This window comes from Cyanistes caeruleus, unplaced genomic scaffold (genome assembly GCF_971803275.1).
Source record: "Cyanistes caeruleus unplaced genomic scaffold, bCyaCae1.hap1.1 HAP1_SCAFFOLD_89, whole genome shotgun sequence".
Classification (NCBI taxonomy): domain Eukaryota; kingdom Metazoa; phylum Chordata; class Aves; order Passeriformes; family Paridae; genus Cyanistes; species Cyanistes caeruleus.
Window position 1 is genome coordinate 1416426 of NW_028255894.1, and position 68592 is coordinate 1485017.

Sequence of the window (68592 nt, forward strand, 5' to 3'; positions counted from 1 at the left end):
GGGATTGACTGGGAGTGGCTGGGAACAACTGGAATCATGCTGAGAGCAACTGGGAGGAGCTGGGAATGACTGGGAGCGTGCTGGGGCTGACTGGGATATACTGGGAGAGACAGGGAGTCCCAGGGATCACACTGCAGGCTACTGGGGTCACACTGGCACTGCCAGGGAGCAACTGGGGCCACTGGCCTCATACTGGGAGTGACTGGGATTAGACTGGGAGTGACTGGGATCAGACTGGGAATGTGAAGGAAACTCAAAAATTGGGGAAAAAAAGCAGGATAAATTCAAGGAAAATGAAAGGGAAAATTCAGGGGAAAACCAGAAAAATATCAGGGTAAAATCCCAAAAAAAGCAGGGAAAAATCAGAAAAAAATTGGGAAAAATTTGGGAAATACAGGGGTAAATTTGACAAAAAATTGGGGAAAACTAGGAAAAATTGGGGGGAAAAAAAGAGAAAACTCAAGGAAAAAAGGGAAAAATGGGGGAAAAATCAGGAAAAGAAAGTGGAAAAAATCTGGGAAAAATCAGGAAAAATCAGAAAAAATCAGAAAAAATGGGGAAAAAATCAGAAAAATAGGAAAAGAAGGAAAAATCATGAAAAACCAGGGAAAATTGGAAAGAATATTGGGGAAATCAGAAAAAAAAAAACTGGGAAAGAACTTGGAAAAATTGGGGAAAATCCAGAAAAGAAAGAGGAATAAAATCTAGAAAGTAATAGGAAAAAAAACAGGAAAAATCAGGTAAAAACTAGGGAAATTTGAGAAGAAATTGGGAAAAAGCTAGAAACGATTTGGGAAAGGAAGAGAGAAGGATCAGGAAAAAATGGTAAATACATGAAAAAAATTGTGAAAAATTGTGAGAAATCAGGGAAAATATCAGGAAAAGAAAGCTGAAAAGACCCTGGGAAAAATCAGGAAAAATCAGGAAAAAATTAGGAAAAATGTTGGAAAAATGAAGGAAAACCCAGAAATATTTGAGAAAAAATTGCAAAAAAATAAGGAAAATAATTGGGAAAAAATCAGAGAAAAAATGTGGAGAAAAAAAAAATCAGTGTAAAATCAGGGAAACAAACAGGAAAAGGATAAAAAAATCTGGAAAAATCAGAAAAAAATAATGCAAAAAAACAGGAAAGAATTGGGGAAAACCAGAAAGATTAGGGAAAGGAAAAGGGAAAAATCAGGGGAAAAAAATGGGATTAAAACAGGAAAAAGCACAAAAATCAAGGAAAAGCTTAAGAAAAAAAATGGGAAAAGATTGAAAAAAAATCAGAAAAATAAAAAAATAATGAAAAAGAAATCATAAAAAAAAATCAGGAAAATAGTCAGGAAAAATCAGGGAATAATGGGGAAAATCTAGAAAAATATTGAGCAAATATTGGGTAAAATCGAGAAAAGAGAGGGAAGAAACCTGGAAAAAATCAGGAAAAACCAGTAAAACAATTAAGAAATACAGAGAAAAATCAGGGACAAATTATGAAAAAAATTGGGGAATAACCAGCAAGATGCTGCAAAAAGAAGAGGGAAAAATCAGGAAAAAGAGGGGGAAAATCAAGAAAAAAATTTAGGAAAAAATTTGGGAAAAAACGGAAAAATCAGGAAAAGAAAGAGGAAGAAGACTGAGAAAAAAAAAGTGAAAAATCAAGGAAAAAAATAAATAAAAACTGAGGACAAGAAAGTGGGGAAAAAACTGGAAAAATGGGGGAAAAATTGGGGAAAAAACTAGGAAATATCAAGGAAACAAACAGGAAAAATTCAGGAAAAATTAGGAAAAAAGGGGAAATATTTCGACAAATCAGAGGGAAAAATCAGGAAAAATAGTTTGAAAAATATGTGAAAAAAATTGTGAAAAATGAGAAAAAAATAAGAAAAAGGGAATAAAACCTGGAAAAAATCAGGGAAAGGAATCAGAAAAAACAATGAAAAAAATTGGGGGAAAATCAGGAGAAAAAAAGGGAAAATCAGGGGAAAAAATCGGGAAAAAATGGGAAAAGCCAGAAAAATTTAAGAAAAATTTAAGAAAAAGTTGTGGAAAAGAAAAAATTTTGGGAATAGGGAAAAATCAGGGAAAAAAAGTCAGGAAAAAAATGGGGAAAAAACTGGGAAAAATTCAGGGAAAAATGACGGAAAAATCAGGAAAATTAAGAAAAAAAAAGAAAAAGAGAGAAAAAAATTGGGGAAAATAATGGGGAAAATCAGGAAAAAAACCTGGATGAAATCCCCCTATCCCATTTTTCCATGGAATTTTGGGAATTGCCTACCTGGGAGGTCGTAGAAGAATTTCCAGACCTGGGAATCCGGGGAGTGGGGAAAGGTGGAATTGCGGATGAGCTGGTCAAGATTTTTGGGAAGGTTGATGGCCTGCTCCTCTTCCAGCTTCCAGAATGTTCAGATGAATCACATGCCTCTTTCTGGCTGGAAATCATGGGGAAATCATGGAAAAATCACAGGAAAGCTGTGATTCAAATTCATGGAGTTTTGCCCCAAAGCACCCTTTTTTCCCAACCAAAATTTATATTTTTCCCCCCAAATTTCAATTTTTGAGATAATTAAATGGCGAAGATAATGGGAAATGGGGAAAAATAAGATAGAAATTGAAGAAGAATGGGGAAAAGTTCGGGAAAACTAGAAAAAAAGGGGGGAAAGAGAAAAACGGGAGGAAAAATGGGGGAAAATGGAGCGAAAACCGAAAAAAAAATAGGGAAAAAATGGGATGGAAATGGAGGAAAAATTGGGAAACATGGGAGAAAGAAATGGAAGAAAATAGGGATAAAATTGTGGAAAATGAGATAAAACCAGGATAAAAATGGGGGAAAAAATGGGGAAAACAGGAGAGAACATGGGGAAAAAACTGGGGAAAAATGGAGCAAAAATAGCGTAAAATGGGGAAATGGGGAAAAAAATAGATTAAAAATGGAAAAAAATTGGGGGAAAACATGGGGAAAAAATTGAATAAGAATGGAGGAAAAATAGGAAAACAATCCGGAAAAAATGGAGAAAACTGAGGAAAAATGAGATAAAAAAGGCAGAAATGGAGGAAAAAGGAAAAATATGAGGGAAAAGTTGGTGAAAAATAAAAATTAGGATAAAAATGACGAAAACTATATGAAAATAGGATAAAAATTAGGAAAATAGAGCAAAAATGGGGGAAAATGGGATAAAAAAGGGGAAAATTGGATAAAAATGTGGAAAAATGGGATAAAATGGAGACAAATTGTACTCTAATAGGGAATGACTGGGAGTGATTTGGCTTATCGTGGGGCGCAGAGGAAACTGGAGCCACACGGGGTGAGCAACTGGGCAATGCTGGGAGCAGCCACTGCCGGCACCGGGAGCCCCGAACCCCTTTCCCGGCCATGCCGGACCCGCATCCCCCCGGCCCCTTTGCCGGGGCTCTGCCGCCACCGCCACCGGGACCCCCCAAAAACACCTCCCGGGGACCCCCGGGGTGCCCCCGAGGGGCATCTGCGGCTCGGCTCTGGAGCCCTGCCATCCCCAAACATCCCCCCCAAAAACCCCAAAGCCAGGGAGCCCCGGGGTATTTGGGGCGAGCTCCCCCTCCCCGGGCACCTGCGGGATGGGGGGCGATGGTCCCGAAGGAGCTGCAGATGCAGAGAGCGGGGAGCGCAGGTGGAGCCTCCTCTGCCTGCTCCAGCTCTTCCTCCTCCTGCTCCTCCTCTTCCTCCTCCTCTGTCCCTCCTCTTCCTCCTCCTCTGTCCCTCCTCTGTCCCTGTGCGTGGTTCGGAGCCCTCGGGTGAGCGGGGCCGGGCCGGGACACGATGGGAAAGGGCTGGGTCCCCCCCAAACCGAGCTGGGGGCAGCGGAGCTTTGGGGGAACAATGGGAACGGGGCGGGACAGGGGAACAGGGGGAGGTGGGAGCACTGAGGGTCCCCCAGTTCACCCCAGGAGCCCCAAGCCCCGTCCCAGCCCCCCCAGTTCCCCCCGCAGCCCCGGCTGAGGGGGGCTCAGCCCAGGAGCCGCCGTCGTTCGGGGCTCCCCCGAGTGCAGGAACGGGAGAGTTCCCGGCTCGGGGAGGCCCCAGCACAGGAGGGGATCTTGTCCCTCTTCCAGGGCCCTTCAGGGTCTTCAGGCCCCTCTCAAGAGGAGTTTTTCTCTTTTTCAGGTTTTTTCGGGGGGGATCCCACCACTACAGGGGTGTTTTTTCCTCCCCATTTTAGGGTGTTTGTGCGGCCGCAGCCCCACAAACCCCTTTTGAGGGGGATCATGACGGCTTTAAGTGACATTTTTAGGGGTATCCCCACCCCAAGCCCCTGTAGGGGATGTTTTGTCCCCCAGGGTGGATTTTGGGGGTTCTCCCTACCATGGCCGCTTTAAGGGCCCCCGGTGTTGTCGGGTCCCACTGTAACTCCTCTTAAAAGGGCAACACCACTCCCGTTGGTTCCGGCAGTGGAGCCCGGGAGGGGTTGGGGGTCCCGGGAGGGGTTTGGGGGTACCTGGGTGATGCCGATGAAGGCGATGGGGTCCCCGTGCTGGGTATAAACCTTCGTGAGCGTTTCCTGGGGGTTTTTGGAAGTTCTGGGTGTTTTTGGGGCCACAATGGTTTTTTGGAAGTTCTCAAGGGGGTTTACAGGGGTCCCGATGGGGGAATTTGGGCGATCCCGGGAGTGGAATTTGGGATCTCAAGGCTGTTTTGGGGAACCTGCTGGTGATGGAGACGGGACCCTATGCCAGGTATGAACCTTCTCAATGGCTGTATGGGGTTTTGCGGTCCTGGGGAGTTTTTGGAGCATCCATGGCTGTGTTTGGGATCAGGGGAGGTTGGGGTGTCCCGGGGGGTTTGGGGGTTCTCGGCAGGTTTGGGGGTACCTGGGCAATGCGGGTGCCAGTGCTGGGGACCCCGTGCCGGGTTTGAACCTTCTCACTGCGCACGGGCAGCGTCAGCGTGTTCAGGGAGATCCTGGGGGGCCCGGGGGGTCACCCCAAATCCCAGGGACCCCAAATGCTGAGGGACCCCCCGAACTGCCCTCACCGCTGGATCTGCTGCAGGCAGGGGGGCACCAGCACTCGGCCCCCACCCTCCACCATCACAGGGGGGCTGTGGAAGAAATCTGGGGGTGCACGGACAGGTCAGGTGGGACCCCCAAAGTCCTGGGGGAGGGGACACGGGGGGACTTCCAGGAATTCCCATTATGGGGGAAAGAAGAGGGACCAGGAAGAGTTTGGGGGGCCTGGGTGGGTAATGGGAGGGACCCCCAGAAGTCTTGTGGATGGTGGGGATGGCAAAGAACTGGGTGACCCCCAGGATGGGTTTGGGTCAGAACCGGATTGGAGCTCCCATGGCAGTGGGATGGGAAGATCTGCCCATGGAATTCCATGGGAATGGCATGGCATGGCAGTGAGATCCATCTACAGTATTCCCATGGGAATGGGACAGCAGCAGGATCCATCCATGGAGATCTCACGAGAATGGGATGTCTGAGTTCCATCCATGGAATTTCCGTGGGAATTCCCTGGTTCCCAAATTTTGCCCTCCCAAATCCCACATTCCCATTCCCATATTCCCATGGGAATTCTGCCCTCCCCACCTTTACACTTCAGCACCTCCCGCCCATATCTGACAGATTTCCGGAGACATTCCCTGCAGCTGTGAGCCAGGGAATTTGTTAATCCCTCAGCCTGGATCTCAGGGATCCCCATGGCGATGCCACAGTTGCCATCGCAGCCCCACAGATCCCCCAGCCCCGGCTCCCCCCGCTCAGCCCCGCTCTGGCTGTGCCGCTGCTGCAGCATCTGCAGCTCCGCGCTGGCCCCGTGCCGGTGCCGCTCCTTGTGCCGGCCCTGGCTATCCCAATATCCCAGCCCTGGCTATCCCAATATCCCAGCCCTGGCTATCCCAGTATCCCAGCCCTGGCTATCCCAGTATCCCAGCCCTGGCTATCCCAGTATCCCAGCCCTGGCTATCCCAGTATCCCAGCCCTGGCTATCCCAATATCCCAGCTCTGGCTATCCCAATATCCCAGCCCTGGCTATCCCAATATCCCAGCTCTGGCTATCCCAATATCCCAGCTCTGGCTATCCCAATATCCCAGCCCTGGCTATCCCAATATCCCAGCCCTGGCTATCCCAAGATCCCAGCCCTGGCTATCCCAAGATCCCAGCCCTGGCTATCCCAAGATCCCAGCCCTGGCTATCCCAATATCCCAGCCCTGGCTATCCCAATATCCCAGCTCTGGCTATCCCAAGATCCCAGCCCTGGCTATCCCAAGATCCCGGCTCGGCTCCGCCCGGCCCCGCTCGCTGCGGTGGCGCTGGAAGGGGATCCCAGCCAGGGACCCCATGGACATGGACTGCGGGAAGCCCGGGCCGGGCTCCGACAGCGCCGCGTGCAGGGAACGCAGGGAGAGGAGAACTGGGGGGACATTTGGAGATTTGGGATCGGGGAATCACGGCTGAAGGAAAGGGGGAACGGGGAGAGCCGGGAAGGGCATTTGGGGATGCCAGGAGTGACAAGAGGGGAGGCTAGGGCTGGCTAGATGTGGCATGGCTGGAGTTCAGGGCGTTCCTGTACCCAGGAAAGGGAGCTCCAAGGGTCCCCGCTGTCCCCATTGCCAGGACAGGGCAGGGAAAGCCGGGATGGCTGGGAATAGGGGTCCCGGGTGTCCTGAGTGCTGAGGAAAGGAGGGGCTGGCTGCTGGGAGAGGCAGGAATAGGGGTCCGGGGGGTAAATGGGTGAAGGAGAAGGGGGCTCTGGGGGCTGCGGGAGGCGGGATGGCCGGGAAAGGGGTGCAGGCGTTCCTGGTGCCAGATAAGGGGGTGCAGGGTGGGACCCACGGCCGGGAATGGGGGTTCGGTGGGATGGCGGCGCCCAGGAATGGGGGTTTAGGGGCCCCTCGGCGCTCCGGAATGGGCGATCAAAGAGTCCCGGTGCCGGGGTCCCCCTCACCTCTCGCCGCCCCCCGGGAGCGCCCCCGGCCCCAGCGCTGGAGCCATCGCGCTGCTCCACTGCGGCCCCGCCCACAGCCCTGGCCCCGCCCCCAGAGCCGCCTCCGGCCCCGCCATTGGCGCCGCTCTTTGCTGCCCGCCAGTGGCAGCCCGGGGCTGCAGTGACGTCACCGGTCGCCGGGCAGATCCCGGCGGCGCAGGGCGGCCAAGGCGGAAGCGAAAGTGCCCGAGCGAGCGCGGGGGGAGGGGACGGGGCAATTCCAGGGAATTTTTCTCTTTTTCAGGTATTTTTGGGGGGGATCCCACCACTACAGGGGTGTTTTTTCCTCCCCATTTTAGGGTGTTTGTGCAGCCGCAGCCCCACAAGCCCCTTTTGAGGGGGGGTCATGACGGCTTTAAGTGACATTTTTAGGGGTGTCCCCACCCCAAGCCCCTGTAGGGGATGTTTTGTCCCCCAGGGTGGATTTTGGGGGTTCTCTCTACCATGGCCGCTTTAAGGGCCCCCGGTGTTGTCGGGTCCCACTGTAACTCCTCTTAAAAGGGCAACACCGCTCCCGTTGGTTCCGGCAGTGGAGCCCGGGAGGGGTTGGGGGTCCCGGGAGGGGTTTGGGGGTACCTGGGTGATGCCGATGAAGGCGATGGGGTCCTCATGCTGGGTATAAATCTTTGTGAGGGGTTCCTGGGGATTTTCAGAAGTTCTGGGTGTTTTTGGGGCCACGGTGGTTTTTGGGGGATTCCTGAGGGGGGTTTACAGGGGTCCCGATGGGGGAATTTGGGCGATCCCAGGGATGAAATTGGGGATCTCAAGGCTGTTTTGGGGAACCTGCTGGTGATGGAGATGGGGAGCACATGCCAGGTATGAACCTTCTCAATGTCTGTATGGGGTTTTGTTGTCTTGGGGGGTTTTTGGAGCATCCAGGGCTGTGTTTGGGATCAGGGGAGGTTGGGGTGTCCCGGGGGCTTTGGGGGTTCTCGGCAGGTTTGAGGGTACCTGGGCAATGCGGGTGGCAGTGCTGGGGACCCTGTGCCGGGTTTGAACCTTCTCACTGCGCACGGGCAGTGTCAGCGTGTTCAGGGAGATCCTGGGGGGCCCGGGGGGTCACCCCAAATCCCAGGGACCCCAAATGCAGAGGGACCCCCCAAACTGCCCTCACCGCTGGATCTGCTGCAGGCAGGGGGGCACCAGCACTCGGCCCCCACCCTCCACCATCACAGGGGGGCTGTGGAAGAAATCTGGGGGTGCAGGGACAGGTCGGGTGGGACCCCCAAAGTCCTGGGGGAGGGGACACGGGGGGACTTCCAGGAATTCCCATTGTGAGGGGATGAGGTGGAACCCAGAAAGAGTTTGGGGGGCCTGGGTGGGTCATGGGGGACCCCCAGAAGTCTTGTGGGGGCTGGGGATAGCAAAAAACAGGGTGACCCGCAGGATGGGTTTGGGGGGGAACTGGATTGGAGCTCCCATGGCAGTGCGATGGGGAGATCTGCCCGTGGAATTCCATGGGAATGGCATGGCCGTGAGATACATCTACAGAATTCCCATGGGAATGGGACAGCAGTGGGATCCATCCTTGGACATCCCCTGGAAATGGGATGTCTGAGATCCATCCATGGAATTTCCATGGATTTCCCAGCCATGGATTTGCCCTCCCAAATCCCACATTCCCATTCCCATATTCCCATGGGAATTCTGCCCTCCCCACCTTTACACTCCAGCGCCTCCCGCCCATATCTGACAGATTTCCGGAGACATTCCCTGCAGCTGTGAGCCAGGGAATTTGTTAATCCCTCAGCCTGGATCTCAGGGATCCCCATGGCGGTGCCACAGTTGCCATCGCAGCCCCACAGATCCCCCAGCCCCGGCTCCCCCCGCTCAGCCCCGCTCTGGCTGTGCCGCTGCTGCAGCATCTGCAGCTCCCCGCTGGTCCCGTGCCGGTGCCGCTCCTTGTGCCGGCCCTGGCTATCCCAATATCCCAGCCCTGGCTATCCCAATATCCCAGCTCTGGCTATCCCAATATCCCAGCTCTGGCTATCCCAATATCCCAGCCCTGGCTATCCCAATATCCCAGCTCTGGCTATCCCAATATCCCAGCCCTGGCTATCCCAATATCCCAGCCCTGGCTGTCCCAAGATCCCGGCTCGGCTCCGCCCGGCCCCGCTCGCTGCGGCGGCGCTGGAAGGGGATCCCAGCCAGGGACCCCATGGACATGGACTGCGGGAAGCCCGGGCCGGGCTCCGACAGCGCCGCGTGCAGGGAACGCAGGGAGAGGAGAACTGGGGGGACATTTGGAGATTTGGGATCGGGGGGGTCACTACTGAAGGAAGGGGGGAACGGGGAGAGCCGGGAAGGGCATTTGGGGATGCCAGGAGTGACAAGAGGGGAGGCTAGGGATGGCTAGATGTGGCATGGCTGGAGTTCAGGGCGTTCCTGTACCCAGGAAAGGGAGCTCCAAGGGTCCCCGCTGTCCCCATTGCCAGGACAGGGCAGGGAAAGCCGGGATGGCTGGGAATAGGGGTCCCGGGTGTCCTGAGTGCTGAAGAAAGGAGGGGCTGGCTGCTGGGAGAGGCAGGAATAGGGGTCCGGGGGGTAAATGGGTGAAGGAGAAGGGGGCTCTGGGGGCTGCGTGAGGCGGGATGGCCGGGAAAGGGGTGCAGGCGTTCCTGGTGCCGGATAAGGGGGTGCAGGGTGGGACCCACGGCCGGGAATGGGGGTTCGGTGGAATGGCGGCGCCCAGGAATGGGGGTTTAGGGGCCCCTCGGCGCTCCGGAATGGGCGATCAAAGAGTCCCGGTGCCGGGGTCCCCCTCACCTCTCGCCGCCCCCCGGGAGCGCCCCCGGCCCCAGCGCTGGAGCCATCGCGCTGCTCCGCTGCGGCCCCGCCCACAGCCCCGGCCCCGCCCCCAGAGCCGCCTCCGGCCCCGCCATTGGCGCCGCTCTTTGCTGCCCGCCAGTGGCAGCCCGAGGCTGCAGTGACGTCACCGGTCGCCGGGCAGATCCCGGCGGCGCAGGGCGGCCAAGGCGGAAGCGAAAGTGCCCGAGGGAGCGCGGGGGGAGGGGACGGGGCAATTCCAGGGAATTCCCCTGGATCCCCTCCCGGGATCCCCCGGGACCCTCCTCGGCCGCGCACTGCGGGACCCCCGGGACAAACTGAGCTGAACTCCCGGGCCCTGCGCCCAAACTCTGCCTGGAACCCGCCGGCTTCGGCCCAAAGCGGGGGAAGCCCCGGGATCCGCGGATCCCATTTTTCCTGCGGCTGCGGCTCCCCAGCCCCGGCGGAGCAGGAGCGGGCGCTGGGAGCCCGAGCCCCGATTCCCAATCTCCTTCTCTCTCTCTGCTGCTCTCTCCCTCTCCTTTGGGTGATCAGAAATGCCAGAGCGGCTGGAGAGCCCCGTGCCCAGCTCGGCTTTCCCTGGAAAGGGAGGCCTGGGGGTGCGGTGCCCCGGGATGGCCGGGAATGGGGCTCCGGGGGTCCCCGGGCTGACGGAACCGGGGGATCCAGGGGCTGCCAGGGGAGGATCCCCGGGAAAGGGGGTGCAGGGCGCTGTTGGTGCAGGAGAAGGGGGTGCAGGGGGTCCCGGAGCTGGGGAAGGAGATGCGGGGGGGTCCCAGGGCCCAGGAATGGGGATCCAAGGGGGTCCCAGGGGGGCTCCCCAAAGCCCCTCCCAGGGCACAGCAGGAGCTGGGTCAGGAGCTCTGGCAGAGACAAAAGGGGGTGAGCCCGGCATGGGGGGGACATGGGGGAGTCACAGCCGCTCCCGGGGGGGGGACACGACCCCCGGGGACCCCTCCTCTCCTTCTCCCACGTACCCCAACAGAGCCCCTAAATGGATGAGCAGAGCTCGGTGACTGCAGTATGAAACTTGTTCAGTGGCACAGGAGGATTTAGAATTGAGGACAGGGGAAGGGTTTAACCCAGCCTCCTGTTTGAACAGCCTGGAGAGGGGGCTGGGGAGAAACCCATGCCTGCATTGAATTGAGAGAGATCCAGACCCGGGCTGGGAGAGATTTGAGGCACACCCACCTTTGGACTTTGCTGTCCACAACACCCTGTCACATAAAGGTAAAACCTTACAAAAGAAAGGACTTGTAAAGTCATGGTTTAGGATTTGTTACTTGGGTTAAGTATAGCTAGCAGCTAGCGAGATAATTTCCCATGCAAAAACATCTTGAGAGTGATGTGTACACTCACCATTACCAACCAGTGAACTGAGTTCCCAACCAACTGGAATTAAGCACGGAGCCTTCTGATAACCATGTAAATATAAGCTGTGTGCAATAAAGCTTTGGCTATGGTGGAGGAAGAAACAGGTGTCATTGTCCATCTCTACTGCGACACACCCAACCAGGACATCGGGTCCTGCCGAAGCAGTGGAAAGAAGCAGCTCTGGTGGCCAAGTGGCACGGCCCATTCCAAGTGTCCCTGAGCACAGAAACAGCCCCAGCACAGCTGAACACGGGGGGACCCCTCAGCCTCGGCTCAAGGGCTCTGCAGCCCCGCAGATTTGGATTTCCCGGCTGCAGCAGGAGGATGGGAGCCGCCCCTGAGCCTGCACTGAAGGCAAGGCAGCAGCAGCCAGGGCTCCCCAGCGGGGGAAGCCCCTGGGCCTGCCCACAGATCCTCTGCTGAAATCCTCGGCCTGGGCACCCTCCTTTGGCATCTCCAGCCCCTGCGGGACAATCCTGGCTGGCACTGCTGGAGCTTCAGGGCTTTCTGTGCCTGCCCTCGCCACAGCTGCTGGGGAAGGCACCGGGAGAATTCCACTCTGGCTCTCAATTACACTCACACTCTGGGCTGCCTGGGATTAGAGTATTGGAAAATAGACCAAGTGTAAAATTATTTTTAATTTGATTTCTCCAGTCAGACTTGGTTTGCATTTGCCTTGGGGAAAGGAATTTTCAAGGATTTTTTAAAGGGATGTTCCACCACTCAGCAGAGATGAGCTTAACATCTCAATTGACTGGGAAGAGCCCAAAGATTCCCACAAAGACAACGACAATCAACAAAACATCAAGGCCCAGCAGCAAACATCAACCAACATCTACCCCAGACACTGCCCTGGCACAGCTGGAGACACCTGGTCTGGAAAAGGCTGAGCAGGAAATCCAGGAGTGCAGACCTAATTCACATCAGAGGCACAGAAATCCGGGTGCAACAGGAAACCAAACACTAAGGGCTCCACAACTTGGAAACAATGAACACTAAACCAATGGATTTCTATGGGTTCAGACTGTATAAAGTTTAGGAAACATCTAGTAAAACTCACATGTCATGGAATGATTTTCTCTGCACATGCAGAATATGTGTGGTTGAAATGATTCTGTTCAGAATCAAGGAATGCCTTATTTCCCTAATGACATTTTGGAGAGTTTTTACTTTTCACAGTTTCAGTGAAAGGATTACACCATTAGAAGAATTTTTCGTAATAATTATACTTTTCTGTTGTCAGTTCTGTTTGTGCCAGGGGTGTGAGAATCAGTTTTTAGTCAGAAGAGAAGAAAAAGAAAATACTTGATTTCTTTCTAATTTTTGTTTTTATGTTTGTGCGTGGCTCTTAGTGATGGCAGCATTATGGTATGGGTTTTTCCATGTTCACCTTTAAGCTGCGTTTTGAAAAGTAGAAGAGTTTGAAAGGATACCCTTTAAAAGGTAAACAGTTAATAGAAAATTGTTTAAAAAAAACAACAAAGAAACAGCAGATGGGGGAGGGAGCCCTCCATGTGAGTCATCCCATGGCTGCCCTGGAAGAGAAGCTTCATTCCAGGCAGCCAGGAGAGGAGCTTTAGAAATGCAAATTAACACCTCTGGGGCAAAGCCTGGACAATGTACCAGGGTGTTCCTGCCTGGGGGAGGAATTGGGCTGAATTCCTCTGCCCCTCACCCCAAGCTCTGCCTGGGGGCACAGATGGAATTTGCACAGCTAAAGGCAGAGCCCATGGTGAGGATATCTGACTCTGCAGCAGAAATTGGTTAAGCTGCAAAGGAAAACTGCAAATGGACAATGTTGTGAAAACTTCACTATAAAAAATGGGCGGAAATCATCCCAGTCCCCACCTGAACTTGTGCTCTCACTTTCTGTGTTATCTAGGGTGAATTAGAGCACTGGGGGTTTTTTGCTACCCCAAGTTCAAGGAAATCAGTTAGGAATCCAAGTATGTGCTGATTAAATTAGAGAAAAGCCAAAAATTGATGCAGCCCTGGCTGGAGGGAGCACCCAAAAATGGGGAAAAGATGAAAGGCCACCAGAACAAATCCTGCAACACCATGGGCCAGGCCATGGGAACCCTAACAAATTCATATCAGGAGCCAGAGAACTAATTTATCATTTCCATGGTATAATTAGATTACAGGATGTCCTCAAAATAATACCCAACCAGACAGCTCCAGTTCCTGACTTTCTTCCCAACCAATCCACCCAGATGAGGAACACAACATTTCACCATGGGATGGGGTCAGATTATCTTTCAGCAGGAAAAGGAGGCAGAGTTTGTGCAAAGTTAAATGACTCAAACTGCTGTTGGCAAATACATCACAGAGGAAAAGTGGAGAAACAGATAACAAGGATGTAAGAAAAGAGCTCATGTACTGGTCCAAACGTGGAAAGGATGGGAATGGGCAACTTTTTTGTGGTTCCCTGGCAGACCATGGGTTAAACAAATGCAGTTTCTCCTCTTACGTTCTACAGCAACTCTCATCTTTTCACCATACACTGCACCTTGCTGAGTGCAGCTCATTCAGCAGCTGAGCAAGGGGATGCAGGGGGCAGCCAGGCCTCCTGAGCCACAAACGGCTACAAAAGGACTGAGAATGAGGGCACTGAGAGCAATCCCAAAATCAAAGAACACCCAGGAAGAAAAAACAGAGTCAATGAGTGAATCTGCTTGCAGATAGGGCCAGGGACTTGCACATACGGAAGCAATGGGAGAAAGCATCAGTTTCAGAAAATGTTACTAATTGACAAGGACCGCTGCTCTGACAAAGTCCCCGCTAAATTCCTGAACTTCCAGAAGAACAAAGACTTAACAGAGCCATCAATATCGGATATTATACAACAGTGGTGGGTACATATTAACCGGGACATGCAGGAGGCAGATGGGGAAGTCTGAAGGAAGCTTCCAAGCACCTCCGCCAGTGGGGAAAGGGACAGGGACACGCGGCCGGGAAAATCAGGACAAAAACGAGGCCGCGTCCTCCAGCAGCTGGAGAGAGCGCACGGCAAATGCCCCACGGCCTCTCCCTTTGGGCAGCAATAAAGTCACTCTCACACCGCTCCTCGGGCTCCTTTGGCCACACAAACCTCTGGCGCCGGGAATTTTCCCGCCCAGCCCCGGGCACAGCGCAGCCACCTCCGGGCTACCGACACGAAGCGGGACGAGCCAGCGCTGCTCCGGCACCGGCTCCTGCCGAGGCCCCAGCGGGAAGGAGACCGCGGGCAGCCGCTCCCGCAGCGCCCTCAGCCCAGGGCCAACACGGGCCGGCCACGGCACAAGCCACCCGCCACAGCCCCCCGCCGCCCCCTCCCGGGCCCGCAGCGAGCCCCGAGCCCCCGCAGAACCGAGCGCGGCTCCCACCTGCGATGGCTGGGGCCGCCTCCGAGCTCCGCCGCCGCCTCACCGGGCTCCGGCCGCTGCCGCCGCTGCCGGGCCCGCACAGACGCTCCAGCAATGGCGGCTCTCCTGCCCCACGGCCGCCCTGGGGGCGCCAGCGGGGCCGGGCTTGTCCCCGCTCTGCCCAATCAGCGCGCGCCAGAGCCACGAGTGACGGCAGCAGCAGCCAATTGCAGCCAGCGGCGGGCTCTGCACACGGCACAGCCCCGCCCCGCGCTCTCAGGGCCCCCCGGGCTGTGTGAGGGGAAGGGCGGAGATGAGGAACAGGCTTGGAACGGGCCCGGCCCGAGCCGCCATTGAGCTCCCAACACAAACAAAGTTCTCCGCAGCTCCCGGCTCGCCTTTCCCTGCCCTGGGTGTTCGGTGGCTCCGGCTCAGCGGGAAACCCTGGAGCCTCACTTCTCTCACCTCTACTTAGGAGCATCAGTGCATCACTGGGATTTCCCCCAAAAAGGGAAAACCGCCCCAAATCCCTGTGGATGAGTGGGGGAGGAGAGAGATTTCTGGCAGAAAACTCCACAAACTCCGAGCAGGATCATGAGAAGTAAAGGAAGACCCTTAAAACCAGCTTCCCCACCCCTCCCTCCTCCCAGCTGTGCCTCCTCCCCCGGCAGTGCAGGGACACAGGGAATGGGGCCATGGTCACTCCATCCCCCGGGGCTTTTCCCGCTGCTCAGGGACAGGAGTCGTTCCCCTGCTGCACCCTGGGCTCTCTCCCACCGGAGACTTCTCCAGGAACTTCTCCAAGCTGAGTCCATCCCATGGGGAACAGCCCCTCACAGTGCTGCAGCGTGGGTCACTCTGCCACGGGGTCAGTCCTTCTGAAAAGAACAGGCAAGGAGAGCAGCTCCTTTTTAATGCATTTATTGAGGGCAGCTCTAGGTGGGGGAAGCTCAACCACTGCTGCTCCCAATGGATGACCCAGAGGAGGAGATGTTCAGCTTTGCCACATGGCAGAGATGGGGATTCTGCCTTCAGGAGAGTCTCTAGGAAGACCCTGCCTCATTGCAAATCTTGGGTAGTCATGCATAGTACATGTTGTTGTAGTTATGGCGATGAGGTCCGGCACATCAGTCAGCTGCTCAATGTTCTCCCTTGCTCCTCAGTGTAGTTTGGAGTCCGGTTTGTGCCCTGGCTTGCTGATTCTAGGGGTCTTTGGATGTTAATCCCACTGGGTGCTACCCCCCATGGGAGTTGGGCTCATCTACACACTGGGTGCTGTCATCGGTGCCATGGGGGGTGCCGGGAGCAGCAGAGGCAATAGACAAGGCCAGGTGGCATTAACAAGGCTGGTACAACAACATTGGTATTTACCAAACATGACACAACATGAGCTATATTAACAAAGAAGGCCCCTTATGGTGACAACATTCTACTGTTCAAACTGTAAAACATCTTTCTGTACTGATCAGGGGGTCACGATTTGCTCTTTACAATCCTGATGCTGAATGTCTCCTGAGGAGGTCTGGTCACAGAGAAGAATGAGCCCCTTGTGGGCTGCCCCTGTTTGGACAACCTGCTCCTCACCCCGAGCCTCAGCATGTCTGACATCGCCCACCTGGGACTGACATCCCAAAGCATTGAGAACATTTATCATTTTTTGTTTATCATTAAAATCTAATAAATTTATAAAAATAAAAATTTAATTTTTATAATGATATTATTCTCTATTCTTATAGCCATGTTTTTGCATTTATATAAAAGAATTGATACATTTTCAGGAACAAAAAACATTATTGTTCTCTGGCTCTAAGTACCACAATTGCCTTCATTAATTAACTGACAACTATTTCTCACTCTTTATGCTAATTTGTCCTGTTTTTAGTCCATTAATCATAATTTTGAAATTATTCTTAGACAGGGTAAAAGGGGCCACGTTGGGGTCCATGGAAACTTTTCTGGGGAACATTTGGGGCAGTTTCAGGTCTGGGAAGGGAATTTAGAGAGAATTTGGGGATCTGGAGGACACTTGGGGGAGTCGGGTGCGCACTTGGAGGGGCACTTGGGGATTCTGTGGGACAATTCGGGGTCCGGGCGGGCACTTGGGGGGCTGTGACGCGGCTCTATGAGGCGCGGGGGATGATGGGAGTTGTGTGCGCCGGTATAATACGGTTTAATGGTGCCGCGGAGCATCACGGGAGTTATAGGCGCAGCGCCAATGGGTTCCGGTGAGGCGCGGGGCATGACGGGAGATGAAGTCCCGGCTGGAATCGCGCTCCATGGGCGCCGCGGAGCATGATGGGAGCTGTAGTCCCGGAAGTGGATCGGAAGGCGCGTTCGGAGGTGTGGGGAAGCCCTTGGAGAACACTTTTGCATCCGAGCCGTGGCTGCAGGTGCTCGGAGCGAATGCACACGGCTCGGGAGCACTTGGGGGGAACCTGGGGAGCTCTAATCGGGCTCTTTAGGGCGGGGGGCACGGCAGGAGGTTTGGGCGCGGAGCTGTGTTCTGAGTGGCTCAAATAGCGCGGGGGATTGAGCGGGAGGTGGGGTTAGGGAAGAGATGGAGGAGGGAGGAAGAGGGGGAGCAAGAGGAAGAGGAGAGACAAAGGAGAATCAGGGAAAGGAGAAGGGGCCACGAGGTCCAGCACTCCCTGAATTCACAGCCCCCCCCATGGATGGGATCATCATCCCCCCATCCCACAGGTGACCGGGGAGGGGGAGCTTTGCCCAGATATCCTGAGGAGTCCCTGGTTTGGGCTTTTTGAGGGGATGTTTGGAGAACGAAGAACTCCAAACCTGAGCAGAACATACCCCTTGGGGTTAAATTGGGGGGGTCCCAGAATCCCTAAGTGGGGAGCTGGTAACCGGGGAAACTTTTTGGATTCCTGGCACTCCCAGCAGCCTGGGGTGGGCAGATATAGACAAAGCAGACAGGGGACCCCCAGTGCAAGAGTGACCCCCAGCAGCTGGGACAGGGAGGAACCCCTAAACATCAAAGTGGACAGACCAGAGATGGGGAACTCCTGGGAGATATTTTCAGGGCTGAATCTTGGTGTTTGAGAGGTTTTTATGGACTCCAGATGCCGGGTGAATTCTGGAGATGGACTTGGGTAGAGGGACCTTCAAATTCAATGTGCTCATCCCCTGTTTTCCCCAAACCAGGGTTTCCCATTCCCAAAATTTGGCTGCATGCAGAAGGCGGCTGTGAGGAAGAGGAAGATGCCCCAGGACACCCAGGCAGGTGAGGAGGAAGTCAGTGCCCCTTTCCCCCTCTCTCCTGCTCCATCTCCCAGCCCAGCCTGGCCCCCGGCTGCAGGACAACCCCGCTGCCGACGCCGTCCTGCCGGGGACGCACTGGGGGGATCTCCTTCCCCTTCCCTCTGGCACGGAGGCAAATCCCATCCTCTCCTTGTCCTTCCTCCCCCAGACAAGGAGCTGAGGATGGAGACCAGGGAGGACAAATCCCCTCGGCACAACCTCGTGGAAGAGGCCGTTCTGAGCAGCTCCACGGCACAGGAACCCAATGGGGAGGAAAATCCCCAGAGGTCCCACAGGAGGAGGGGCTCCAAACTCAGCCCAGGGTGCTCTGAGGAGGAAAGACCCACCCTGTGCTGGGAAGGCAGCCAGAGATCCAGCCAGGGCTCTGAGCTGGTGGTCCATGAGCAGCTTCAGGATGGGGAGAAGCGCTACAAGTGCTTGGAGTGTGGGAAGAGCTTCAGCCAGAGGAAAACCCTCGTCAGCCACCAGCGCATCCACACTGGGGAGAGGCCCTACGAGTGTCCCGAGTGTGGGAAGAGGTTTCAGACCAGCCCCCATCTCCTGCACCAGCGGATTCACACGGATGAGAGGCCCTTCCGCTGCCCCAACTGCAGGAAGGGCTTCAAGCGAAACTCCACCCTTGTCACGCACCGGCGCATCCACACTGGGGAGAGGCCTTATGAGCGTCCCCAGTGTGGGAAGAGCTTCAGCCAGAGCTCTACCTTGACCAAACACCAGTGGAGGCACCAGTAAGGGAAACCCTGTGATTGCCCCGAGGTGCAGAAAGAGCTTTCTCCACAGCTCCAGCCTCATCCCTGCTTGGAGGACCAACTTTGGAAGTGACCTGGTGATCCATGTTCCCTGTGATCCATGCTGGGAAGACACCTGTACCTCTTCCTGCCCATGGCAATGTCATGATGTGGGATCAAGGAATGCGAGAGTCTCATCATGGCCCTGTCATTATATTCAATCCCATCTCAGGTCATTGCCAGGGGCAGGAAAAGACTCCCTCTCTCTCACCAGAGTAGAAGGGTGTCCTTTCTTGGCAGGAGGAAATGCATGTCCAGGAAGAAACAGTCGGTGGTGTTTTAGTTTTCCCTGTAAATAATTTGTCTTATCCCTTCTGTTACCAAAATTTTTTCTGTTCCTGTTTGTGCCTTATCTCGTTGCTGTTCTCAATAAATTGTTCTTATCCCAGCCCGGGATCTTTGCCTTTTGTGCTTTCCATGGGAGGTGGGAGGGAAGCGAGCGGCAGCGCGGTTTCAGCAGGAGCAGGAAATTGGGGAATGCCATTCCTGAAGCCCAGCCTGTGGAAACTGAGCATCCCAGCTGGTGCCAGGCCTGGTTGCCATGGCAGCAGCCTTGGGAGCGGGTCCCTGGCTGGGGGCTGCAGGAACCTCTTCCCTCTGGTGCCCAGGGACAGGAGTGGAGGGAGCGGCTGGAGCTGAGGCGGGCAGGTTTAGGCTGGATGTGAGGAAAAGGTTTTTCCTGCGAGGCTGCTGGGGCACTGAACAGGCTCCCCAGGGAAGGCTCCCAGCTCCAGGGCTGGCTGAGCTCCAGCAGCATTTGGCCTTTAAGGGTGTCATTAGGTCACGCAGAAAGAAAAGCAGAGAGGTGAAAGCTCAATTAGAGCTTAACCTGGCTGCTTCTATGAAGGATAATAAATATGTTTTTAGAAATACATGAATGGCAAAAGGAATGCTATGGACAACCTCCATTCCTTATTGGGGGGGATATGGTTATCAAAGATGAGGAAAAGGCTGAGGTACTTAACCCCTTCTTTGCCTCAGTTTTCAACATCAAGACAGGTTTTCCTCAGGACAAGTGTTCTCCTGAGATGGTAGATGGGGACAGGGAGCAGAGCAGCCCCCTGTAATCCAGGAGGAAGCAGTCAGAGACCTGCTGAGCCACTCAGATGCTCACAGGTGGATGGGATGGGACAGGATCCATGCTAGGGGGATGAGGGAGCTGGTGGATGAGCTCCCCAAGGTGCTCTCCATCATTTCTCCTCATCAGTCCTGGCTCACTGGGGAGGTCCCAGAGGACTGGAGGTGCCAGTGTGAGCCCATCCCCAAGAAGGGCTGGCAGGAGGCGCTGGGGAACTGCAGGCCTGTCAGCCTGAGCTCGGTGCCTGGTGAGGGTTTGGAACAGATCCCCTTGAGTGCCATCACACGGCACCTCCAGGATGGCCCAGGGCTCAGACCCAGCCAGCATGGCTTTAGGAGGGGCAGGTCCTGCCTGACCAACCTGATCTCCTTTTATAACCAGCTGACCCGCCTGGTGGGTGCGGGAAAGGCTCTGGATGTGTCGAGCTGGACTTGAGCAAGGCCTTGGACACGGAGAGCCGCAGCATTCCCTGGAAAAGCTGCAGCCCACGGCTTGGACAGGAGCACTCTTTGCTGGCTGCAGAACTGGCTGGAGGCCGGGCCCAGAGAGTGGTGGGGATGGTGCTGCATCCAGCTGGTGTCCAGTCCCTGGTGGTGTCCCCAGGGATCTGTGCTGGGCCCAGGCCTGGTTAATATCTTCACTGAGGGTCTGGCTGAGGGGGTCGAGTCCAGCACTCACAAACTGCAGATGACACCAAGCTGGCTGCGAGTGGGGATCTGCTGGAGGGCAGGACAAGGAGACACAGCCTTGAGCTGCACCAGGGCAGGTTTAGGCTGGACAATAGGAAGGAGTTCTTCCCAGAAAGGCTGATTGGGAATTGGAATGGGCTGGCCAGAGGGGAAGTGGAGGAGTCACTGTCCCTCTCCAGTGGCACTTAGTGGCATGGTCTGGGTGACAGGGTGGTATGAAGGCATTGCTAGGACTTGATGATCTCAAAGGTCTTTTCCAACCAATTGGATTTTGCCATTCCGTGATGATTGGGACACTCTGGGGAAGCAAGGGACCCTTGTGACACTGTGGGGCCTCACGGAACTGAGAGGACCACAGTGACCTTGTGCAGCCCCACAGAACCAGGGGTCCATTGAGGTGCTGTGGGGACAGATGGAACCAAGGGGCCTTTGTGACACCGGGGTCTCATGGAACCAAGGGCCCATTGTGACACTGCAGGATCTGGCGTGACCAGGGCTCCATGGTGACTCTGCACAACCAAGGAGAACACTGTGGCACTCTGCACCACACAGTGGCCTCATGCAGCCAAGGGGCCACGGTGACACTACTGGGCCTCAAGGAATCCAGAAGTGCGCTGTGACACTGTGTGGCCTAGCGCTGAGCCAGAAACCAGTGGGTGGGACAGAACTTGCTGCTGAATGGCTTCACACTGCCAAAGCTAGTGTCAAATATCAAGGAACAGCCTGAGGTTATGGAAGTCACATCACTCACGTTTCATTCCCCCATTTCAAGCTGAAAGTGGAGCTCCACTTGTGACTCTGCTTTTAAATAATGAATGTAAAAATTCAACAAAAGTCCTTTAGAAAGACCCCACAAAGGTTCACACTGTGAGAGGTCACTCAAGGTAGTCCCAACTCCTGCCCTGGTTCAGTCCCTGTCAAGCCCACTGTGGTTTCCAGCTGCTTTGCTCCAGCTCCCCCAAAATCACCATGAATTCCACTGAACCGAAACAAATGCAAGTCCTCTTGGGTCACGACAAGGGCAGGGAGAGATCACTCAGGGATCACCATCACAGGCACAACAGCCCAACATGGGAAAATGAATTGAATTTAGAACTGAGCAAATCAGAACAGGAGAATGAGGATTAAAATCAATCTTGAGAAATAGCTCCTTCTGCTCCTGAACTTTTCTGGCCGGGCCGCTGCTCGCGGGGCACAGAGAGGGGCCCAGCCCTGTCCCTTAAACCTCCCTGGGAATCACCCCAGAGCCCTCAGCCTTCCTTGTGCCCATGCCCAGGGCCTCTTGTCCCTCCCAGGGGCACCCGTGGCTCTCTCAGTCGTCCCAGTCTCTCCCAGTGCCCCCTCCTGTCCATCTCGACCCCTGCGTGGATTTGACACCCATCAGCCAATCAGAGCGCGGCTCATGGATGACTCATCAGTTGCCAGGCAGATCCACAGAGCCGAGTGCCCGCGCTGGACTCGGCCTCCCAGTGCCGCGCGCTTCATTCCCAGCCCCGCCCAGTGCCACCACAGCCCCTCCCAGTGCCACCACAGCCCCACCCAGTGCCACCACAGTCCCTCCCAGTGCCACCACAGCCCCACCCAGTGCCACCACAGTCCCTCCCAGTGCCACCACAGCCCCACCCAGTGCCACCACAGTCCCTCCCAGTGCCACCACAGCCCCACCCAGTGCCACCACAGCCCCACCCAGTGCCACCACAGCCCATCCCAGTGCCACCACAGTCCCTCCCAGTGCCACCACAGTCCCTCCCAGTGCCACCACAGCCCCACCCAGAGGCCCCAGAGTCCCTCACACTCCTTCTTAGCCCATTCCCATTACACTTCCAGTCTACTCCCAGTTCATTCTCACTTCAGTCCCAGACCTCCACCCTCTTATCCAGTGCCCCCGCATCCACTCCCATCTCTTTCAGCGCCACCCCAGTCCCAGCCAGTCCATTCCCAGTCCCTCCCAGTCCATTCCCACTCTCTCCCAGTCCATTCCCAGTCCCTCTCAATGCCAAACCACTCCTCTCCTCTCTCTCCCAGTGCCCCCCCAGCTGATCCCAGTGTGTCTCCGCTCTCTCCCAGTGCCCCCAGCGTTTCCATCTCCCTGGTGCCCTTTAACTCCCAGCCCGGCCCCGGCCGCCTGCTCTGCTCCGGGATGGATTTCTCCCCTGCCCACATCCAGCTGAGCTGCTCCCAGGGCCAGCAGCAGCTCTCGGGCCACGTGCTGGCCACTGCCGTGCTCCCCAGCGGGGACTGGAGCCAGCAGCTCCTGGTGCTGCTGGAAACCGCCCCCGGCAATGCGGGCTCAGCTCCAGCTGCCAGGTGGAGCACGGCAGCCTGGAGCACCCCCTGAGCCGGCACTGGGGCACGGCCCGGCCCCCACAGCGCCGGGGGCAGCGGGGGAGGCACTGGGGGGGCTTGGAGAGGGATTGGGCAGTGCTGAGAGTAACTGGGAGTGAGTTTGAGAGCGACTGGTTTAAACTGGGAGAGGGAGTCAGGTGCCTAGGATGGCTGAGAAGGGGTTTGAAGGATGTTGAGGGTGGGATGGGGTTCCGGGGATCCTGGTGGAAACCTGGAGGGATTTTGGGGGTGCTGGATGTAACTGTGAGGGATCTGAGTGAGTCAGGACGGGCTGGAAAAGCAAGGGCTCGGATGAGGTTCTTTGTGCTTGGAAGAGTCTGGGAGGGGTCTTGGTGAGTCCTAGTGGGACTGGGAAGGGACTGGGAGAGGGTTTGGGGGTCCTGGGGCAGTGGGGGGCAACTGGGAGGGGGCTGTGGGATCCTGAGAGGAAGAGGAGGGATTTTTGGTGGATCCTGAGGAGGCTGGGAAAGGATTGGGAGGAGGTTACAGGGATCCTGGGTGGGTTGGGGCAACTGGGAGGGTGCTTGAAGTGTCTCTGAGGGGTTTGGGGGGTTCCTGACCCCTGCAGACTCCCCTAGAGCCCTCTAAACATGCCAGAGCGGCTTCCCGAGCCCCATTGTGTTGTGGAAGTCCCCAGTGGTGAACTCGGTGAAGCCCTGGGCCACCAGCTCCTCCTTGCTCCGTGCTGACACCTCCTTTAATTTGGGGGGGCATCGGGGGCTCCCCAAGGGCTCTGGGGAGGGGGCTTGAAGGCACCAGGAGGGAACCAGAGGATGGTGGGAACAGCCCAGGGGGGCTCGGGAGCAATTTCTGGGTGGATTGGGGGGGGGGCTCAGGGGGGTTTGGGGGGGGGGGTTCTCAAGGTGTTTTGGAGGCTGGGGCTTTTGGGGGAGGTCTCCGGGTAGTTGGAGGGGGGGAGGGGTGTCTCTAGGGACTTTAGGGAGTCTCTGGGTGTTTTGGGCGCTCTCTGGGAGTTTTGGGGCTCTCAGAGTGTTTTTTGTTCCCTGGGGGTATTTTTGGGGTCCCTGGGGTGTTTCTGGAGGTCTCTGGGAGTATTTTTGGGGGTCTCTGGGAGTATTTTGGGGGTCTCCGGGGCTGTTTTTGGGAGGTCTCTGGGGGTGTTTCTTCGGGGTCCCTGGGGCTGTTTCTGGGGGTCCCTGGGGGTCCGCACCGCTGCAGCTCTTGCCTGTCCCCCAGCAGTACCTTCAGGTGCAGTAGAAGCAGTTCCTGTCCAGCCGCCTCTTGCAGATGTAGGAATATTTCTGCAGTGGATCCTGGGGGTGGCAGGGTCCGTGGGGACACCGGGGGGGGGCAGGGGGACAGCCCCAGGACAACCCCAGTACAGCCCCAGGACAGCCCCAAGACAGCCCCAGGACAGCCCAGCTACAACCAGCCCTGGCCTGGTGTCCCAGTGCCTCCCAGTCCTATACTGGTGCTGTTCCCAGCACCTCCCAGTATCCCTGGGCTGTGTCCATCCCCGTCCCAGGTTCCAAAGCAGCTCCCAGTCCCACCCTGGTGCTGTTCCCAGTATGTCCCAGTGCCACCACCAGTTCCACAGTGTGTGTCCCAGCTCCTCCCAGGCCCATCCCAGTGTCCCAGAGCAGCTCCGAATCTGACCCCAGTGCTGTTCCCAGTATGTCCCAGTGCTTCCCAGTATCTCCCAGTGTGTCCCAGTGCCTCGCCCAGCCCTATTCCAGTGTCCCAGAGCAGTTCCCAGTCCCCTACTGCTATCCCAGTGTCCCCCCAGTATGTTCCGGTGCCCCCCAGTGCCGCACCTTGATCTTCTCCTGGTACACGTGGTCATCCTCGGCGTACTCCCTGTAGAGCTCCAGGCGCTCCGAGACCAGCGGGTTCTGCACTGCGATTTGGGGTGCAGGGGGCAAGCCACGGGGGGGGGTCACGGCCTCGGGGGGCTTCGGGACCCCCGCGGGGCGCGGCCGGAGGGGCTCCAGGGAAGGATTTGGGGCGAGGGTTTCCCCACCTCCTGCTGGATCCAGTCCTGCTGCGCCATGGTCACTCGTCGTAGGCCAGGCAGTTCACGTCTGGGGGGACACCGGGGGTCACCGGGGGCGTCCCGAGCGGCTCCCCGGCCCACCGGGGTCCCCCCGAGAGAGTCCTGAGGGGGGAGGGCGGGGAAGGCGCGGAGGGATCGGGGCGGTTTTGGGGGATTCCGGCGGTGGGTCCGGGGAACTGGGGTCGGTCCAGGCGCTGCCGGGATGATCGAGGCCCTCCCGCGAGGAGCGAGGCCGCGGCGCGTGGGAGAACCGGGGGACCGCATCCCGCGGGTGGCGGGATGGGGATGTGTGAGGGGGCTCCGCCGGTACCGTCCAGCCGAGCGGCTCCGGCTGCGGCTGCTGAGGCTCCTCCGCCGCCATCCCCGCGCCGCTGCCGGGGGCGGCGCCTGCCCCGCCCACAATGGGCGTGGTCACCGATACCGGCCCCGCCCTCCCCTCATGGCGGCGCCTCCCTCAGGGAGCGATGGCGGCCCCGGTGAGGGCGGCGGGCACGGCCCGGGAGCTCCGCGATCCCCGGCGGGGTCCCTGCCAGGGCCGGTGCCTCTATCAGCCCTCCCGGCCCCGCGCCTTTCTGTCCTCTGAAGCGAAAATGAAGGGAAATGGTGTTTTCCCGTTAATCGGAGAAGTAATGAAAAAGGCGTGATTGAAGCTCTGAGAATCGCCCGTGAAGGGGGTTCCTCCTCCATTTAAACAGGCACTTATGGAAGGAAGGTTTCTGCCTGTGTTCAAACTCTTTCTCCTCTCACTGCCCGCTCTTTTTGCCGGCGTCACGAGGATATATCGGGGAGGCACTTGGGAAGAACCGGGATGGAACTGAGGGTACCGGGAACATGAAATTGGGTAGAAAAGGATCGCACCCACTCCGCTGCTGCTTCAGCACAAGGCTTTGCTCCCTCAGCGCCTCCTTCAGCAGCGCCGCGTGCCCAGGAGCCTCCGGGAGCCTCCAGGTACCTCCGTGAGCCTCCGTGTGCCTCCGTGAGCCTCCGTGTGCCTCCGGGAGCCTCCAGGTACCTCCGTGAGCCTCCGGGAGCCTCCAGGTACCTCCGGGAGCCTCCAGGAGCCTCCAGGTACCTCCGGGAGCCTCCAGGTGCCTCCGGGAGCCTCCAGGTACCTCCGTGAGCCTCCAGGAGCCTCCAGGTACCTCCGGGAGCCTCCAGGTACCTTCAGGTGCCTCCGGGTGTCTCCAGGTACCTCCGGGAGCCTCCAGGTACCTCCAGGTGCCTCCGGGTGTCTCCAGGTGCTCCCCCAGCTCCCACCCAGCCCCTCCTCTCCTCCAGGAGACACCCGCGCAGGTGTGCCGAGGTAACACCTCCCAGAGCGACCCCCGGCAGGACCCGCCGCCTCCTCATCCTCGCTGGTCTCACCAGGGGTAGCCAAGACTCCCAAAAATTCCGAATTTTCCCCAATTCTCCCAGGCTTCCGCTGTCCCGTTTCAAACTTCCCGCGCTGCCGGGGTGAGGGGCGGGGTTATGCAGATTTATCGAGACAAAGTGCGCGAAAGGCACGCTGGGAGAATGTTTTCTGGGAGGTTTCGGGGTTTAGTGGGGCCGGACCGGGCGGGACGGGAGAGGGAAATGCGGGAGGAGGCGCGGAAAGAGGCCGGGAAGTGCCCGGAGCAGCTGCGGGGGCGGCGCGGGGGTGGCCGTGAGATGCTCAAAGGCAGATCCGGGTGGGATCGGTGCGGGGTAAGAAGTCCCGCGTCGCTTCTCGGCCTTTTGGCTAAGATCAAGTGTAGTATCTGTTCTTATCAGTTTAATATCTGATACGTCCTCGATGAGAGGACTTCATATTAAACAGGTTTTTGGGTTCGGGAGTTGGACCCGGAGCTTGCTCCCTCCACTCCGCGCATCGTCCCGGTATTGCAGAGCCTCCGGGAGCGGTGCACCCCGCTCGGGGTCACCTAATGGGTTAAAAATAGACTGAGCTTTTCTTTCGAGTCGAGACCGCCCGGTTTCAATCGCGACATCCCCGCGCTGCGACTCAGCCCCGGACCCTTCTCTATCGCGATATCCCCGCTACCGCCAGCGCTGCACCAGACCTGCCCCGCCGCGCTCACAAAGGGCTCCGAGCGATCGCCCGTGGCCATCGAGTGCCGTTCTATCGCGGCTCTATCGCGGCTCTATCGCGCTCACAGCCCTGCCATCGGCACTCAGCCTCGCTCCTGCATTCTCCTGCCAAACAAGAACTTTGCTCTCTTACTTAACTTCTCTTTACTTCTTAACCTCTTAGGCTCTCTTACCCCCTCTTGCCCCTCTCTCTCTACCCCTTTAATTACCTTCTGCCCTCATGCTCTCAGCCTCCCCTTTCCGCTTTCTCTCTCCCTCTTTGAGCACGTTTATGCTGTGGCTGGCAGCGTAAATGGATCTCTTCCACCCTCTACCTAAATAATAAAGTGCTTATCCCAAGCGCAGCCTGGCTTGAAGAAGTATCTCACCGCAAACCCGTTTTTACTCCTACACCTGGGGCCGCATTTCTGGGCACACCTGAGCCCCTGCACATCTGGATACCCATTTTGGGGTGCACCTGAGCTGCTGGCTATCTGTGTCCCTACTGTTTGGGCTGTATTAGGTTTGCACAGCCTGCTTTTGATAGCTGGGCTTTCTACAGGGCTGGGTTCTGAGAGAAGGTTCTGGAAGTTTCCTCTGTGTTCAGCAGATCCAATCCCTGGATGGATCCAAAGATGGAGGTATCAGATGCAGAGGGCCACGAGGATGCAGAGATCCACCCGTAGCCCCTGAAGAAGCCCATGCCGGAGCAGGGCAATGCCTGAGATGAGGCTGTGGCCCCGGGGGACACCTGTGGACAGAGGGGCCCTCGCTGGAGCCGCCTGTCCTGGAAGGACTGACCCCGTGGCAGAGTGACCCACGCTGCAGCACTGTGAGGGGCTGTTCCCCATGGGATGGACTCAGCTTGGAGAAGTTCCTGGAGAAGTCTCCGGTGGGAGAGAGCCCAGGGTGCAGCAGGGGAACGACTCCTGTCCCTGAGCAGCGGGAAAAGCCCCGGGGGATGGAGTGACCATGGCCCCATTCCCTGTGTCCCTGCACTGCCGGGGGAGGAGGCACAGCTGGGAGGAGGGAGGGGTGGGGGAAGCTGGTTTTAAGGGTCTTCCTTTACTTCTCATGATCCTGCTCTGAGTTTGTGGAGTTTTCTGCCAGAAATCTCTCTCCTCCCCCACTCATCCACAGGGATTTGGGGCGGTTTTCCCTTTTTTGGGGAAATCCCAGTGATGCACTGAGGCACCTAATTAGAGGTGGGAGAAGTGAGGCTCCAGGGCTTCCCGCTGAGCCGGAGCCACCGAACACCCAGGGCAGGGAAAGGCGAGCCGGGAGCTGCGGAGAACTTTGTTTGTGTTGGGAGCTCAATGGCGGCTGGGGCCGGGCCCGTTCCAAGCCTGTTCCTCATCTCCGCCCCTCCCCTCACACAGCCCGGGGGGCCCTGAGAGCGCGGGGCGGGGCTGTGCCGTGTGCAGAGCCCGCCGCTGGCTGCGATTGGCTGCTGCTGCCGTCACTCGTGGCTCTGGCGCGTGCTGATTGGGCAGAGCGGGGACAAGCCCGGCCCCGCTGGGGCCCCCAGGGCGGCCGTGGGGCAGGAGAGCCGCCATTGCCGGAGCGTCTGTGCGGGCCCGGCAGCGGCGGCAGCGGCCGGAGCCCGGTGAGGCGGCGGCGGAGCTCGGAGGCGGCCCCAGCCATCGCAGGTGGGAGCCGCGCTCGGTTCTGCGGGGGCTCGGGGCTCGCTGCGAGCCCGGGAGGGGGCGGCAGGGGGCTGTGGCGGGTGGCTTGTGCCGTGGCCGGCCCGTGTTGGCCCTGGCGTGAGGGCGCTGCGGGAGCGGCTGCCCGCGGTCTCCTTCCCGCTGGGGCCTCGGCAGGAGCCGGTGCCGGAGCAGCGCTGGCTCGTCCCGCTTCGTGTCGGTAGCCCGGAGGTGGCTGCGCTGTGCCCGGGGCTGGGCGGGAAAATTCCCGGCGCCAGAGGTTTGTGTGGCCAAAGGAGCCCGAGGAGCGGTGTGAGAGTGACTTTATTGCTGCCCAAAGGGAGAGGCCGTGGGGCATTTGCCGTGCGCTCTCTCCAGCTGCTGGAGGACGCGGCCTCGTTTTTGTCCTGATTTTCCCGGCCGCGTGTCCCTGTCCCTTTCCCCACTGGCGGAGGTGCTTGGAAGGTTCAGACTTCCCCATCTGCCTCCTGCATGTCCCGGTTAATATGTACCCACCACTTTTGTATAATATCCGATATTGATGGCTCTGTTAAGTCTTTGTTCTTCTGGAAGTTCAGGAATTTAGCGGGGACTTTGTCAGAGCAGCGGTCCTTGTCAATTGGTAACATTTTCTGAAACTGATGCTTTCTCCCATTGCTTCCGTATGTGCAAGTCCGTGGCCCTATCTGCAAGCAGATTCACTCATTGGCTCTGTTTTTTCTTCCTGGGTGTTCTTTGTTTTTGGGATTGCTCTCAGTGCCCTCATTCTCTGTCCTTTTGTAGCCGTTTGTGGCTCAGGAGGCCTGGCTGCCCCCTGCATCCCCTTGCTCAGCTGCTGAATGAGCTGCACTCAGCAAGGTGTGTGCATGGTGAAAAGATGAGAGTTGCTGTAGAACATAAGAGGAGAAACTGCATTTGTTTAACCCATGGTCTGCCAGGGAACCACAGAAATGTTGCCCACGCCCATCCTTTCCACGTTTGGACCGGTACATGAGCTCTTTTCTTATATCCTTTGTTATCTGTTTCTCCACTTTTCCTCTGTGATCTATTTGCCAACAGCAGTTTGAGTCATTTAACTTTGCACAAACTCTGCCTCCTTTTCCTGCTAAAAGATAATCTGACCCCATCCCATGGTGAAATGTTGTGTTCCTCATCTGAGCGGATTGGTTGGGAAGAAAGTCAGGAACTGGAGCTGTCTGGTTGGGGATTATTTTGAGGACATCATGTAATCTAATTATACCATGGAAATGATAAATTAGTTCTCTGGCTCCAGATATGAATTTTTTAGGGTCCCCCGGGGCTGGCCCATGGTGTTGCAGGATTTGTTCTGGTGGCCATTCATCTTTTCCCCATTTTTGGGTGCTCCCTCCAGCCAGGGCTGCATCAATTTTTGGCTTTTCTCTAATTAAATCAGCACATACTTGGATTCCCAACTGATTTCCCTTAACTTGGGGTACCAAAAAAACCCCCAGTGCTCTAATTCACCTTATATAACATGGAAAGTGAGAGCACAAGTTGAGGTGGGGAGTGGGATGATTCTCCCCCATTTTTTATAGTGAAATTTTCACAACATTGTCCATTTGCAGTTTTCCTTTTTAGCTTAACCAATTTCTGCTGGAGAGTCAGATATCCTCACCATGGGCTCTGCCTTTAGCTGTGCAAATTCTGCCTGTGCCCCCAGGCAGAGCTTGGGGTGAGGGGCAGAGGAATTCAGCCCAATTCCTCCCCCAGGCAGGAACACCCTGGTACATTGTCCAGGCTTTGCCCCAGGAGTGTTAATTTGCATTTCTAAAGCTCCTGTCCTGGCTGCCTGGAATGAAGCTTCTCTTCCAGGGCAGCCATGGGATGACTCACATGGAGGGCTCCCTCCCCCATCTGCTGTTTCTTTGTTGTTTTTTTTAAACAATTTTCTATTAACTGTTTACATTTTAAAGGGCCTCCTTTCAAGGTCTTCTAGTTTTCAAAATGCAGCTTAAAGGTGAACATGGAAAAACCCATACCATAATTTTGCCATCCCTAAGAGCCATGCACAAACATAAAAACAAAAATTAGAAAGAAATCAAGTATTTTCTTTTTCTTCTCTGACTAAAAACTGATTCTCACACCCCTGGCCCAAGCAGAACTGACAACAGAAAACTAGAATTATTGCAAAAAATTCTTCTAATGGTGTAATCCTTTCACTGAAACTGTGAAAAGCAAAAACTCTCCAACAATGTCTCCAGAGAAATAAGGTATGACTTGATTCTGAACAGAATCATTTCAATCACACATAGTCTGCATGTGCAGAGAAAATCATTCCATGACATGTGAGTTTTACTAGATGTTTCCTAAACTTTATTCAGTCTGAACCCATAGAAATTCATTAGTTTAGTGTTCATTGTTTCCAAGTTGTGGAGTTCTTAGTGTTTGGTTGCACCTGGATTTCTGTGTCTCTGATGTGAATTAGGTCTGCACTCCTGGATTTCCTGCTCAGCCTTTTCCAGACCCCCTTGGATCCCCATTCCTGGGCCCTGGGACCCCCCCGCATCTCCTTCCCCAGCTCCGGGACCCCCTGCACCCCCTTCTCCTGCACCAACAGCGCCCTGCACCCCCTTTCCCGGGGATCCTCCCCTGCCAGCCCCTGGATCCCCCGGTTCCGTCAGCCCGGGGACCCCCGGAGCCCCATTCCCGGCCATCCCGGGGCACCGCACCCCCAGGCCTCCCTTTCCAGGGAAAGCCGAGCTGGGCACGGGGCTCTCCAGCCGCTCTGGCATTTCTGATCACCCAAAGGAGAGGGAGAGAGCAGCAGAGAGAAGGAGATTGGGAATCGGGGCTCGGGCTCCCAGCGCCCGCTCCTGCTCCGCCGGGGCTGGGGAGCCGCAGCCGCAGGAAAAATGGGATCCGCGGATGCCGGGGCTTCCCCCGCTTTGGGCCGAAGCCGGCGGGTTCCAGGCAGAGTTTGGGCGCAGGGCCCGGGAGTTCAGCCCAGTTTGTCCCGGGGGTCCCGCAGTGCGCGGCCGAGGAGGGTCCCGGGGGATCCCGGGAGGGGATCCAGGGGAATTCCCTGGAATTGCCCCGTCCCCTCCCCCCGCGCTCCCTCGGGCACTTTCGCTTCCGCCTTGGCCGCCCTGCGCCGCCGGGATCTGCCCGGCGACCGGTGACGTCACTGCAGCCTCGGGCTGCCACTGGCGGGCAGCAAAGAGCGGCGCCAATGGCGGGGCCGGAGGCGGCTCTGGGGGCGGGGCCGGGGCTGTGGGCGGGGCCGCAGCGGAGCAGCGCGATGGCTCCAGCGCTGGGGCCGGGGGCGCTCCCGGGGGGCGGCGAGAGGTGAGGGGGACCCCCGGCACCGGGACTCTTTAATCGCCCATTCCGGAGCGCCGAGGGGCCCCTAAACCCCCATTCCTGGGCGCCGCCATCCCACCGAACCCCCATTCCCGGCCGTGGGTCCCACCCTGCACCCCCTTATCCGGCACCAGGAACGCCTGCACCCCTTTCCCGGCCATCCCGCCTCTCGCAGCCCCCAGAGCCCCCTTCTCCTTGACCCATTTACCCCCCGGACCCCTATTCCTGCCTCTCCCAGCAGCCAGCCCCTCCTTTCCTCAGCACTCAGGACACCCGGGACCCCTATTCCCAGCCATCCCGGCTTTCCCTGCCCTGTCCTGGCAATGGGGACAGCGGGGACCCTTGGAGCTCCCTTTCCTGGGTACAGGAACGCCCTGAACTCCAGCCATGCCACATCTAGCCAGCCCTAGCCTCCCCTCTGGTCACTCCTGGCATCCCCAAATGCCCTTCCCGGCTCTCCCCGTTCCCCCTTTCCTTCAGCCGTGACCCCCCCGATCCCAAATCTCCAAATGTCGCCCCAGTTCTCCTCTCCCTGCGTTCCCTGCACGCGGCGCTGTCGGAGCCCGGCCCGGGCTTCCCGCAGTCCATGTCCATGGGGTCCCTGGCTGGGATCCCCTTCCAGCGCCGCCGCAGCGAGCGGGGCCGGGCGGAGCCGAGCCGGGATCTTGGGATAGCCAGGGCTGGGATATTGGGATAGCCAGGGCTGGGATATTGGGATAGCCAGGGCTGGGATATTGGGATAGCCAGGGCTGGGATATTGAGATAGCCAGAGCTGGGATATTGGGATAGCCAGGGCCGGGATATTGGGATAGCCAGGGCCGGGATATTGGGATAGCCAGAGCCGGGATATTGGGATAGCCAGAGCTGGGATATTGGGATAGCCAGGGCTGGGATATTGGGATAGCCAGGGCTGGGATATTGGGACAGCCAGAGCTGGGATATTGGGACAGCCAGAGCTGGGATATTGGCATAGCCAGGGCTGGGATATTGGGATAGCCAGGGCTGGGATATTGGGATAGCCAGAGCTGGGATATTGGGATAGCCAGAGCTGGGATATTGGGATAGCCAGGGCCGGCACAAGGAGCGGCACCGGCACGGGGCCAGCGGGGAGCTGCAGATGCTGCAGCAGCGGCACAGCCAGAGCGGGGCTGAGCGGGGGGAGCCGGGGCTGGGGGATCTGTGGGGCTGCGATGGCAACTGTGGCACCGCCATGGGGATCCCTGAGATCCAGGCTGAGGGATTAACAAATTCCCTGGCTCACAGCTGCAGGGAATGTCTCCGGAAATGTGTCAGATATGGGCGGGAGGCGCTGGAGTGTAAAGGTGGGGAGGGCAGAATTCCCATGGGAATATGGGAATGGGAATGTGGGATCGGGGAGGACAAAATTTGGGAACCTGGGAATTCCCATGGAAATTCCATGGATGGATCTCAGACATCCCATTCCCATGGGATCTCCACGGATGGTTCCCACTGCTGTCCCATTCCCATGGGAATTCCCCAGATGGATGTCACAGCCATGCCATTCCCATGGAATTCCATGGGCAGATCTTCCCATCCCACTGCCATGGGAGCTCCAATCCAGTTCACCCCCAACTCCATCCTGGCAATCTCCCTGTTCCTTGCCATCCCCACCCCCCTAACAAAACTCCTGGGGGTCCCCCCATGACCCACCCAGCCCCCCCAACTCTTCCTGGGTCCCCCCTCATCCCCCCACACCGGGAATTCCTGTGAGTCCCCCCGTGTCCCCTCCCCCAGGACTTTGGGGGTCCCACCCGACCTGTCCGTGCACCCCCAGATTTCTTCCACAGCCCCCCTGTGATGGTGGAGGGTGGGGGACGAGTGCTGGTGCCCCCCTGCCTGCAGCAGATCCAGCGGTGAGGGCAGTTCGGGGGGTCCCTCAGCATTTGGGGTCCCTGGGATTTGGGGTGACCCCCCGGGCCCCCCAGGATCTCCCTGAACACGCTGACGCTGCCCGTGCGCAGTGAGAAGGTTCAAACCTGGCACGGGGTCCCCAGCACTGCCACCCGCATTGCCCAGGTACCCCCAAACCTGCCGAGAACCCCCAAACCCCCCGGGACACCCCAACCTCCCCGGGATCCCAAACACAGCCATGGATGCTCCAAAAACTCCCCAAAACCGCAAAACCCCATAGAGACATTGAGAAGGTTCATACCTGGCATGGGGTCCCCATCTCCATCACCAGCAGGTTCCCCAAAACAGCCTTGGAATCCCCAATTCCACCCTCAGTGCTCCCACCTCCCCCTGTTCCCCTGTCCCGCCCCGTTCCCATTGTTCCCCCAAAGCTCCGCTGCCCCCAGCTCGGTTTGGGGGGGACCCAGCCCTTTCCCATCGTGTCCCGGCCCGGCCCCGCTCACCCGAGGGCTCCGAACCACGCACAGGGACAGAGGAGGGACAGAGGAGGAGGAAGAGGAGGGACAGAGGAGGAGGAAGAGGAGGAGCAGGAGGAGGAAGAGGAGGGGCAGAGGAGAAGGAAGAGGAGGAGCAGGAGGGAGAAGAGCTGGAGCAGGCAGAGGAGGCTCCACCTGCGCTCCCCGCTCTCTGCATCTGCAGCTCCTTCGGGACCATCGCCCCCCATCCCGCAGGTGCCCGGGGAGGGGGAGCTCGCCCCAAATCCCCCGGGGCTCCCTGGCTTTGGGGTTTTTGGGGGGGATGTTTGGGGATGGCAGGGCTCCAGAGCCGAGCCGCAGATGCCCCTCGGGGGCACCCCGGGGGTCCCCGGGAGGTGTTTTTGGGGGGTCCCGGTGGCGGTGGCGGCAGAGCCCCGGCAAAGGGGCCGGGGGGATGCGGGTCCGGCATGGCCGGGAAAGGGGTTCGGGGCTCCCGGTGCCGGCAGTGGCTGCTCCCAGCATTGCCCAGTTGCTCACCCCGTGTGGCTCCAGTTTCCTGTGAGCCCCACGATAAGCCAAATCACTCCCAGTCATGCCCTATTAGAGTACAATTTGTCTCCATTTTATCCCATTTTCCACATTTTTATCCCATTTTTGCTCTATTTTTTCTAATTTTATCCCATTTTCATAATTATTTTCCCGATTTTTATCCTATTTTTTTATTTTTCCCCATTTTTCCCCATTTTTTTCCTTTTCCCCTCCATTTCTCCCTTTTTTATCTCATTTTTCCTCATTTTTTCCCAGTTTTTATGATTTTTTTTCCTATTTTTCCTCCATTTTTACTCAAATTATTCCCCAGGTTTTCCTATTTTACCCATTTTTTTCCATTTTTAATCTGTTTTTTCCCCATTTCCCCATTTTACCATATTTTTGCTCCATTTTTCCCCAGTTTTTTCCCCATGTTCTCTCCTATTTTCCCCATTTTCTTCCATATTTTCCACCATTCTTGCAACATTTTTACCATTTTTATTCCTATTTTTACCCCAGTTTTCCCCATTATTTTCCCCATTTTTATCCTGGTTTTATCTCATTTTTCCACAATTTTATCCCAATTTGTTTCCATTTCTTTCTCCCATTTTTCCCAATTTTTCCTCCATTTCCATCCCATTTTCCCCAATTTTTCCCAATTTTTTTCCAATTTTTTTCCCTAATTTTGGCTCCATTTTCCCCCATTTTTCCTGACATTTTTCTCAGTTTTCCCCCATATTTTTGTAGTTTCCCCCGACTTTTCCACATTCTTCCTCCATTTCTATCCTATTTTTCTCGATTTCTCCCTATCTTCCCCATTTAATTATCCCAAAAATTGAAATTTGGGGAAAAAAAAATAGAAATTTTTGTGGGAAAAAAGGTGCTTTGGTGGCAAAATTCCATTAATTTAAATCACAGATTTTCCATGATTTTTCCATGATTTTTCCATGATTTCCAGCCAGAAGGAGGTGTGGGATTCATCCCAATGTTCTGGAAGCTGGAAGAGGACCAAGCCATCAGTCTTCCAAAAAACCTGGAGCAGCTCATCCGCAATTCCACCTTTCCCTAGTCCCCGGATTGCCAGGTCTGGAAATTCTTCCACAAACTCCCAGGCAGGCAATTCCCAAAATTCCATGGAAAAATGGGATAGTTGGATTCCATCCTGGTTTTTTCCTGATTTTTTCCCATTTTTTTCCCAGTTTTTGTCCCCTTTTTTCCTGTTTTTTCCTGATTTTTCCAGATTATTTTCCTCTTTATATTCCTCACTTTTCCCCCGATTTTTCCCAATATTTCCCTAATATTTTCCCAATTTTTTCCCAATTTTTTCTTTTCTTTTTTTCCCATTTTTCCTGATTTTCCCCTTGTTTTTTCCCAATTTTTTTCCTGTTTTTTTTTCCAGTTCTTTCTCAAATTTTCCTGATTTTTTCCTGATTTCCCCTGATTTTTCCCTCTTCTTTTCCCAGATTTTTCTGGATTTTCCCCTACTTTTTCTTAAATTTTTCCCTCATTTTCTGTTTTTTCCCCTGATTTTTCCCAAATTTTTCCCTGATTTTCCCACAATTTTTTTCATTATTTTTTTCTGATTTTTCCAGTTTTCCTTTACTTTTTCTTTTCCTGATCTTTCTCTCATTTTTCATAATTTTTTTCAAATTTTTTTCCCATTTCTTTCCTGAATTTTCCCTCTGATTTGTCCCAATTTCCCCCCATTTTTTCCTAATTTTTCCTGACTTTTGCCTTTTTTTTTCTAAATATTTCCTGGCTTTTTCCCATTTTTTTCCCATTTATCTGTGGGTTTTTTTTCCCTGTTCTCTTTTCCTCATTTTTTCCCTGATTTTTTCCTTAATTTTTCCCAAATTTTTCCCAGTCTTCTTCCTCTTTCTTTTCCTCGTTTTTACCCATTTTTTCCCTATTTCTTCCCCCATTTTTTCCTGATTTTCCCTCGTCTTTTCCCAATTGTTTCCTGGTTAGTCCCCAATTTTTTACAGTTTTTCCCTGATTATTTCCCTGTATGTTCTAGTTTTTTTACTGATTTTTCCTGATTCTTTTAGGTTTCTTTCCTCTCACTTCTCAATTTTCCAAATTTTTTTCCTGATTTTTCCTGATTTTTTTTCCTGATATTTTCTCTTTCTTTTCCTGATTTTTTTTTCAGTTTTTTCCCAATCTTTTCTCAAAATTTTCCTTGATTTTTGCAGTTTTTCCCGTTTTGTTGCCCATTTTTCCCCCTGATTTTTCCCTTTTCCTTTCCCAAATTTTTCTGGTTTTCCCAGTTTTTTCCTGATTCTTTTTCATTGTTTTTTTATGATTTTTTTTGTTCCAGATTTTTTTCCCTTATTTCCTTTGATTTTTCTTCTTTTTTCACAATTTTTTTCTGATTTTTTCCAACATTTTTCTCAAGTATTTCTGTTTGTTCTTTGATTTTTCCAAATTTTTTCCTGATTTTTTTCCCAGGGATTTTTGTCTTTCTTTTCCTGATATTTTCCCTTATTTTTATCAAATTTTCCCCAATTTTTTTCATGCTTTTCCCATTTTTTCCTTCTTTTTCCTGATATTTCCCTCTTCTTTTCTCAAATTTTTCCTAGCGTTCTCCCAATTTCTTCTCAAATTTCCCTGCTTTTTCCTGGTTTTTTTCCAATTTTTTTAATTATTTCCCATTTTTTCCTAGATTTTATTCCTCTTTGTTTTCTTGATTTTTTTCCTGACCTTTCCCAGTTATTTCCCAGTTTTATTCCTGGTTTTCCCCATATTTTTCCTATATTTTTCCTGTGTTTTCCAGATTTTTCCTTATTTTCCTATTTTTTCCTGATTTTTCCCCATTTTTTCCTGATTTTTTTTCTGATTTTTCCCATTTTTTTGCACTTTCTTTTCCTGTTTTTTTTCCTTGATTTTTCACAATTTTTTCTTCAGTTTTCTCTTTTTTTTCCCAAATTTTTCCTGGTTTTCCCCAATTTTTTGTCAAATTTTCCCGTTTTTCCCAAATTTTTCCCAATTTTTTCCTGATTTTTCCTTAATTTTTTTTGATTTCACCTTGATATTTTTCTTTTTCCCTGAATTTTCCCTTCCATTTTCCTTGATTTTATCCTGATTTTTTTTCCATTTTTCCCCAATTTTCCAGTTTCTTTCCCACTCCCAGTATCATCCCAGTAACTCCCAGTCTAATCCCAGTAACTCCCAGTCTGATCCCAGTCACTCCCAGTCTAATCCCAGACACTCCCAGTATGAGGCCAGTGGCCCCCAGTTGCTCCCTGTCAGTGCCAGTGTGACCCCAGTAGCCTCCAGTGTGATCCCTGGGACTCCCTGTCTCTCCCAGTATATCCCAGTCAGCCCCAGCACGCTCCCAGTCATTCCCAGCTCCTCCCAGTTGCTCTCAGCATGATCCCAGTTGTTCCCAGCCACTCCCAGTCAATCCCAGTATGATTCCAGTCACCCTCAGTGGGATCCCAGTCTCAGCCAGCAGGGACCCAGCTGCTCCCACTGTGATCCCAGTATGATCCCAGTTGAGTGTGATCCCAGAATAGTTGTAATTCTTCCCAGTTCCTACCAGTATGATCCCAGTTGTCCCTGGAATAGTCCCAGTCCATCTCAGCATGGTCCCACTCACTCCCAGTTGCCCCCAGTGTGATGACAGTTGTTCCCAGTGTGGTCACAGTCACTCCCAGTATATCCCAGTTGCCTCAGCAAGGTTCTGGTTACCTCAGAATGATCCCACTCTTTCCCACTTCCTCCCAGTATGATCCCAGCTGTGGCCTCAGTTCCCTCAGCATGGTTCCAGTACCTTCCAGTTGGTCCCAGTTGCTCCCAATGTGTCCACATTTTCCTCCCAGCATGGGCCCAGTAGCTCCCAGTAACCCCCAGTCAGGTTCCATTCACACCCACTGTAATCCCAGTGGTTCCCAGTGCTATCCCTGTAGGAGCCATTGTCACTCCCAGTATGGTTCCAGACACTTCCAGGATGATCCCAGTCACTCCCACTACAATCTCTGTCACTCCCAGTATGAGCTGTTGTGCCAGCCACCCCCAGTATGGTTACAGTCACTCCCAGATACTCCCAGTATGATTCCAGTCATGGCCAGAGTGACTCCCTGTCACTCCCAGCATGGGCCCAGTTGCTCCCAGTCACCTCCAGCATGGTTCCAGTCCCAGCCAGCACCTTTGCACTCACTCCCAGTATGATCCCAGCTTGTTCCAGCAGGATCCCAGTATGACCCCAGCATGGGCACAGCTGCTCCCAGGATTATCCAGTGTGCTTCCAGTTGTTCCCATTTACCTGCACTGTGGTTTCAGTCTCTCCCAGTCTATCCCAGTTTCTCCTAATCACTCCTCAGGTGCTTCCAGCCTGATCCCAGTTGCTCCAGCCACTCCCAGTCACCCTGAGTGCAGTCCCAGTTGCTGCCAGTATGGTAGCAGTCTCTCTCAGCATGGCCCAGCTGCTCCCACTGTGATCCCAGTAGGATGCCAGTTACCCTCAGGATGGTTCCAGTTGCTCCCTGTTCCTCCCAGTGTGATTCCAGTTGCACCCAGTTGGCCCCAGTATAGTCTCAGTCGCTTCCCAGATGATCCCAGCTGCTCCCAGCATGGTCTCAGTCATGCCCGGTTGCCCCCAGTGTAGACCCTGTCACTCCCAGTCACTCCCAGTCACTCCCAGTTGTCCCCAGCATGGTTCCCGTTGTTCCCAGTGTGTTCCCAGTCATCCCCAGTATGGTCACAGACACTCCCAGTATATCCCAGTTGCCCTAAGCATGTCCGTAGTCATTCCCAGACACTTGCAGGGATCTCAGTCAGGTGCTTGTTATCTCAGTCACTCCCAGTATATCCCAGTCCAGCACTCCCTGAACTCACAGCCCCCCCATCCATGGGATCATCACCTCCCCATCCCACAGCTGCCCAGGGAGGGGGGAGCTCAGCCCAGATATCCCCAGAGGGTCCCTGGGTTGGGTTTTTGGAGGTGATGATTGGAGAATGAAGAACTCCAAAGCTGAGAAGAAAAAGGCCTTTGGGGGGACATTGGGGGGTCCTGGGGGCTGCTGCCAGCAGAGGCAGCCTGGAGGAGCAGAGCCCTGTGACCCCCAGGACCCCAAAGTGGGAGCCCAGAGAGGGGGAGCACCACAATTCATGGAACCCCCAACAACCTGGAGAGGGGCAGGGGGATCTCCTTGGGCCTTCTGCACCCCCAAGCAGAGAATAAGGGAAGAAAGGACCCTGGGACCCCAAAACTCTAGGCATCTGTCATCATCCCTAAGTGGAGAGATGGAAATGGGGGGAACTTTTCAGATCCTGGCACTCCCCCAGCAGCCTGGGGAGGGCAGGGACTGAGTAGATGGGGGACCCCGAGTACAAGCGTGACCTCCAGCAGCTGGGACAGGGAGGAAACCCTGAACACCAAAGGGGAGAGAGCAGAGATGGGGAACTCCTGGAGGGCATTTTCAGGGCTGAATCTTGGTGTTTGGGAGGTTTATATGGGCACCAGGCGCCCGGTGACTTCTAGAGATGGACTTGGGCAGGAGGAACCCCTTAACCCAATGTGCTCATGAACTGTATTTTCCCCAAACCAGGATTTCTCATTCCCAAACCTTGGCTGGATGGAGAAGGAAGCAGCGAGGAAGAAGACGATGTCCCAGGACACCCAGGCAGGTGAGGAGGAAGTCAGTGCCCCTTTCCCCCTCTCTCCTGCTCCATCTCCCAGCCCAGCATGGCCCCCGGCTGCAGGACAACCCCGCTGCCGACGCCGTCCTGCCGGGGACGCACTGGGGGGATCTCCTTCCCCTTCCCTCTGGCACGGAGGCAAATCCCATCCTCTCCTTGTCCTTCCTCCCCCAGACAAGGAGCTGAGGATGGAGACCAGGGAGGACAAATCCCCACAGCAGAACCTCATGGAAGAGGCCGTTTTGAGCAGCTCCACAGTGCAGGAATCCAATGGGGAGGAAAATCCCCAGAGATCCCTCAGGAGGAGGGGCTCCAAACCCATCCCAGGGTGCTCTGAGGAGGAAAGACCCACCCTGTGCCGGGAAGGCAGCCAGAGATCCAGCCGGGGCTCTGAGCTGGTGGTCCATGAGCAGCTTCAGGATGGGGAGAAGCCCTACAAGTGCTTGGAATGTGGGAAGAGCTTCAGCCACAGCAACAGCCTGATCCGCCACCAGATGATCCACACTGGGGAATGGCCCTACGAGTGTGGGGAATGTGGGAAGGGCTTCAGCTGCAGCTCCCAGCTCATCATCCACCAGCGCATCCACACTGGGGAGAGGCCCTACGAGTGTCTCGAGTGTGGGAAGAGGTTTCACAGCAGCTCCAATCTCCTCCTGCACCAGCGGATTCACACGGATGAGAGGCCCTTCCGCTGCCCCGACTGTGGGGATGGCTTCAAGCAGAACTACACCCTCATCATCCACCAGCGCATCCACACTGGGGAGAGGCCCTATGAGTGTCCTGAGTGTGGGAAGAGATTTCAGACCAGCTCCTCTCTCCTCAGGCACCAGCGGATTCACACGGATGAGAGGCCCTTCCGCTGCCCTGACTGCGGGGAGGGCTTTACGCGAAACTCCAATCTCATCAGGCACCGGCGCATCCACACTGGGGAGAGGCCCTACGAGTGTCCCCAGTGTGGGAAGAGCTTCACCCAGAGCTCTCACTTGACCAGACACCAACGGAGGCACCACTAAGGGAAGCCCTGCAAGTGCCCCAAGTGCAGGAAGAGCTTTCTCCACAGCTCCAGCTTCATCCCCCCTTGGAGGATCCCCATTGGGAAGAGACCCGGTGATCCATGTTCTCTGGGATCCATGCTGGGAAGACACCTGTACCTTTTCCTGCCTGTGGCAATGTCATGATGTGGGATTAAAGAACGTGAGGGTCTGGCCATGGCCCTTTTGTTATATTTAATCCCATCTCAGGTCATTGCCAGGGGCAGGAAGAGGACTCCCTCTCTCTCACCAGAGTAGAAGGGTGTCCTTTCCTGGCAGGAGGAAATGCATGTCCAGGAAGAGTCAGTTGGTGGTGTGTTAGTTTTCCCTGTGAATGGTTTGTCTTATCCTTTCTGTTACCAAAATTGTTTCTGTTCCTGTTTTTGCCTTATCTCGTTGCTGTTCTCAATAAATTGTTCTTATCCCAGCCTGGGATCTTTGCCTTTTTTGCTTTCCATGGGAGGTGGGAGGGAAGCGAGCGGCAGCGCGGTTTTAGCGGGAGCAGGAAATTGGGGAATGCCATTCCTGAAGCCCAGCCCGTGGAAACCGAGCATCCCAGCTGGTGCCAGGCCTGGTTGCCATGGCAGCAGCCTTGGGAGCGGGTCCCTGGCTGGGGGCTGCGGGAACCTCTTCCCTCTGGTGCCCAGGGCCAGGAGTGGAGGGAGCGGCTGGAGCTGAGGCGGGCAGGTTTAGGCTGGATGTGAGGAAAAGGTTTTTCCCGCGAGGCTGCTGGGGCACTGAACAGGCTCCCCAGGGAAGGCTCCCAGCTCCAGGGCTGGCTGAGCTCCAGCAGCGTTTGGCCTTTAAGGATGTCATTAGGTCATGCAGAAAGAAAAGCAGAGAGGTGAAAGGTCAATTGGAGCTTAACATGGCTGCTTCTATGAAGGATAATAAATATGTGTTTATAAATACATTCATGGCAAGAGGAAGGCTATGGACAACCTCCATTCCTTATTGGGGGGGATATGGTTACCAAAGATGAGGAAAAGGCTGAGGTACTTAACCCCTTCTTTGCCTCAGTTTTCAACATTAAGACAGGATTTCCTCAGGACAAGTGTTCTCCTGAGCTGGTAGATGGGGACAGGGAGCAGAACAGCTGCTGTAATCCAGGAGGAAGCAGTCAGAGACCTGCTGAGCCACTCAGATGCTCACAGGTGGATGGGATGGGATGGGATCCATGCTAGGGGGATGAGGGAGCTGGTGGATGAGCTCCCCAAGCTGCTCTCCATCATTTCTCCTCATCAGTCCTGGCTCACTGGGGAGGTCCCAGAGGACTGGAGGTGCCAGTGTGAGCCCATCCCCAAGAAGGGCTGGCAGGAGGCTCTGGGGAACTGCAGGCCTGTCAGCCTGAGCTCGGTGCCTGGTGAGGTTTTGGAACAGATCCCCTTGAGTGCCATCACATGGCACCTCCAGGATGGCCCAGGGCTCAGACCCAGCCAGCGTGGCTTTAGGAGGGGCAGGTCCTGCCTGCCCAACCTGATCTCCTTTTATGACCAGCTGACCCGCCTGGTGGGTGCGGGAAAGGCTCTGGATGTGTCGAGCTGGACTTGAGCAAGGCCTTGGACACGGAGAGCCGCAGCATTCCCTGGAAAAGCTGCAGCCCACGGCTTGGACAGGAGCACTCTTTGCTGGCTGCAGAACTGGCTGGAGGCCGGGCCCAGAGAGTGGTGGGGATGGTGCTGCATCCAGCTGGTGTCCAGTCCCTGGTGGTGTCCCCAGGGATCTGTGCTGGGCCCAGGCCTGGTTAATATCTTCACTGAGGGTCTGGCTGAGGGGGTCGAGTCCAGCACTCACAAACTGCAGATGACACCAAGCTGGCTGCGAGTGGGGATCTGCTGGAGGGCAGGACAAGGAGACACAGCCTTAAGCTGCACCAGGGCAGGTTTAGGCTGGACAATAGGAAGGAGTTCTTCCCAGAAAGGCTGATTGGGAATTGGAATGGGCTGGCCAGGGGGAGGTGGCAGAGTCACTGTCCCTCTCCAGTGGTCTGGGGGAGTGACATCAATCTCTGTGCAATAACTGATTTTGCTTTAAAACAATTGCTTCAAAATTGCTTCCTATTACACCCTGAGTGTCTGTGCTGGTTTTGTATTAGCTGATACTTGGTGAGGAGGGAAGAAGTCACCCACAGAAATGATTTTTCTAGGAAGGGGCTTCTAAGATCTTCCTCAGTGCTTAGCAAAACCAATAGCTGGCTGGCTCTGAGAATTGACAACCTATTAAACCATTTAGAAGCTGTATCCTCCTGTGTGAAATCCACATTTTAAAGACAGGCAAGCCCAGGAAAGCTCTCTGTTGTTTCCAGCTGTGAAGAGTTAACTGGGTGCTGGTCAGGCCGGCCCTGCTCCAGCCTGGCCTGCACCGAGCCGGGCTCCGCCAGGCCCCGGGAGCGGCTCCGGGCTGGGCCAGGCCCCTTCACCACGGCCCGCACGGCCCCAGCGGCTGCCGGGCACAGGGAGGGGAAGCCATCGGCCCGCAGCTGGGATTGAAGGGAGCAGGGGCCTGGGACCAGCCATGTGGGCAGAACAGCCACGACTGCTCTGGCCTGGCCCCCTGAGATCTTGGCACAGCCCCAGCGCTGCCTGAAATCCATCACCGTGACTGCTTCGGCCACTGCCTGGCAGAAACCATCATGAGCATCTGCAGGTCTGGGTGAGATATGAACTCTTTCTGTGCACAGGTGAGACCTGCAGACCTCGATCCTCCCCTTGGGTGAGAGAAAAGGACAGAGTGAGAGACTAATGCCAGAAGTATGGTAGGCTACACCTGTCTTCATGTATCATTGAATTAGAGAAAAACTCTCTCCAGGGCAAATTATGCAACACTTCGCCTCACAATCCATCAGTCTTAATTACAATGAGTGGTAGATCTTAATTACAATCCAATTAGAGCATATCGACGTTGTATGAACGGCAAGAAGAATTTGCTTGTCAACAGATGAATATGTCCCACTCAAGAATGAACAAAATCTGCCTTTACTTGGAAGAAAGTAGACATGGAGCAATGCAGTATTTGGGTTTTATCCAGTGATAAATGGGGCAAGAAGTTGTAACAACTCACCTGTTTTACAGAACACAAGTACTGATACAGCCAATAGTGCACCCACATTGAAGGGATCTTCAGGACATTCCTTTATTTCTTAACAAGGAATGGGCAGCAAAATGCTGGCGTTTATCTGAGCTGGAAGCCCTGTTCCTCTCCTGTTTCTCCTTGAGCACACTGTTCTCTGCAGACTTCACTGTGCAGCCCATCAATCCTCTCTTGGCCAACAGCTAAATGGCACAACTACCAAAACACAGGTGCCAGCATCATCACCCCAGCATTATTCCAGCACTGCTTTGCTGGTGCACAGCAGCACAGAATGGCTTGGCTTGGAAGGGACATTTAAAGGCCATCTAGTCCAGTGCCCTGCAGAGAGCAGGGACACCTTTAGGTGAGGTTGCTCAGAGCATGAGCTTGAATGTCAGCAGGGATGGATGCCCACCTCTCTGGGCAACCTGTGCCAGGGTTTCAAAACCCACAGTGTAAAAAATGTCTTTCTTATGTCTAGTCTGAATCTACCATCTTTTAGCTTGAAAACATTCCCCTTCAGTCTTGTCACAACAGGCCCTACTAAAAATTCTGTCCTGTCTTTTTTACAAGCCCCCTTAAAGTACTGAAAGGGAGCAATCAGTTCTCCTTGGAGCCTTTTCCCTTCCAGGCTGAACACCCCCAGCTATCCCAGCCTGTCTCCAAAGCAGAGGGGCTCCAGCCCTCAGAGCATTTTGTCCCTCCTCTGGACCAGCTCCAACAGGACCATGTCCTTCCTGTGCTGGGCACCCAGAGGTGGATGCAGTACTCCAGGTGGGCTCGCAGCAGAGCAGAGGGGTGGTGGAATCACCTCCTTCAATGCTGGGCACCCTCCTTTGGGGGCACATGGCTGGCTCATGTCCAGCCACTCACCTTGCAGCAGCCACAAGTCCTTCTCAGCAGGGCTGCTCTCCATCCCTTCATCCCCCAGCCTTTGAGATCAGCTGGGCTGGGACCCTGTCATAGCCCTTGGACAGAGCTGCTGGGCAGGATGAGCTCCCTGGTGAAGAAGGCAGATCCCACTCCCCACACAATTCCACCCTGGCCATGAGGTCACAGCAGCCTGTGGGGTGACAGCAGGCTGAGGTGACAGCAGGCTCTGAGGTCACAGAGGTCCCAGAGCCCCATGGTTGCACAGCACCACAAGGACCGAGCAGTCAGTCCTTGACCACGACTGTTGTGGCAGCAGCGGCGGCGGCAGCAGCGGTGCTGACATTGGGACAGCGGTGTCAGGACAGTGGTGGCAGCAAGAGCTGCAGGACTGGCAGTGGGCAAGGCACCATGGCCTTTGCTCTGCGCCTCCTCCTCCTGCTCCTCCTGGCAGTGGCCCTGCCTGACAGGGCTGCCCAGGCTGCTCCATGGCGAGCAGGGCGAGCAGGTGAGCCGGCGGCCTGGCTTCCCTTTCCTGGGACAGTGCTCCCTTCTCCCTGGGAAGTGTTGGGGATGATTTTCCCCAGGGCTTTAGGGAGTGTTTCCTCTGTGGGAGGGACAGAGGCCTCAGGGGCCCTGGGCTGGTCCCACTGCCCCTCCAGGGATGTTGCACAGGGCCTGCAAAGAGGGTGGAGAGTGCCCAGAGCCAGCCCAGAGCTCCCCAGGCCACTCTGCAGCTTTGGCCATGTCCATTGACATCTGGCTCCCACAGCCTTACCCATTCACCTTGCAGTGCCCAGTTCCCTAAAACAGAATGGGATTCCAGCACACCATGGAATGGTTCTGATCTGTGCTCCCTTCTAGATTGGGATCGTGACATGGAGTACCTGAAAGCCCTGGCACATAATGGTTTGAGATCCATGGAGAATGTTGGAGGCAAGTTCTCAATGTCCCTTTCTGCACAGAATAATCAGTGTCAAGGTGGCAAGAGCTCACTCACGTGCCATTTCCCTTGAGAGTCTGAAGGTTGATGGATTCTGGAAACCTCGCCCTGCTCCCTTCTGGAGCCCTGAGTGATCCCACAGCATTGCTGTCAGTGGGAGGAAGGAGCATTTAGCTGTCAATCCTCTTCCCATGTGCAATGCCAGTGTCTCCTTCCGTGTGCTCTGTGCAGCCACGGAGAAGAGCAGAGAGGAAGGGGCCAGGCCCAAGGCTGTGCCCCGGGGCTGTGCCTTGTGTATCTCCTTTGCTAGCCCCAGGGAGCCTGAGCTGTTCTGGCTGCCACTGCCAAGCTCTGGCCCTGCCTGGGGCTCAGTTCAGAGCTGCTGGCAGCTCCAGGGAGTCCTTTCTCCCCTGACTGCCATGCAAGGGGCTCCTTCCATCCCAGTGTGGGGCCACTGCAGGCACGTGGTCCCCCTGCTCCTGCTCCTGCGTGGAAGGCAGAAAGGAGGGAGTGCCTTGGAGGGCAGCAGTCACCCAGGTGCACTCACTGCCACTCTGGCCTGAAGGAGAAATGGAACTACTTTCCATTAAGGTCCTCCTAGATGGAAGAACCAAGACACAGAAGACAAGAAATCCCTGGAGGCATCCCAACTTCTGGACAAGATGCTGAGTGACCTGGAGAGACGCCGTGGTGGGTCCATGTCCCTCAGCCTTCTCCTGAGACTCAGCAGCCGGGGGCTTTCTCTGCACATCTGGACACACCATGCCCAGCACAGCAGGAAGGGATCCATGGCAGCCTCACTGCCCCACTGCTGCTTTCACAGCCTGCAGGGCTGTATCCCAGCCTGGCCTGGCTGCAGCTTCTCCCCAGCCTCTGCAGGAAGGCATTTGGCATCAGCTGACAGGGAGCCCAAAGTGCAGCAAGGGTCATAAACAACCTGAGATCCCCTGCAATTTCCCGGTCTTGGGCTAGATCAGGTGTAGGGACTGTTTGGAGGAGGGAGGGCCCTGGCCCAGCCCCAATAACCTGGCCTTTCCTCTTGATCCTTATCCATGATTTGACAAGTATTGCCTCCTGAAGATACCACCTCACCTAATGGCGAACAGTTCTATCTCATCCAGCTGTCCCTTTTCCTTTCTCAAGTGCTGGAGGAAATGTCTGTGCAGACGATGACATATGCTAGAGGAAGCAATGTCTCTGTGCCAGCTGCTGATGCAGGAAAGGAGGAGATTCCAGGCCCAGACACAGGAGGTAATTGCTGTGCTGGGCTCTCCCTCGGCCGGGCTGTGTGCCAGCAACTCTTCCCCCATGGCTGGCCCTTGCACGGCTGAGCAGCAGCCAAAGCTGGAGGTGCTGCAGCTTCCAGGCCTCTGGAGCTCATTCCCAGCCCTTAGGAAAAGGGACTCGTTCACCAACATCTCCCTCCCACAGCAGCTGCTCCTGGAGCTGGCCCTAAGCATCCAGAGGCCCAAGGCACAGGAGCAGCCCCGAGTGGGAGCCCTGCTGTGAGCCCAGGGCCACAGCCAGCCCTGGCTCCCAACTGGGCAGGGGCTGCACTGGCCCCTGACAGGGCCTGGCTCTGTCCCCTTGGGCTGGGGGAGCTGTCACGGAGCAGGGAGGGTCAGGGGTGGCAGTGGCTGCTCAGGGATGGGTTTGGCCCGTGTCCCTGGAAGGAGCCACTGCCCAAGCAGCTGTGCTGTCCCGGGCTCTGCTCTTGGCCTTCTGGGCTTTGTTGGGTGTCACAGCCTGTGCCAAGGCGTGCCAAGGTGCCTGCAGGCCCCAGCTCTGGGGGAAACAGAGAACGTCCTGGCCGTATCCAGCGTGCTGCCAGCTCAGCCGTGGAGCACAGCACAGGCTCACGCTGCCCATTGCTCCCACAGAAGCGCTTGGCAAGTCAAATATAAATGCTGAGAATGCACCGAGCACCCCAAGAGTGTTCTGCCCGCAGGATGTGCGCAAGTCCTGCATGATAGGCACTGTAGTGACACTGTTCACAGTGCCCCTTTCCATGGTCCTCTGCTATGTTGGATTCCGGTGGTGGAAGGACAAGAAACGGTAAGTTGTTGTTCATCCCCACCCTCCAGCTTCTTGAAAGGCTGCTCATAGTCAGGAGACATTCCCAATGAGGCTGCTGTGGACTTGTGGATAGTCCTTGGTTGCCCAAATAACTCTGCTGAGAGTTCTGCTGCTGCCCAGGCCTTTCATTGGCCTCTTAATTGCTGGGCCTTGTCCTGGGGAGCCCGCTGGGGCTGCAGCCAGTGCTGGCTGCCACTGAGGCTGCCTGGCCAAGAGCAGCCCCAGGAGCAGCGGGCAGAGGCAAAGCAAGGTGGGCAGGAGAAAGAGCGGGGACGAGACTGTCCTTGAAAGGCAGAGGTGCTCTGGGGCCTGCTCCTGGCCAGGGACCCTGCCCAGAGCCATCCCCTGCTCTCCAGGGCCTTGAGGGGCAGCTGTCCAGCTGGGCCAAGCTGTGCCAGCAGCTGCAGCCGTGCTGGGGAGCCTTGGCAGCTCTGGGCCCTGCTGTGCAGGAGGGTCCCTGTGTGCCAGCGGCAGCTGGGGGCCTCAGCCACCTCTTCTCTCCACAGTCGCCCTGCTGCAGCTCCAGCTTCCCGGCCAAGAAGGCGCGACTCTCCCTCGCCCCCAGGGAGCCCAAAGACTGTCCGGTTTGACAGCTCTCAGACGTGGCCTCAGAAGCAGGAATCGTTCCAGAAAGCAGAACACCAGCACTCCGTGCCTCCCCCACGGCCCCCCAGCCCGGCTGTGAAGCAGAAGCCCCCTGAGATCCCCCCACCTCCTCCCCTCCCGAGCCGGCCACCCTGGTCCAGTTAGGACTGAAAGTGGGCCAGCCACGGCAGGGCTTGGGCCACCAACAGCTTGGGCCATCTGCTCTTGGCTACAAATAACACATTACCTGTGGGTAACAGCCAGAGGCAGTTTTCCTACTGTTTTACTTTCAACAGGGAAGGGCTGAAGATTCTTCCCATGCCCCGTCTCATCCTTCATTCTTTTGATTTTCATATAGCTAGGTGCTTGCTGAATCTTTTCAAAGAACTTTATTAACACTTCATGTTTTACCCCACCTAGCAAGGGAAAAAAAAAAATTAAAAAATTCCTCAATTTAGACTTCATTTTTACTGTGGTTGAGCCTCTCAGATTTTGAGCAATTGATTTTCCATGGTACTTCTTCCCTTTTCCTTCCTATCTACCAAAAGTTCGTCTGGACAGGAAAATCAACAGAATTACTAAGATTCACCTCAAAACCCAGAAGAGAATCTAGCACAAAATATTCTCCCTGTGTACTGCAAAACAAGAAATATTCAGAGGAAAATACTGTGGGAGCTGAGGCTCGTGGAACTCCCAGAATCCTGAGCCTGCAGAGGAGGCAAACAGCCCTGGCAGTGGCTGAGGGGAATTCTCCTCACAGACTCCTCAGAAAGTGTGTCACTTCAGGAGGGGAAAGCTTTTAAACTTTGCCTTACCTTCCTCCTGTGCTAAAATGTAAGGCTCCTCCTGAGAAAATACTGAGCTACAAACAATTCTCCATTCCTTAACAAAGCTACTCAGGTGCTCGACTTAAAGAGTAAAACTAAATGTGGTCAGAAATTTCCCATCAAAGCCCATTTGCAGAGAAACCCCACCATATGTGAGCAAATATTTATTAGCACGAGTTCACCCTAAAGATTGCTCCTTTTTTGTCCCAGAGAGAATATTAGAACCATTTGCTCTTGACAGGACTCCTTGGATGCCCCCAGACCTGGCTCCTCACCACGCCTTGCCTGGGCTGTTCATGCAGCCGGGTAGCACCACCTGACTTTGCCACCCTGTTCAGACCTTGGGCATGGCTGGTGCCACCCTCCCCTCTGGTGCCACGGTCCCCTCTGGTGCCACGGTCCCCTCTGGTGCCACAGTTCCCTGCTGGCTTGTGGCGTGTCCCTGCTGCTGGAGGAGTCCTGCTCGTGCTGCTGCCGGTGTTCAACAAGGCCGGTGCTACTCCCCAGCCAAAGAGGGACTAAAGTCACTGCTTTTGGCAGCTCATTGGAACGAGTTCAACACTTCCTCATCTCTATCACAGATAAAAACCCACATACTCCTAAAACCCACATACCAGTATTATAAACTCACCCAATCTACAAAGGTGAGGAGGCCTGAGTGAACAGAAGGTCGGCTTTCAAGCACATTGGGTTTTTAATTTAGTGGAAGCACTCAGCTGTTCACTTATTTGCCAGACTGGATTGCGTGATGCTCTTCTTTTGCTCATGTTAAAGAGGAGCCATGGAGAAATTAGCTAAGAAACCAGAAACATTTGAGGCTCAGGTCTGGCACACAAATAGAGCAGGGTGGCACCTGCCCGCTTTTCCCGCATCCCTTTTCCTGCTGGACAAAGGCGGATGCAGCTCTGCTGGGGGCACCATGGAAAGGGTTCTGATTTGTTCTCCCTTCTAGATTGAGATCAGAACATGGATTATCTGGAAGCCCTGGCACATGGCAGTTTGAGATCCATGGAGAATGCTGGAGGCAAGTTCTCAGTGTCCCTTTCTACACAGAACAATCAGTGTCAATGTGGCAAGGGCTCACTCACATCCATTGCCTCCTGAAGATGCCACCTCCTGTAATGGTTAACAGTTCTATTGTTGTGGTGTGTTTTGTTTGAATGGTTTCTCCTATTATTCCCCTAAGTCATTGGTTTGCTCCTAGTTTGTATCCTCCTACCCACCTATCAAATCCTGCCTCAAGCCCACCCCTTGTTTTCTCATGTTCCCCATCTGTCATTACACCCATTTGTCAGTCTTCCCTTAGGCCAGCCTCCTACCTGAGCCACCCCTCTGGAAATCCCCTGATCTCCAATGCCCCATTGGCCCATGTGACCCACTCTGCTCCCCTTGTTTCCCCTATTGTATTGTTGAATGGAACCTTCCACTCCTCCCACAGCTTCTTCCTATTGGTTAAAATTTTGTACCCTCCCTCTGGCCTCCCCCATATAAAAACCCCCCCACACAGTTGTGTTCTCAGTCTTCAGTCCCTGGACCCTGCAGTGGAGTAAAAGCCTTTGGAACCCATACTGGAGGTCTCCTCCTCATCCTTGTCTCCACCATGTGCCTACCAATATCCTTGTGCCGTGGAGCATTTGCTCTAAGCCGCACCTTGGGTCACCCCGCTCCCGAGTGTCACGATCCCCTAACACAAGTGGGAGTCGTGAGAGGTTCGTTTGAGCTCAGAGTGCAAAAAGGACCCCAGGGGATTTCAGTTTAAATCACAACAGCAATAATGCACCTTTATTTTAGTGCCAGCAACATGTGTTGTGTGATAGATGAGAGGGGGAGAGAAAGAGGGAGAGAGGGAAAGAGGGAGAGAGGGGTAAAGAGCCAACGTAAAGAGAGAAAAGAGGTGGTTATAGTTACCAACAGACGAGACGGGGTCACCGGTGTCTTCTTCCATGGGGACATCTCTCTCGAGGAAAGTAACTTGGATAAGTCACTTTTACAGTCTGTTTCAAAGCAAGGGGCAGCTGGCCAAGAGGTGGGGAAATTCCCAGGCTATTGTGATGAGACCCCTTGCTCTGGGAAGCAGGTGTAAGGTACAGAACAGGCCGCTCCTTACAAGTCCCTGCTCAGCAGCAGGAATGAAGGCAGTGTACCTTGACAGCACAACAAGCACACCTGCAAACCATCACCTGGCAAGCTTCCACCTCAACCAGGCCAGAACCCCTGCACAAAGTCCCTTGGGGTCTTCAGGGTCTTGGTCTCTGTTCTTGTGATGGTTGTAAGGCAGATGAGGGAAACTTCAGACTGTCTCTTACACCCTAGTAACCCCAAATGACTCCAATGAACCCAAATCACCACAAATAACCCCAAATTACTCTAAAGGACTCCTCTGACCCCACACCTGACCCCAAATGACACTTCTGGCCCCACACCTGACCCCACAGGACACAGACATTTACCCCCTGCTGAGCTCGGTCCTATACAACCCCAAATCCTTCAAAAATCCTCAAAATTTGACCCTGGGAACATCCTGGATGAGCAGGGTCAGTTCCAGTGCAATGAGGCCTTTGTGCCCTTCTCGGCACCCCAAAAATCCCATAAATCCCTGGGGTGAAGTCCTAAATCCTTCTGGAATCCCAAAAATCCCCAAATTCCTTTGGGGTGTGGCCCTACATTCTTTTGGAATCCCAAAATTCCTCGGGGTGGGTACTCCAGACCCATTTGGGACCCCCACCCCTGAAAGACCCAGACCATTTTTGGACCCCAATCCCAAAGCTCCCAGACCCATTAGGGACCCCCCAGACCCTTTTTGGGGTAGCCCAGACCCTCTTGGGACCCCAGACCCTTTTGGGATCCCATAGCCCCCAAAGTCCCCAGACCCTTTGGAATCCCCTTGGCCCTTTTTGAATCCCCAATCCCTGAAACCCCCAGCCCCTTTTGGAACTCCCAGCCCCCTTTGGGACCCCAGAGCCTCTAGAGACCCCCATCCCTTTGGGACCCCCAGACTCTCTGGAGACCCCCACCCCTTTTGGGACCCCCGACCCTTTGTGGTGGGGCGGTGCTGACGCCCCCTCCCCACAGGGCAGCGGCTGTGCCTGGGGGAGGCGCTGGTGCGGGCAGAGCTGTTCCTGTTCCTGACCTCGCTGCTGCAGCGCCTGCGGCCGCGACCCCCAGCACCCCCCGAGGAGCTGCCCACGGCCCCCCTGGAGAGCGGCTGTGCCAACATTGTGCCCCCCTTCCATCCCCTCCTGCTGCCCCAATGAGACCCCTCCCAAATTCCAGACTGCTCCCCAAATTCAGGAACTGCCCCGGGACCGGGACCCTTCCTCATGGCTGGAAAATCTCCCCCCAGATCCTCCCCAAATTCTACTCCCAACATCCCCCCCACTTCCAGCTCAGGATGGGGCTCTGATGAGACCTCTCCTCAAATCCCACCCCCAAGATGCCTCCCCATCACTGGAAAATCCCCCCAAATCCAACCCAAACCCTGCCCCAAAATGGGGAATCCTCCCTGAGACCCCCCTCCCCCCAAATTCAGGACGCCTCCCCAAAATGCCCCTTCTCAATGGGATCAGGACCCCTCCCCATCAATGGAAATTCCCCCAAACCCAAAAAATTCTCCCAAATCCCCTTCCCAAAATCAGAACCCCCCCAGGATCCCTGCACTTCCCCCCAAAACCACCAAATTCCTCCCCAAAAATACCAAAATTCCTCACAAATCACCCCAAAAACCCCAAACCCCCCATACTCCCCCCAAAGTCCCAAATCCACCCAAGACTCAAAATCCCACCCCAAAACTCCAAATTTCCTCCCAAACCCAAATTTCCCCTCAAAACCCCAGAATTCATCAAAACCCCCAAAATTCTCCCCCCCCAAATTTCCCCCAAAACCACCAAATTTCCCCCCCAAACCCCAATTTCTTTCCCAAAACCCCAAATCCTCCCCCTGAGAAACCCAAAGTTCTCCCTAAAACCCCAAATTTCCTCCACCTACCCCCAAATGTTACAAAAAAAATCCTAAAATTTCTGCCCTAAAACCTCAAAATTCCCCCAGGACCCTCAAAGTTTCTCCCCAACACCCCAAATTTCCCCCCAAACCTCCAAATTCCCCCAAATTCCCAAATTCCACCCCAAAACCTGGGAGACTCCCCTGCAAAAAAACAGCAACTCCTCCCCAACCCGCCACCCCAAAATCGCAACTCCCTCCCCAAAAATCTCCAGAAAAGTTGAGAACGTAAATTTTTTATTTCATATTTTTCACACCTTGGGATGGGGGGGAAAACACCAGAATTGCTGTGATTTTTCCTGTTTTTTGGGGGAATGGGTGTCTCCCCAAATTTTCTAGCCCCCCCAGGTGACCCCTCCCCAAAATTCCTGCCCCTGAGCCCCCCCAATTAAGTACAAATAAATTAAAAGAGGAAAAAAGAATACAAGGGTGGGGAAAGGTAAAAATAAAGAAAAACAGAAAAAAAAAAAAAAAAAAGAAAAAAAATCCCCTCAACCCAATTTGGGGGGAGGGGGACAAAGGATATATCGAGGGAGGGGTCGAATTCCCAGGAAATAATTGAGGGACCCCCCCCAAAAAACTGGGGGAACCCCCCCCCCCAAAAAATTTCACTTTTAAAAATGCCAAAAACAAAAAAAAAACGGGCAAAAAAAGGTAAAAAAAACTGAAAAATTTGGGGGGAACCCCCAAAAAATGCATAAAAAATGTGGGAACTCCCCCTTGAATCAAAGGGATTTGGGGGAATTTTTTCCCAGAAGCAGTGGGTTTTTTGGGGGTGGCAGGGGAGGAGAGACCCCCTGCAAATTCCTGGAGGTGTCCCCAAGACACCGTCTGCAGAGGCAGCGAAGGGAACAAAAAGGCCAGTTTAGGGAAATTAAGGGAATTTGGGGAGATTTGGGCAAATTTTAGGGAATTTTTGGATTTTTAGGGGGTCAAGGGCGGGTCTCCAGTTTGCAGAGCCTTGCATTCCAGGGCTGCAGGATCATGTCCAGGGAAGCCACAGTTACCAGGAACAGGCATGGGACACCAACAAGATGGGATTCTGCTCAGGAAACCATTTATTCAGCTCAGGAACAAACTCAGATCCAGAGACAGCCCCAAACAGAGGCAGGGAGATGGGGTTTGACAACCAGGGTGGAGTTCAAGGTCAGGGACCACTGGGAACACAGCAAGGGAGAAACCCCAGGGGCCCAAACCCAATCAGAAATCCCTGGGCTGCCACCCCACAAGGGGTCCAGGGTGGAGTTTCTTCCTGGGCTCACAGGGCCCATCCTCTGAGGCAGAGGGATGGAATTCACTCTTGCCCACACCCCTCACTTTAACAATGTTCATTTGAAACTCAATCCTTGCCTCCCTGGGCAGGGGCACCTCACACAAAACCTCACTCAGTAATGGGCTCCCCCTTCATTCATCATCCCCAAACTTTGGCTGTCTCATTCCAGACCCCACCCCACCTCCCCAATCCCAACCCCAACCCATCCCATCCCTGCTGGACATCAAGACCCCCTTCCCAAGCTCTATTTCCCCCATTTCACACCTCCCAAACTCCATCCCACCCATCCTGCCCCACCCAATGCCCATCTCACCCCTACTGATCTGCATCCCACTTCACCCAATCCCCTTCCAACCCCATTCCACCTGATGCCTTCAGAAGGCTGACATAGAACAGGGGCTGGACAGAGTTAAGAATAAAGTTTATTAAAAGGCCTTAAAGGATACACCTTGGGCAGTACAAGAACCTGGCCAGGGCTACACCCAAGATGGACCAAAAATGGTCACAAAAATGATCATGAGGTCTCACATTTTTAGAATTTTAAGTCCATCTGCATATTGGGGCTCATCTTCCAGTTACAGCTTCAGATGATGAATTCCCATCCTTCTTGTTTTCTCTCTTCAGTCCACCCTTCTTCATGCTTTTGGGCCTGGAACTTGTAACGACTGTCCTTGGTATCAAGCTAGAAAAGGAATTGTTTTGTCTACCTACTCTGTGAAGAGAGCTCACTAACACTTAATAGGAAGTTCAAAACTACAAACCTAGGCAGTGCAGAATATGAAAAATAGGAAAGCTAAAACTTAAGACATCACACCCTGAGGGGCTGTGGAATCCAGGAATTTTGGGTGGGATTGAGTAGATTTCAATGGCACTGAGTGGTTTTGAGGTGACAGATAGAACTCGCTCATCTCCTTGAGTGCCAAGAGATGGAGACAAATAAACCAAATACCCCCAAAAACCCTCCACATTACCTCCCTGAATACCAGAATCCCTTCAAGCACTAGTAAAAAGTGAGGCTTTAGATGCCTTTGATGAATTTCTTGACTTTTTACCCCAATTTTGTCTATTTTAAAGGGATGAAGATGAATTAAAAGAATATCAGGGCCAAATCAAAATGACCACCAGCCCAGTGTCTTCCCAACACAGATCACTGGGTCTGTGGGTCATCAGGGCTCTGCCCAACGTGGGTCCTCTGATGGGGGATGGAGCTGAGGCAGCACACGAAGCTCCTCCTGCACTTGGGGCACTCACAGGGCTTCCCTTACCGGTGCCTCCGTTTGTGTTGGGTCAAATTAGAGCTCCTGGAGAAGCTCTTCCCACACTGGGTACACTTGTAGGGCCTCTCCCCAGTGTGGATGCGCCGGTGCCTGATGAGGGTGGAGTTGTGCTTGAAGCCCTCCCCACAGTCGGGGCAGAGGAAGGGCCTCTCATCCGTGTGAATCCGCTGGTGCCTGAGGAGAATGGAGCTGGTCTGAAACCTCTTCCCACACTCAGGACACTCATAGGGCCTCTCCCCAGTGTGGATCATCTGGTGGATGGTTAGGTGGGACCTCTGGCTGTAGGTCATCCCACATTCCTCACACTCATAGGGCCGTTCCCCAGTGTGAGTCCTCTGGTGGCAGATCAGGCTGGAGCTCTGTCTGAAACTCTTCCCACATTCCCCACACTCGAAGGGCCTCTCCCCAGTGTGGATGCGCCGGTGGGTGATGAGGTGGGAGTTTTGCTTGAAGCCCTCCCCACAGTCGGGGCAGCGGAAGGGCCTCTCATCCGTATGAATCCGCTGATGCTCAAGGAGACTGGAGCTGGTCTGAAACCTCTTCCCACACTCGGGACACTCGTAGGGCCTCTCCCCAGTGTGGATGCGCTGGTGGATGATGAGCTGGGAGCTGCAGCTGAAGCCCTTCCCACATTCCCCACACTCGTAGGCCCATTCCCCAGTGTGGATCATCTGGTGGCGGATCAGTTTGTTGCTCTGGCTGAAGCTCTTCCCACACTGCAAGCACTTGTAGGGTTTCTCCCCATCCTGAAGCTGCTCATGGACCACCAGCTCAGAGCCCTGGCTGGATCTCCGGCCGCCTTCCCAGCACAGGGTGGGTCTTTCCTCCTCAGAGCACCCTGGGATGGGTTTTGAGCCCCTCCTCCTGCGGGATCTCTGGGGATTTTCCTCCCCATTGGATTCCTGCACTGTGGAGCTGCTCACAGTGGCCTCTTCCACCAGGTTCTGCTGCGGGGATTTGTCCTCTCTGGTCTCCATCCTCAGCTCCTTGTCTGGGGGAGGAAGGACAAGGAGAGGATGGGATTTGCCTCCGTGCCAGAGGGAAGGGGAAGGAGATCCCCCCAGTGCGTCCCCGGCAGGACGGCGTCGGCAGCGGGGTTGTCCTGCAGCTGGGGGCCATGCTGGGCTGGGAGATGGAGCAGGAGAGAGGGGGAAAGGGGCACTGACTTCCTCCTCACCTGCCTGGGTGTCCTGGGGCATCTTCCTCTTCCTCGCAGCCTCCTTCTCCATCCAGCCAAGATTTGGGAATGGGAAATCCTGGTTTGGGGAGAAATACAATTCACGAGCACATTGGGTTAGGGAGTTTTTTCTGCCCAAGTCGATCTCTAGAAGTCACCAGCCGTCCATAAAAACATCCCAAACACCAAGATTCAGCCCTGAAAATGCCTCCCAGGAGTTCCCCATCTCTGGTCTCTCCCCTTTGCTGTTCAGGGGTTCCCCCCTGTTCCAGCTGCTGACGGTTACACTTCTACTGGGGGTCCTCTGTCTGCTCAGTCCCTGCCCTCCCCAGGCTGCTGGGAGTACCAGGAATCTGAAAAGTTCCCCCCATTTCCATCTCCTCAATAAGGGATGCTTGGACTCCCCAGTGTCACCCCAAGGGGCATTTGCTGCTCAGCTTTGGGGTTCTTCATTCTCCAAACATCCCCCCAAAATCCCAACCCAGGGACGCCCCAGGATATTTGTGCCAAGATCCCCCTCCCCAGGCACCTGTGGGATGGGGGATGATCATCCCATGGGTGAGGGGCTGTGAATTCAGGGAGTGCTCGACCTCGTGGTTCCTTCTCCTTACCCTGATCCTCCTTTGTCCCTCCTCTTCCTTCCTCTCCTCCCCTTCCATCCTTTCTCCTCCTCTTCCTCCCTAACGCCAACTCCTTCTCCTACTCCCATCCCTTCTCCCTCTCCTTCATCCCTCCTCTTCCATCCCTCCTCCTCCTCCCCCAGGAGCAGTGACACCCTCGGTGCCCCGTTCCCAAGCCCCTCACAGCCCACGGCAGGAGCGGGGATGGAGCCGGGACAGGTCGGGATGGGCAGCGCGGGGCTCTCCGCTGCTCCCACCCGCTGGGGACGGGGGGAACCCGGCCCGGGGAAAAGGAGAGGGAAACTGGGAAAATTGGGGGCTGCAGATCCAACCTGGGGCTGGCTGGGGACCCTGGCTGGGGACTGCCAGCCCTTGGGGCTCCTCTGGGGAGATGTGGGAGGGGGGAACACAGAGAGTGCTGGGGGATCCCAGGAGTGGCAGCACTGGCAGGGACTGGTTTGGACTGGGGTAACTGGAACCCTACTGGGGCAACTGGGAATCCTTGGGAATGAGCACAAGCATGCTGAGGGCACATGGGATATACTGGGAATGTCTGTGACCATCCTGGGGAAATTGAAATCACGCTGGGAACAACGGGAACCATGCTGGGGACAACTGGGAACAACTGGGATTGACTGGGTCTGCACCAGGGGCAACTGGGCATGACTGGGACCATGCTGGGAGGGTCTGGGATCATCTGGGGAGGGACTGCAACTATACTGGGATTAAACTGGGTGCAACTGGGATCACACAGAGAGGAACAGGGAGTGACTGGAACCATGCTGAGGTCCTACTGGGATCACAGTGGGAGCAGCTGGGCCATGCTGTGCAAGACTGGGACCATACTGGCAGCAACTGGGACTGCACTCAGGGTGACTGGGAGTGACTAGGAGCAACTGGGATCACATTGGAAGCACCCAAGGAGTGACTAGGAGCAACTGGGATAGACTGGGAGAGACTGAAACCACAGTGCAAGTAAATGGGAGCAACTGGAACCACACTGGATAATCCTGGGAGCGGCTGTGCCCATGCTGGGGTCATACTGGGATCCTACTGGAACTAGCTGGGATCATACTGAGAGTGACTGAAAAGGGGCTGGCTGGGACTGGAACCATGCTGGAGGTGACTGGGAGCAACTGGGCCCATCCTGGGAGTGACAGGGAGTCACTCTGGCCATGACTGGAATCATACTTGGAGTATCTGGGAGTGACTGGAACCATACTGGGGGTGGCTGGTACAACAACTCATACTGGGAGTGACTGAGATTGTAGTGGGAGTGACTGGGATCATCCTGGAAGTGACTGGAACCATACTGGGAGTGACAATGGCTCCTACAGGGATAGCACTGGGAACCACTGGGATTACAGTGGGTGTGAATGGAACCTGACTGGGGGTTACTGGGAGCTACTGGGCCCATGCTGGGAGGAAAATGTGGACACATTGGGAGCAACTGGGGATCAACTGGAAGGTACTGGAACCATGCTGAGGGAACTGAGACCACAACTGGAATCATACTGGGAGGAAGTGGGAAAGAGTGGGATCATTCTGAGGTAACCAGAACCTTACTGGGGCGACTGGGATATACTGGGAGTGTCTATAACCATACTGGGAACAGCTGGAACAGTGGTGGGGGCAACTGGGAGTGAGTGGAACCATGCTGAGATGGACTGGGACTATTCCAGGGACAACTGGGATCACACTGGTAGGAACTGGGAAGAATTGCAACTATTCTGGGATCATACTCAACTGGGATCATACTGGGATCCCAGTGGGAGCAGCTGGGTCCCTGCTGGCTGAGACTGGGATCCCACTGAGGGTGACTGGAATCATACTGGGATTGACTGGGAGTGGCTGGGAACAACTGGGATCATGCTGAGAGCAACTGGGAGGAGCTGGGAATGACTGGGAGCGTGCTGGGGCTGACTGGGATATACTGGGAGAGACAGGGAGTCCCAGGGATCACACTGGAGGCTACTGGGGTCACACTGGCACTGCCAGGGAGCAACTGGGGCCACTGGCCTCATCCTGGGAGTGACTGGGATTAGACTGGGAGTGACTGGGATCAGACTGGGAGTTACTGAGATGATACTGGGAGTGTGAAGGAAACTGGAAAATTGGGGAAAAATGGAAAAAAAACCCAGGATAAATTCAAGGAAAATGGAAGGGAAAATTCAGGGAAAATGAAAAATATCAAGGCGAAATCCAAAAAAATTAAGAAAACATCAGGAAATAATTGGGAAAAATTTGGGAAAAACAGGGGAAAATTTGACAAAAAATTGGGGAAAACCAGGAAAAATTTGGGAAAAAAAAGAGGAAACTCAAGAAAAAAATTGTGAAAAATCAAGGAAAAAAAACAGGAAAAGGAAGTGCAAAAAACCTGGGAAAAATCAGGAAAAAATCAGGAAAAAATGGGGAAAAATCAGGAAAAAAAATCAGGAAAAAATAGGAAAATAAGGAAAAATCTGGAAAACACAGGAAAAATATAGGAAAAATATGGGGAAAGCCAGGAATAAAACTGGGAAATAACTGGGAAAGGTCAGGAAAAAAAACAAGCAAACAAAGAGGAATAAAATCCAGGAAAAAATGGGAAATAATGAAAAAAATTGGAAAAAAACCAGGAAAAATCAGTGAAATTTGAGAAGAAATTGGGAGAACACTAGGAAAAATTTGAGAAAAGAAGGCAGAAATATCTGGAAAAAGAATGAAAAAAAGAGAAAAGCATGAAAAAAATTGGGGAAAATTTGATAAAAATAAGGGAAAATATCAGGAAAAGAAAGACAAAAATCCCTGGGAAAAATCAGGAAAAAATTTGGAAAAATCAAAGAACAAACAGAAATACTTGAGAAAAATGTTGGAAAAAATCAGAAAAAAATTGTGAAAAAAGAAGAAAAATCAAAGGAAATAAGGGAAAAAAAATCAGGAAAAGGATAAAAAAATCTGGAAAAGAAATCATAAAAAAACAATGAAAGAGAATCAGGAAAAAACTGGGAAAACCAGAAAAATTTGGGAAAGGAAAAGGGAAAAATCAGGGGGAAAAATGGGCAAAAAAATGGGAAAAACCGCAAAAATCAAGGAAAATTTTGAGAAAAGATTGGGAAAAAACTGAAAAAAAAATCAGGAAAAGAAAGAGAAAATATCAGGAAAAAAATCAGGAAAAATCAGGAACAAAATTTGAAAAATTGAGAAGTAAGAGGAAAGAAACCTAAAAAAATCACGAAAAATCAGTAAAAAAACTAGAAAATACAGGGAAATAATCAGGGAAAAACTATAAAAAAATTGGGGACTAACCAGGAAACAATTGGGAAAAGAAGAGGGGAAATCAGGAAAAAATGGGGGAAGAAATAGGGAAAAAATGGGTAAAAATGTGGAAAAAAAAGAGGAAGAAGACTGGGAAAAATTTGGGAAAAATTAAGGAAAAAATCAGGGAAAAAATGAGGAAAAGAGAACAGGGAAAAAAACCCCACAGATAAATGGGAAAAAACTGGGAAAAAGCCAGGAAATATTTAGAAAAAAAAGGCAAAAGTCAGGAAAAATTAGAAAAAAATGGGGGGAAATTGGGACAAATCAGAGGGAAAATTCAGGAAAAAAATGGGAAAAAAATTTGAAAAAAATTATGAAAAATGAGAGAAAGATCAGGAAAAGAAAAAGTAAATGAAAACTGGAAAAATCAGAAAAAATAATGAAAAAAATTGTGGGAAAATCAGGGAAAAATCTGGGAAAAATCAGGGGAAAAAACAGAAAATGAGGGAAAAATTTAAGAAAAAGTAGGGGAAAATCCAGAAAAATTTGGGAAAAGAAGAGGGAAAAATCAAGGGAAATCAGGAAAAAATCAGGAAAATTTGAGAAAGAACTGGAAAAAAAACCAGGAAAAAAATTGGGAAAAAAAGAGGGGAAAATCAGGAAAAATGGGAAAAAAAGGAAAGAAAAAATTGGGAAAAAATTGGGAAAATATTAGGAAAATATTGGGAAAAATCGGGGGAAATGTGAGGAATATAAAGAGGAAAATAATCTGGAAAGATCAGGAAAAAACAGGAAAAAAGGGGATAAAAACTGGGAAAAAAATGGGAAAAATCAGGAAAAAACCAGGATGGAATCCAACTATCCCATTTTTCCATGGAATTTTGGGAATTGCCTGCCTGGGAGGTTGTGGAAGAATTTCCAGACCTGAGAATCCGGGGAGTGGGGAAAGGTGGAATTGCACCTTTGAGTGCTCCAGGTTTTTTGGAAGACTGATGGCTTGGTCCTCTTCCAGCTTCCAGAATATTGGAATGAATCCCACACCTCCTTCTGGCTGGAAATCATGGAAAAATAATGGAAAAATCATGGGAAAGCTGTGATTTAAATTCATGGAATTTTGCCACCAAAGCACCTTTTTTCCCACCAAAATTTCTATTTTTTTTCCCCAAATTTCAATTTTTGGGATAATTAAATGGGGAAGATAAGGAGAAATCGAGAAAAATAGGATAGAAATGGAGGAAGAACGTGGAAAAGTCGGGGGAAACTACAAAAATATGGGGGGAAAACTGAGAAAAATGACAGGAAAAATGGAGCAAAAATGGGGGAAAATGGAGCCAAAATTAGGGAAAAAATTGGAAAAAAATAGGGAAAAATTGGGGAAAATGGGATGGAAATGGAGGAAAAATTGGGAAAAATGGGAGAAAGAAATGGAAAAAAATTGGGATAAAATTGTGGAAAAATGAGATAAAACCAGGATAAAAATGGGGAAAATAATGGGGAAAACTGAGGTAAAAATAGGAATAAAAATGGTAAAAATATTGCAAGAATGGTGGAAAATATGGAAGAAAATGGGGAAAACAGGAGAGAACATGGGGAAAAATGGAGCAAAAATATGGTAAAATGGGGAAATGGGAAAAAAAAATAGATTAAAAATAGAAAAAAATTGGGGGGAAAATAGGAAAACATGGGGAAAAAACTGAATAAGAGTGGAGGAAAAATAGGAAAAAAAAAAGGAAAAAATAGAGTAAACTGCGGAAAAATGAGATAAAAAAGGCAGAAATGGAGGAAAAAGGAAAAAAAATGAGGGAAAAGTTGGTGAAAAATAAAAAATAGGATAAAAATGACGAAAACTATATGGAAATAGGATAAAAATTAGGAAAATAGAGCAAAAATGGGATAAAAATGGGGAAAATTGGATAAAAATGTGGAAAAATGTGATAAAATGGAGACAAATTGTACTCTAATAGGGAATGACTGGGAGTGATTTGGCTTATCGTGGGGCTCACAGGAAACTGGAGCCACACGGGGGGAGCAACTGGGCTCATGCTGGGAGCAGCCACTGCCGGCACCGGGAGCCCCGAACCCCTTTCCCGGCCATGCCGGACCCGCATCCCCCCGGCCCCTTTGCCGGGGCTCTGCCGCCACCGCCACCGGGACCCCCCAAAAACACCTCCCGGGGACCCCCGGGGTGCCCCCGAGGGGCATCTGCGGCTCGGCTCTGGAGCCCTGCCATCCCCAAACATCCCCCCCAAAAACCCCAAAGCCAGGGAGCCCCGGGGTATTTGGGGCGAGCTCCCCCTCCCCGGGCACCTGCGGGATGGGGGGCGATGGTCCCGAAGGAGCTGCAGATGCAGAGAGCGGGGAGCGCAGGTGGAGCCTCCTCTGCCCGCTCCAGCTCTTCCTCCTCCTGCTCCTCCTCTTCCTCCTGCTCTGTCCCTCCTCTTCCTCCCCCTCTGTCCCTCCTCTGTCCCTGTGTGCGGTTCGGAGCCCTCGGGTGAGCGGGGCCGGGCCGGGACACGATGGGAAAGGGCTGGGTCCCCCCCAAACCGAGCTGGGGGCAGCGGAGCTTTGGGGGAACAATGGGAACGGGGCGGGACAGGGGAACAGGGGGAGGTGGGAGCACTGAGGGTCCCCCAGTTCACCCCAGGAGCCCCAAGCCCCGTCCCAGCCCCCCCAGTTCCCACGCAGCCCCGGCTGAGGGGGGCTCAGCCCAGGAGCCGCCGTCGTTCGGGGCTCCCCCGAGTGCAGGAACGGGAGAGTTCCCGGCTCGGGGAGGCCCCAGCACAGGAGGGGATCTTGTCCCTCTTCCAGGGCCTTTCAGGGTCTTCAGGCCCCTCTCAAGAGGAGTTTTTCTCTTTTTCAGGTTTTTTGGGGGGGATCCCACCACTACAGGGGTGTTTTTTCCTCCCCATTTTAGGGTGTTTGTGCGGCCGCAGCCCCACAAGCCCCTTTTGAGGGGGGATCATGACGGCTTTAAGTGACATTTTCAGGGGTGTCCCCACCCCAAGCCCCTGTAGGGGATGTTTTGTCCCCCCAGGGTGGATTTTGGGGGTTCTCTCTACCATGGCCGCTTTAAGGGCCCCCGGTGTTGTCGGGTCCCACTGTAACTCCTCTTAAAAGGGCAACACCGCTCCCGTTGGTTCCGGCAGTGGAGCCCGGGAGGGGTTGGGGGTCCCGGGAGGGGTTTGGGGGTACCTGGGTGATGCCGATGAAGGTGATGGGGTCCTCATGCTGGGTATAAACCTTTGTGAGGGTTTCCTGGGGGGGTTTTCCGAAGTTCTGGGTGGTTTTGGGGCCACGGTGATTTTTGGGGGGTTCTCAAGGGGGTTTACAGGGGTCCCGATGGGGGAATTTGGGCGATCCCAGGGATGAAATTGGGGATCTCAAGGCTGTTTTGGGGAACCTGCTGGTGATGGACATGGGGACCCCATGCCAGGTATGAACCTTCTCAATGTCTGTATGGAGTTTTGCGGTTTTTTGGGAGTTTTTGGAGCATCCTGGTCTGTGTTTAAGATCCAAGAGAGGTTGGGGTGTCCCGGGGGGTTTGGGGGTTCTCGGCAGGTTTGGGGGTACCTGGGCAATGCGGGTGGCAGTGCTGGGGACCCCGTGCCGGGTTTGAACCTTCTCACTGCGCACGGGCAGCGTCAGCGTGTTCAGGGAGATCCTGGGGGGCCCGGGGGATCACCCCAAATCCCAGGGACCCCAAATGCTGAGGGACCCCCCGAACTGCCCTCACCGCTGGATCTGCTGCAGGCAGGGGGGCACCAGCACTCGGCCCCCACCCTCCACCATCACAGGGGGGCTGTGGAAGAAATCTGGGGGTGCACGGACAGGTCAGGTGGGACCCCCAAAGTCCTGGGGGAGGGGACACGGGGGGACTCCCTTGAATTCCCATTGTGAGGGTATGAGGGGGGACCCAGGAAGAGTTTGGGGGGCTGGCTGGGTCATGCGGAGACCCCCAGGAGTCTTGTAGGGGGTGGGGATGGCAAGGAACAGGGTGATCCCCAGGATGGGGTTGGGGGGAAACCGGACTGGGGCTCTCATGGCAAAGGGATGGGAAGATCTGCCCATGGAATTCCATGGGAATGGCATGGCAGTGAGATCCATCCACAGAGTTTCCATGGGAATGGGATGTCTGAGATCCATCCATGGAATTTCCATGGGAATTCCCAGGTTCCCAAAATTTGCCCTCCCAAATCCCACATTCCAATTCCCATATTCCCATGGGAATTCTGCCCTCCCCCACCTTTACACTCCAGCGCCTCCCGCCCATATCTGACATATTTCTGGAGACATTCCCTGCAGCTGTGAGCCAGGGAATTTGTTAATCCCTCAGCCTGGATCTCAGGGATCCCCATGGCGGTGCCACAGTTGCCATCGCAGCCCCACAGATCCCCCAGCCCCGGCTCCCCCCGCTCAGCCCCGCTCTGGCTGTGCCGCTGCTGCAGCATCTGCAGCTCCCCGCTGGCCCCGTGCCGGTGCCGCTCCTTGTGCCGGCCCTGGCTATCCCAATATCCCAGCCCTGGCTATCCCAGTATCCCAGCCCTGGCTATCCCAATATCCCAGCCCTGGCTATCCCAATATCCCAGCCCTGGCTATCCCAATATCCCAGCCCTGGCTATCCCAATATCCCAGGCCTGGCTATCCCAGTATCCCAGCCCTGGCTATCCCAGTATCCCAGCCCTGGCTATCCCAATATCCCAGCCCTGGCTATCCCAATATCCCAGCCCTGGCTATCCCAATATCCCAGCTCTGGCTATCCCAAGATCCCAGCCCTGGCTATCCCAAGATCCCAGCCCTGGCTATCCCAATATCCCAGCCCTGGCTATCCCAAGATCCCAGCCCTGGCTATCCCAAGATCCCAGCCCTGGCTATCCCAAGATCCCAGCTCTGGCTATCCCAAGATCCCAGCCCTGGCTATCCCAAGATCCCAGCTCTGGCTATCCCAATATCCCAGCCCTGGCTATCCCAAGATCCCGGCTCGGCTCCGCCCGGCCCCGCTCGCTGCGGTGGCGCTGGAAGGGGATCCCAGCCAGGGACCCCATGGACATGGACTGCGGGAAGCCCGGGCCGGGCTCCGACAGCGCCGCGTGCAGGGAACGCAGGGAGAGGAGAACTGGGGGGACATTTGGAGATTTGGGATCGGGGGGGTCACGGCTGAAGGAAAGGGGGGACGGGGAGAGCCGGGAAGGGTATTTGGGGATGCCAGGAGTGACAAGAGGGGAGGCTAGGGCTGGCTAGATGTGGCATGGCTGGAGTTCAGGGCGTTCCTGTACACAGGAAAGGGAGCTCCAAGGGTCCCCGCTGTCCCCATTGCCAGGACAGGGCAGGGAAAGCCGGGATGGCTGGGAATAGGGGTCCCGGGTGTCCTGAGTGCTGAGGAAAGGAGGGGCTGGCTGCTGGGAGAGGCAGGCATAGGGGTCCGGGGGGTAAATGGGTCAAGGAGAAGGGGGCTCTGGGGGCTGCGGGAGGCGGGATGGCCGGGAAAGGGGTGCAGGCGTTCCTGGTGCCGGATAAGGGGGTGCAGGGTGGGACCCACGGCCGGGAATGGGGGTTCGGTGGGATGGCGGTGCCCAGGAATGGGGGTTTAGGGGCCCCTCGGCGCTCCGGAATGGGCGATCAAAGAGTCCCGGTGCCGGGGGTCCCCCTCACCTCTCGCCGCCCCCCGGGAGCGCCCCCGGCCCCAGCGCTGGAGCCATCGCGCTGCTCCGCTGCGGCCCCGCCCACAGCCCCGGCCCCGCCCCCAGAGCCGCCTCCGGCCCCACCATTGGCGCCGCTCTTTGCTGCCCGCCAGTGGCAGCCCGAGGCTGCAGTGACGTCACTGGTCGCTGGGCAGATCCCGGCGGCGCAGGGCGGCCAAGGCAGAAGCGAAAGTGCCCGAGGGAGCGCGGGGGGAGGGGACGGGGCAATTCCAGGGAATTCCCCTGGATCCCCTCCCGGGATCCCCCGGGACCCTCCTCGGCCGCGCACTGCGGGACCCCCGGGACAAACTGGGCTGAACTCCCGGGCCCTGCGCCCAAACTCTGCCTGCAACCCGCCGGCTTCGGCCCAAAGCGGGGGAAGCCCCGGCATCCGCGGATCCCATTTTTCCTGCGGCTGCGGCTCCCCAGCCCCGGCGGAGCAGGAGCGGCCGCTGGGAGCCCGAGCCCCGATTCCCAATCTCCTTCCCTCTCTCTCTGCTGCTCTCTCCCTCTTTTTTGGGTGATCAGAAATGCCAGAGCGGCTGGAGAGCCCCGTGCCCAGCTCGGCTTTCCCTGGAAAGGGAGGCCTGGGGGTGCGGTGCCCCGGGATGGCCGGGAATGGGGCTCCGGGGGTCCCCGGGCTGACGGAACCGGGGGATCCAGGGGCTGCCAGGGGAGGATCCCCGGGAAAGGGGGTGCAGGGCGCTGTTGGTGCAGGAGAAGGGGCTGCAGGGGGTCCCGGAGCTGGGGAAGGAGATGCGGGGGGGTCCCAGGACCCAGGAATGGGGATCCAAGGGGGTCCCGGGGGGCTCCCCAAAGCCCCTCCCAGGGCACAGCAGGAGCTGGGTCAGGAGCTCTGGCAGAGACAAAAGGGGGTGAGCCCGGCATGGGGGGGGACATGGGGGAGTCACAGGCACTCCCGGGGGGGGACACGACCCCCGGGGACCCCTCCTCACCTTCTCCCACGCACCCCAACAGAGCCTCTAAATGGATGAGCAGAGCTCGGTGACTGCAGTATGAAACTTGTTCAGTGGCACAGGAGGATTTAGAATTGAGGACAGGGGAAGGGTTTAACCCAGCCTCCTGTTTGAACAGCCTGGAGAGGGGGCTGGGGAGAAACCCATGCCTGCATTGAATTGAGAGAGATCCAGACCCGGGCTGGGAGAGATTTGAGACACACCCACCTTTGGACTTTACTGTCCACAACACCCTGTCACATAAAGGTAAAACCTTACAAAAGAAAGGACTTGGAAAATCATGGTTTAGGACTTGTTACGTGGGCTTAGTGTAGCTAGCAGCTGGCCTGATAAGTTCCCTGGCAAAAACATCTTGAGAATGAAAAGTTTGTTAACATAACAAACTATTCCTGGGGAGAAAAACAAGTGCACCTGTAGTAACAAGGGATCTGTCCCATGGGAATCAGTAGAAAAAGTATGAAAACATTGTTAGAGAGAAAAGTTTGGACTGACGTGTACACTCACCATTACCAACCAGTGAACTGAGTTCCCAACCAACTGGAATTAAGCACGGTGCCTTCTGATAACCATGTAAATATAAGCTGTGTGCAATAAAGCTTTGGCTGTGATGGAAGAAGAAACAGGTGTCACTGTCCATCTCTACTGCGACACAGCCAACCAGGACATCGGGTCCTGCCGAAGCAGTGGAAAGAAGCAGCTCTGGTGGCCAAGTGGCACGGCCCATTCCAAGTGTCCCTGAGCACAGAAACAGCCCCAGCACAGCTGAACACGGGGGGACCCCTCAGCCTCGG

General features: G+C 54.6%; 3 protein-coding genes, 1 long non-coding RNA gene and 1 other non-coding gene across 5 annotated transcripts; 3 read left to right on the top strand and 2 right to left on the bottom strand.

The window, feature by feature from the left end:
- Positions 1-23541: 23541 nt before the first annotated feature.
- LOC147646653 (uncharacterized) lies at positions 23542-24726 on the bottom strand. The gene is made up of 3 exons (XR_015281820.1): positions 24604-24726; positions 24398-24480; positions 23542-23896 (listed from the first exon to the last, which is right to left on the bottom strand). It is a non-coding gene; the product is annotated as an uncharacterized LOC147646653 (long non-coding RNA).
- A 1610-nt stretch (positions 24727-26336) lies between these two features.
- On the top strand, positions 26337-26527 carry LOC147646654 (U2 spliceosomal RNA). The gene has a single exon (XR_015281835.1). It is a non-coding gene; the product is annotated as a U2 spliceosomal RNA (small nuclear RNA).
- Positions 26528-28209: 1682 nt separating this feature from the next.
- LOC147646655 (uncharacterized) lies at positions 28210-41620 on the top strand. The gene is made up of 4 exons (XM_086873180.1): positions 28210-28331; positions 35481-35606; positions 40072-40150; positions 40337-41620. The coding sequence occupies exons 3-4, from the start codon at positions 40099-40101 to the stop codon at positions 41173-41175; spliced, it is 891 nt and encodes a 296-aa protein (XP_086729306.1). The 5' UTR covers positions 28210-28331; positions 35481-35606; positions 40072-40098; the 3' UTR covers positions 41176-41620.
- Positions 41621-45415: 3795 nt separating this feature from the next.
- LOC147646656 (uncharacterized) lies at positions 45416-48989 on the top strand. Its single transcript, XM_086873169.1, has 5 exons — positions 45416-45640; positions 45997-46765; positions 47219-47326; positions 47956-48130; positions 48658-48989. The coding sequence occupies exons 2-5, from the start codon at positions 46738-46740 to the stop codon at positions 48899-48901; spliced, it is 555 nt and encodes a 184-aa protein (XP_086729295.1). The 5' UTR covers positions 45416-45640; positions 45997-46737; the 3' UTR covers positions 48902-48989.
- Positions 48990-56014: 7025 nt separating this feature from the next.
- On the bottom strand, positions 56015-57386 carry LOC147646657 (uncharacterized). Its single transcript, XM_086873229.1, has 3 exons — positions 57287-57386; positions 56509-57100; positions 56015-56340 (listed from the first exon to the last, which is right to left on the bottom strand). Exons 1-3 carry the CDS (start codon positions 57336-57338, stop codon positions 56094-56096), a joined length of 891 nt encoding a protein of 296 aa, XP_086729355.1. The 5' UTR covers positions 57339-57386; the 3' UTR covers positions 56015-56093.
- Positions 57387-68592: the final 11206 nt, after the last annotated feature.

Coding starts and splice junctions, on each gene's coding strand:
- LOC147646655 (XM_086873180.1), top strand. CDS start 40,099: ATGGAGAAGGAAGCAGCGAGGAAGAAGACGATGTCCCAGGACACCCAG. Junction 40,151..40,336: donor GTCCCAGGACACCCAGGCAG/GTGAGGAGGAAG, acceptor TTCCTCCCCCAG/ACAAGGAGCTGAGGATGGAG.
- LOC147646656 (XM_086873169.1), top strand. CDS start 46,738: ATGCTGAGTGACCTGGAGAGACGCCGTG. Junction 46,766..47,218: donor TGACCTGGAGAGACGCCGTG/GTGGGTCCATGT, acceptor TCCTTTCTCAAG/TGCTGGAGGAAATGTCTGTG. Junction 47,327..47,955: donor TCCAGGCCCAGACACAGGAG/GTAATTGCTGTG, acceptor TTGCTCCCACAG/AAGCGCTTGGCAAGTCAAAT.
- LOC147646657 (XM_086873229.1), bottom strand. CDS start 57,338: ATGGAGAAGGAGGCTGCGAGGAAGAGGAAGATGCCCCAGGACACCCAG. Junction 57,101..57,286: donor GCCCCAGGACACCCAGGCAG/GTGAGGAGGAAG, acceptor TTCCTCCCCCAG/ACAAGGAGCTGAGGATGGAG. Junction 56,341..56,508: donor CGCATCCACACTGGGGAGAG/GCCCTTCGAGTG, acceptor CACTGGGGAGAG/GCCCTATGAGTGTCCTGAGT.